At 43.2% G+C, this 72,089-nt stretch overlaps 1 long non-coding RNA gene across 1 annotated transcript; it reads right to left on the reverse strand.

Annotated features, from left to right (window-relative positions):
- Window positions 1-7,246: 7,246 nt before the first annotated feature.
- On the reverse strand, window positions 7,247-39,791 carry LOC132406680 (uncharacterized). Its single transcript, XR_009516221.1, has 3 exons — window positions 39,471-39,791; window positions 14,587-14,786; window positions 7,247-7,598 (listed from the first exon to the last, which is right to left on the reverse strand). It is a non-coding gene; the product is annotated as an uncharacterized LOC132406680 (long non-coding RNA).
- Between the last annotated feature and the right edge of the window lie 32,298 nt (window positions 39,792-72,089).

The raw sequence follows: 72,089 nt of genomic DNA on the forward strand, positions 1-72,089 counted from the left end.
TGTCTGTGTGTGAATGGGTGGGAGGGTGGGAGGGAGGGAGGCTTGTCTGTGTGTGAATGGGTGGGAGAGAGGGATGTTTGTCTTTGTGTGAATGGGTGGGAGGGAGGGAGGCTTGTCTGTGTGTCAATGGGTGAGAGGGAGTGAGGGAGGTTTGTCTGTGTGAATGGGTGTGAGGGAGGGAGGCTTCTCTGTGTGTAAATGGGAGGGAGGGAGGGAGACTTGTGTGTGTGTGAATGGGTGGGTGGGTGGGTGGGAGGGAGGCTTGTCTGTGTGTGAATGGGTGGGTGGGAGGGAGGCTTGTCTATGTGTGAATGGGTAGGAGGGAGGGAGGCTTGTCTGTATGTGAATGGGTGGGAGGATGGGAGGGAGGCTTGTCTGTGTGTGAATGGGTGGGTGAGTGGGAGGGAGGCTTGTCTGTGTGTGGATGGTTGGGAGGGAGGGAGGCTTGTCTGTGTGTCAATGGGTGAGAGGGAGGGAGGCTTGTCTGTGTGTGAATGGGTGGGAGGATTGTCCGTGTGTGAATGGGTGGGTGGGAGGGAGGGAGGCTTGTCTGTGTGTGAATGGGTGGGAGAGAGGGAGGTTTGTCTGTGTGAATGGGTGGGAGGGAGGGAGGCTTGTCTGTGTGTCAATGGGTGAGAGGGAGGGAGGCATGTCTGTGTGTGAATGGGTGGGAGGGTGGGAGGGAGTGAGGTTTGTCTGTGTGTGAATGGGTGGGAGGGAGGGGGGCTTGTCTGTGTGTCAATGGGTGGGAGGGAGGGAGGCTTGTCTGTATGTGTATCGGTGAGAGGGAGGGAGGCTTGTCTGTGTGTGAATGGGTGGTGTTGAGGGAGGCTTGTGTGTGTGTGGATGGGTGGGAGGGAGGGAGGCTTGTCTGTGTGTAAATGGAAGGGAGGGAGACTTGTGTGTGTGTGAATGGGTGGGTGGGTGGGAGGGAGGGAGGCTTGTCTGTGTGTGAATGAGTGGGTGGGAGGGAAGCATGTCTGTGAATGAGTGGGAGGGAGGGAGGCTTGTCTGTGTGTCAATGGGTGAGAGGGAGGGAGGCTTGTCTGTGTGTGAATGGGTGGGTGGGAGGGAGGGAGGCTTGTCTGTGTGTGAATGGGAGGGAGGGAGGGAAGCTTGTCTGTGCGAATGAGTGGGAGGGAGGGAGGCTTGTCTGTGTGTCAATGGGTGAGAGGGAGGGAGGCTTGTCTATGTGTGAATGGGTGGGAGGGTGGGAGGGAGGGAGGCTTGTCTGTGTGTGAATGGGTGGGAGGTTTGTCTGTGTGAATGGGTGGGAGGGAGGGAGGCTTGTCTGTGTGACAATGGGTGAGAGGGAGGGAGGCTTGTCTGTGTGTGGATGGGTGGGAGGGAGGGAGGTTTGTCAGTGTGTGAATGGGTGGGTGGGAGGGAGGCTTGTCTATGTGTGAATGGGTAGGAGGGAGGGAGGCTTGTCTGTGTGTGAATGCGTAGAAGGGAGGGAGGCTTGTCTGTGTGTGAATGGGAGGGAGGGAGGCTTGTCTGTGTGTCAATGGGTGAGAGGGAGGGAGGCTTGTCTGTGTGTGAATGGGTGGGTGGGAGGGAGGCTTGTCTGTGTGTGGATGGTTGGGAGGGAGTGAGGCTTGTCTGTGTGTGAATGGGTGGGTGTGAGGGAGGCTTGTCTGTGTGAATGGGTGGGTGTGAGGGAGGGAGGCTTCTCTGTGTGTGCATGGGTGGGTAGGAGGCAGGCTTGTCTGTGTGTGAATGGGTGGGTGTGAGGGAGGCTTGTCTGTGTGAATGGGTGGGTGTGAGGGAGGGAGGCTTCTCTGTGTGTGCATGGGTGGGTAGGAGGGAGGCTTGTCTGTGTGTGAATGGGTGCGTGAGAGGGAGGCTTGTCTGTGTGTGAATGGGTGGGTGGGAGGGAGGGAGGCTTGTCTGTGTGTGAATGGGTGTGTGGGAGGGAGGGAGTCTTGTCTGTGTTTGAATGGGTGGGAGGGAGGGTGGCTTTGTGTGTGAATGGGTGGGTGGGAGGGAGGCTTGTCTGTGTGTGAATGGGTAGGAGGGAGGGAGGCTTGTCTGTGTGTGAATGGGTGGGTGGGTGGGAGGGAGTGAGGCTTGTCTGTGTGTGAATGGGTGGGTGTGAGGGAGGGAGGCTTCTCTGTGTGTGCATGGGTGGGTAGGAGGGAGGCTTGTCTGTGTGTGAATGGGTGCGTGTGAGGGAGGCTTGTCTGTGTGTGAATGGGTGGGTGGGAGGGAGGGAGGCTTGTCTGTGTGTGAATGGGTGGGAGGGAGGGAGGCTTGTCTGTGTGTGAATGGGTGTGTGGGAGTGAGGGAGGCTTGTCTGTGTTTGAATGGGTGGGAGGGAGGGAGGCTTGTCTGTGTGTGAATGGGTAGGAGGGAGGGAGGCTTGTCTGTGTGTGAATGGGTGGGAGGGTGGGAGGGAGGCTTGTCTGTGTGTGAATGGGTAGGAGGGAGGGAGGCTTGTCTGTGTGTGAATGGGTGTGTGGGAGGGTGGCTTGTCTGTGTGTGAATGGGTGGGAGGGAGGGAGACTTGTCTGTGTGTGAATGAGTGGGAGGGAGGGAGGCTTGTCTGTGTGTGAATGGGTGGGAGGGAGGGAGAGTTGTCTGTGTGTGAATGAGTGGGAGGGAGGGAGGCTTGTCTGTGTGTGAATGGGTGGGAGGGAGGGAGGGAGGCTTGTCTGTGTGTGTATGGGTGGGAGGGGGGGAGGCTTGTCTGTGTGTGAATGGGAGGGAGGGAGGGAGGCTTGTTTGTGTGTGAATGGGTGGGAGGGAGGGAGGGAGGCTTTTCTGTGTGTGAACGGTGGGAGGGAGGGAGGGAGACTTGTCTGTGTGTGAATGAGTGGGAGGGAGGGAGGCTTGTCTGTGTGTGAATGGGTGGGAGGGAGGGAGAGTTGTCTGTGTGTGAATGAGTGGGAGGGAGGGAGGCTTGTCTGTGTGTGAATGGGTGGGAGGGAGGGAGGGAGGCTTGTCTGTGTGTGTATGGGTGGGAGGGGGGGAGGCTTGTCTGTGTGTGAATGGGAGGGAGGGAGGGAGGCTTGTTTGTGTGTGAATGGGTGGGAGGGAGGGAGGGAGGCTTTTCTGTGTGTGAACGGTGGGAGGGAGGGAGGGAGGCTTGTCTGTGTTTTAATGGGTGGGAGGGAGGGTGGCTTGTCAGTGTGTGAATGGGTGGGAGGGAGGGAGGTTTGTCTGTGTGTTAATGGGTGGGTGGGAGGGAGGGAGGCTTGTCTGTGAATGGGTGGGAGGGAGGGAGGGAGGCTTGTCTGTGTGTGAATGGGTGGGAGGGAGAGAGGGAGGGAGGCTTGACAGTGTGTGAATGGGTGGGAGGGAGGGAGGGAGGCTTGTCAGTGTGTGAATGGGTGGGAGGGAGGGAGGGAGGGAGGCTTGTCAGTGTGTGAATGGGTGTGTGGGAGGGAGGCTTGTCTGTGTGTTAATGGGTGGGTGGGAGGGAGGCTTGTCTGTGTGTTAATGGGTGAGAGGGATGGAGGCTTGTCTGTATGTGAATAGGTGGGTGGGGGGGAGGTTCTTCTCTGTGTGAATGGGTGGGAAGGAAGTGATTTGTTTTGCTATTGTTTATGTTGTGGTTGTTATTTTGTTGTTGTTGTTGTTTGTGTTGTTTGAAAACATTGTCGGCCTGCTATCTTGGAACTGGAATGGTTGGTGACACTTTCACAACCTATCCTTAAGTCCGCCGTGAACACAAACTATGCATTTCACTATGTGTTTTGATGAACACATGATAAATAAACCTCTAAATCTGTGCCAGCATATCTTTTGGGATGTGGGCAGTAGCTGGAGGACCTGGGGCATCAACCGTCTCAACTTCACCACACCCTGTTCCAATTCCAACCTCACTCCTTCCGAACGCTCTGCGCTCCACTCCCCCTGCATCATCCTAACCTCACTATAAAACCCGCTGATATTGGGGCGCTGTTGCAGTCTGGCGTACTGACCTCTACCTTGCCGTGGCACAGCAACAACTCGCTGATACCTCCTCTTATTTACCCCTTGATTATGACCCCACTAAGGAGCACCAGGACACTGTCTCCCACACCCTCACCAACCTTATCAGCTCTGGTGATCTCCCAACGACTGCCACCAACCTCATAGTTCCCACATCCCGCACTTCCCGTTTCTACCTCCTACCCTTGTTCAATCGCTTCCCACCTATGTTCATGACACTTCTCACGCTTTGAATTTTTTCAATGATTTTAAGTTCCCTGGCCCCCACCGCCTTATTTTCACCATGGACGTTCAGTCCCCATATACCTCCATCCCCCACCAGGAAGGTCTCAAAGCTCTCCTCTTCTTTTTGGATTCCAGACCAAACCAGTTCCCCTCCACCACCACTCTCCTCCGTCTAGCGGAATTAGTCCTTATTCTTAATAATTTCTCCTTTGGCTCTTCCCACTTCCTCCAAACCAAAGGTGTAGCCATGGGCACCCATATGGGTCCCAGCTAAGCCTGCCTTTTTGTTGGCTTTGTGGAACAGTCCATGTTCCAAGTCTTTACGGGTATCCGTCCCCCTCTTTTCCTTCGCTACTTTGACGACTGCATTGGCGCTGCCTCCTGCACGCATGCTGAGCTCGTCGACTTCATTAACTTTGCCTCCAACTTTCACCCTGCCCTCAAATTTACTTGGTCCATTTCTGACACCTCCCTCCCCTTTCTTGATCTTTCTGTCTCCATCTCTGGAGACGACTTATCTACTGATATCTACTATAAGCCCACTGACTCTCACAGCTACCTGGACTATTCCTCTTCCCACCCTATCTCTTGCAAAAATGCCATCCCCTTCTCACAATTCCTCCGTCTCTGCCGCATCTGCTCTCAGGATGAGGCTTTTCATTCCAAGACAAAGGAGATGTCTTCTTTTTTTAAACAAAGTGGGTTCTCTTCTTCCATCATCAACTCTGCTCTCAAACGCATCTCTCCCATTTCACGCACATCTGCTCTCATCCCATCCTCCCCCCACCCCACTAGGGATAGGGTTCCCCTTGTCCTCACCTACCACCCCACCAGCCTCCAGGTCCAACGTATCATTCTCCGTAACTTCCGCCATCTCCAACGGGATCTCACTACCAAGCACATCTTTCCCTTCCCCCCCCCCTTCTGCTTTCCACAGGGATCGCTCCCTACATGACTCCCTTGTCCATTCGTCCCCCCCATCCCTTCCCACTGATCTCCCTCCTGGCACTTATCCTTGTAAACGGAACAAGTGCTACACCTGCCCTTACACTTCCTCCTTCACCACCATTCGGGGCCCCAGACAGTCCTTCCAGGTGAGGCGACACTTCACCTGTGAGTTGGCTGGTGTGGTATACTGTGTCCGGTGCTCCCGGTGTGGCCTTCTATATATTGGTGAGACCCGACGCAGACTGGGAGACCATTTCACTGAACACCTACGCTCGGTTCGCCAGAAAAAGCAGCATCTCCCAGTGGCCACACATTTTAATTCCACATCCCATTCCCATTCTGATATGTCTATCCATGGCCTCCTCTACTGTCAAGATGAAGCCACACTCAGGTTGGAGGAACAACACCTTATATACCGGCTGGGTAGCCTCCAACCTGATGGCATGAACATCCATTTCTCTAACTTCCATTAATGCCCCTCCTCCTCTTCTTACCCCATCCCTTATTTATTTATTATTTCCCCCCCCCCTTTTTCTCTTTTCTCTCTCTGCCCCTCTCACAATCACTCCTTGCCTGCTCTCCATCTCCCTCTGGTGCTCCCCTCCCCCTTTCTTTCTCCTGAAGCCTCCTGTCCCATGATCCTCTCCCTTCTCCAGCTCTGTATCCCTTTTGCCTATCACCTTTCCAGTTCTTAGCTTCATCCCTCCCCCTCCCACTCTCATATCTCTTACGATCTTTTCTTTCAGTTAGTCCTGACGAAGGGTCTCGGCCCGAAATGTCGACAGTGCTTCTCCCTATAGATGCTGCCTGGCCTGTTGTGTTCCACCAGCATTTTGCGTGTGTTGTTTGAATTTCCAGCATCTGCAGATTTCCTCGTGTTGGAGAGCAAGCCACATAGCCACAGGGACGACATTGAACCCGGCTTGGCGGGGCTGTGAGTCAGCATTAATAACTTGGCACCATTCTGCCATCCTGCAGTTACATGCAATTCAAAATACTCAGGAAAGGAAGAATGTGGGGGTGTAGAAGCTAAGAGCTCAAGTGGAAAGTGCCCCTCGTTCCTCTTGATCATTAGGCCCACCTGGCAGCGCAATAATATCAGCGCCGGACTCCGGAGTGAAGGTTCCCGAGTTCGAATCCGAGTCGGGTTGAGTGTCGAGCTAGCAACTCGGCCTGGTAAAAACAAGCATAGCTTGCTACAGAAACACCATCGTGACGGTGCCCCGATAATTCCACTGCCGAGTTAAGAGCTATTCTTCTTCTTGATCATTAAGCTTTGTCAAAGGACCCAAATTGGCAGCTTCAGTCTCTTATCAATCTGTCTTTTCGTACTCCCCTGCATTAACTGAGCCAATAGTGTAACACATCTTTACCAATGACAGGTTGTCAGATGCTGATGAAAAGTGCTTTTAGTGCCTATTTTATTCCCTTTCATTTTATGGATAAGTTTAAGCGCAGCCAGAAGTTCAGGCTCAGTAATGTGGTTGTTCCAATCTTTGCTTGTAAAACATTACTTATGGAAATTATACATGCTTTGTTCATTTTGTAATGGGCCGTTTAAAAGACGAGCATCTGACTCTCTGTCAAATTTAACAGCCTCCTAAGAGCATTTTAGTGAAGTATTGCATTCTTCCCTTCAAACTTAGTAACCAGCCGTACTTTTGATTCCACAATAAAGATCTTTGAAACTCTCCTGACACTGCAAGACTCTTAGGATGTGCCTGTTAAATGCTTCAGCATATTTTTCTCCTGCTTCACATTTGTTTTTCTCATTTAAATCTGTGGGGGATTGTCCGCAGTGAAATCCTTTAGGACACTCTGAGAGAGTTTATCAGAAACAGTGCAAACACATATTCATTTCATCTTACTACTAATTGCTTGCCTTTTTGAAAATGTTCTGCCCGTTGGGATGAAATATACTTTTGCTGAAATGCTGTCGGCATTGAACTACCCCGGGGTCCAGTTGAAAGACAAAGGCTCCCTCTCTCCCCCATTAATCTGCTGAATAATCAGTTGGAGCGGCATGTACTGACAGAATGTTTCTGACTCTCAAAAGTGGAGCTCTTTTGATAATTTGGTCAGGACAACAGCACATTAAGAATGAGCAATCTGCCCAGATGGAAACCTTCATCACGCTTCAGAATCGGAATCAAGTTTATTATCGTTGACAAATGCTGTGAAATTTCTTGTTTTGTGTCAGCAGCAAAGTGCAATGCTTACAGATTACAATCAGAAAAGTATATTCAGTGGCCACTTTATCAGGTACTTCCTGTACATGTACAGTAGTCACTGAGTCTGGTGTTGCTGTAGCCCATACACTTCAAAGCTTGATGTGTTGTACACTCAGAGATGTTCTTCTGCACACCAATGTTTTAATGTGTGGTTATTTGAGTTATTGTCGCCTTTCTGTCAGCTTGAACCAGTCTGGCCATTCTCCTCATTAACAACACACACAAAATGTTGGAGGAGCTCAGCAGACTAGGCAGCATCTATGGAAAAGAGTAAACAGTTTATGTTTTGGGCTGAGACCCTTCACTTGATGAGTTCCTGCAGCATTTTCTGTGCATTACTTGGATTTCCAGCATCTGTAGATTTTCTCTCGTCTCTCATTAACAAGCCGTTTTTGCCTACAAAGTGTCACTCACTTGGTCTTTTTTTATTTTCGCACCATTTTCTGTAAACTCTAGATAACGTTGTGCATGAAAATCCCAGAAGATCAGCTGTTTCTGTGATACACAAACTACCCTGTTGAGCACCAACAATCATTTCATGGTCAAAATCACTTAGATCACATTTCTTCCCCATTCTGATGCTCGGTCTGAACAACAATTGGACCTCTTGACCATGTCTGTATGCTTTTAAGCATTGAGTTGCTGACACATGATTGGCTGAATAAATATTTGCATTAATAAGGCGTACAGCTATACCTAATTAAGTAGTTACTGAGCATGATTAAATTGAATAAGTGGTGCAAAAGAAGAGCAAAAATAATGAGTTCATTCTCCATTCAGGAATTTGATGTGGAGGGGAAGAAGTTCCTAAAATATTGAACATGCACCTTCAGGCTTCTGTACCTCCTCTGTAATGGTAGCAATGAAGAAGGCATGTCCTGGGTGGTGAGGGTCCTTAAGGATGGATGAAGCATTTTTTTGATGCACTGCCTTTTGAAGATGCCCCCGATGGAGGGGAGGATAGTGCCCATGAAAGAACTGGCTGGCTTTGCAAGCCTCTGCAACTTTTCCCAATCCTGTGCAGTAATAGATGGTGATGCAACCAGTTAAAATGGTCTCCCTGGTACATCCAGCTGCACTGAACCAGATCACTAAATCCATCCCTTCCTCGTCTAATGTCCAGGCAGAAACCTTCTACACACATACTCACATTCCTTTATTCCTCCAGATGTGATGCATCAACAGGAGAGAGAAGTACAGAGTGAAATGGGTGAGTTGTGTTGCAACAAGAACCTTCCCCATTAGTAAGACCAAGGGCCTGATCGTGGACTTCAGGAAGGGAAAGTCAAGGGAACGCACACAAGTCCATCGAGGGGTCAGCTGTTTCAAGTTTTTGGATGTCAACATCTCTGAAGATTTATCCTGGGCCCAACAATTTGGTGTAATTAGGATGAAGGTGAATCTGGCAGGAAATAATAAAGTAGTGGTGATGGGGGTGTGGGGGGATGGGTTAGTGGGTGGAGGTGTTGATCAGTCCTACTTCTTGGGAAAAGTAACGGTTTTTGAGTGTGGAGGTCCTGGCATGGATGCTATGTAGTTTCTGATGGGAGTAGGACAGACAATGAGCAGGGTGGGAGGGACCCTTCATGATGTTAATGGCATTTCTGTGTATATGTGCTTGCTAGCTGTAGGCTGAGGCCGGTGATGCATTGGGCAGTCTTGTCTACCCACTGTAGAACCTTCCTGTCTGCTGCAGTGCAGTTTTGTACCCAGCGGTGATGCAGTGTGTTAGGACACTGTACATTCGTAGAATGGCATGAGTATAGATGTGTATAAAAACACACAGTGCTGGCAGAACTCAGCAGGCCAGACAGCATCTGTGGGAGGAGGTAATGACGACATTTCGGGCCGAAACCCTTCATCAGGAGTGAAGTAACATGGGATGGTCGAGGGGGGATAAGAAGTGGGGGGGAGGGATAAAGTAGAGAGCTAGGAAGTGATAGGCTGAAGGGAAATGGGCTAGGGGGAAGGTGGAGAATTATGGGAAATAAAAGTGAAATAAAGGTAGGGCTGGGGGGAGACTATAGTGAGGGGGGATAAAGAGAAAGCGAACCAGACTAAAATAATAGATAGGGATGGGGTTAAGTGGGGGGCAGGGGTATCAATGGAGGTCTGTGAGTTGAATGTTCATGCCGGCAGGTAGGAGGCTATCTAGGCGGGAGATAAGGTATTGCTCCATCGACCTGCGTGTGGTCTCATCTTGACGGGAGAGGAGGCCATGGACAGACATGTTGGAGTGGGAGTGGTCTGTGGAATTGAAGTGTGTGGCCACAGGGAGATCCCGCCACTGCTGGAGGACTGAGTGCCGGTGTTCCACACTCAAAACTGAGTCGCCCTTGTCCTCACTTATAACCCTACCAGCCCACAGATCCAACGTATAATCCTCCGTAACTTCCGCCACCTCCTACGTGATCCCACCACCAGCCACATCTTCCCCTCCCCCCACTCTCGGCTTACTGTAGGGATCGCTCCCTACACGACTCCCTTGTCCATTCATCCCCTCCATCCCTCCCCACCGACCTCCCTGCTAACAGAAGAAGTGCTACACCTGCCCCCACACTTCTTCCCTCACCACTATCCCAGGCCCCAGACAGTCCTTTTAGGTGAGGCACCACTTCACCTGCGAGTCAACTGGGGTAATATACTGTATCCGGTGCTCCCGATGTGGCCATTTATACATTGGGGACACCCGCCGCAGATTGGGAAACATTTTGCCGAACACCGGCGCTCAGTCCTCCAGCAGTGGCGGGATCTCCCTGTGGCCACACACTTCAATTCCACAGACCACTCCCACTCCAACATGTCTGACCATGGCCTCCTCTACCGTTGAGATGAGGCCACATGCAGGTCGATGGAGCAACACCTTATCTCCCACCTAGGTATCCTCCTACCTGCTGACATGAACATTCAACTCACAGACCTCCGTTGATACCCCTGCCCCCCCTTATCCCTATCCCTATCTATAATTTTAGTCTGGTTCTCTTTCTCTTTTTCCCCCCTCACTATAATCTCCCCCCAGCTCTACCTTTCTTTCTTTTATTTCCCATAATTCTCTACCTTCCCCCTAGTCCATTTCCCTCCAGCCTATCACTTCTCAGCTCTCTACTTCATCCCTCCCCCCCACTTCTTAAATACCCTCGACCATCCCATGTTATTTCACTCCTGATGAAGGGTTTTGGCCCGAAACGTCGTCACTACCTCCTCCCATAGATGCTGTCTGACCTGCTGAGTTCTGCCAGCATTGTGTGTTTTTATTTATTTCCAGCATCTGCAGATTCACTCGTGTTGCCATAGATGTGAATAGTCCAGTTTCCAGAAAGCAAAGGTGTTGGGGAGCTTTCCTGATGATGTAGAATGTGTCTGGGTATGAGGGGTTGTGCAAGATGTACATTCCCAGGAGTCTGAAACTACTCACGGTTTCCACTACCAAGCCACTGACGTAAAGAGGCATGTGAGCAGTGAAAATTCTTCTGAAGTGAATAACCATCTCATTTGCCTTGTTGACATTGAGGAAGAGGATTTTTGCCTGTCACCGTGTTTCAAGCTCTCTGCGGGTCATCTCTTCATTGCTGCTGATGAGCCCCATGACCGTCATACATGTAATGTAGTAATGCAAATTTCATGAGCAGTTTGAGGAGATTCCATAAGTAAACAAAGACTCTAGCACGTTTCTGCAGATGTACCGTGGAGAACATCACCATCCAGTATGGAGGGGCCGCGGCACAGGATTGTTAATTGTTTCAGTGGGTTGTAATCTTAGCCAGCACCATCATGGACAAAAGCCTCTCCACTATTAACAACATCTTTGAAAGGCAATGCCTCAAAAGGTGGCATCCATCATGAAGCACCTCCACCACCCAGGACTCTCTCTTCTCATGACTACCATCAGGGAGGAGGTACAGGAAACTGAAGTCACAGTCCATGTTTTGGGATGAGCTTCTTCAGCACCATCAGATGGAGAATGGACAATGAACTCCTGATCACTCCCTCACTATGTTTTCTCTCTTTTTGCATTACTTATTGATTTGAAATATAATTAAACATATATATATATATATATGTATACACATTTCTTATTGTAATATGCAATATATTTTATCTATTGCATTGTACAGAGCTTTGTACAAAACAACAAATTTCACAACCTATGTCAGTGATAATAAACCTGATTCTGATTTTTCCAGAATGACATTGGTTCATTGCTTCACTGATTTCCAAACCCTGCACTAGCTTGTCCTTCCATCACAACTACCTTACATTTGGGCACACCACCATGAGTGTGTCACCTTGGACTCAACACCACCATGACTGTGTCACCATCCCCATCGGGTACACTTGTAAATTTTCTCTGTGATCATGTGGGTTCCTCCGGGTGATCTAATTTGCAGGAAACGAAGAAGTACCAGTTGGTAGGTTAATTGGTCGTTGGTCATTGTAACTTGCCCAGTGACTAAATTAAGATTATTGGGGGATTGCTGGGCAGCACAGCTTGAAAGGGTCCTGGTTCAGGACATTGACTCTTTATTCCTTTTCATAGATGCCACTTGACCTGCAGAGTTCCTCCTCCATCTTGCGTGCATTACTCTGGCTTTCCAGCATCTGCAGAATCTCTGGTGTTTATGATTCCACTTATCTTTACTAATCAGTCATACTCGTAGTTGAACATTCTCCTGGCAGGTTTTCTTGGGGATTTAATTCTTATCCTTTCAAAGTTAATAGAAATTAAAGTTATTATTGTACCTGTAAACCATATTACAGATCTGGTGAAAACCCCGTCATATCCACTACTTCCCTGGAAATGCAACCGCGTGAAGACAAAGTCTTTTAGAGGGGTAACTCCATAATTTATATAGTTATAAAGTTATATAACTTGTATAAAAAGCTTCTGAAATCAATGTCCTCTCTGCTGTCAATCATAACTGACATGATTTTCACAACTGATTTATCATAACAGAGGATCACTTAAGGGAATCTGAAGGGGAAATGCCACTCAGATGCACAAGCATGGAACGAGCTGCAAGTAGAAATGGTTTAACTGCAACATTTAAGAAAAATTTGGATAAGCACATAGATGGGAGGGGTATTAAGGACTAGTTCTGCATGGACTGGATGGGCTGAAGGGCCTGTTTCTGTGCTGTGCTACTCTATGATGCATAACACATTTTAACGAACGGTCTTTTCTCCTCTACAACCCCTTCCTGACCTGATAGCGTGCAATGGTTTAGTTACAACAATGTCACTCAGTAGATTAATTTGATCCTTTCCCTCTATTTAAATGAGTCCTGAAAGAAAGACCACATGGTCTCTAGCAAGCATGTCATCCTCACTACTATCTCTGCTGTCAAGCTCCACATTTCAGGAACCTTAATACCCACAGTGTAGATTCCATCAGGTCAGAGTCTAATAGATGGTCCTGAACCTACAGGTTAAGTGTTTCTCTCCCCACAGATGCTGTCTGGCCTGCTGAGTGTTTCTAACATTTTCTGGTTTTATTTCAGATTTCCAGCATCTGCAATTTTTGTGGTTTTTTAAAAATGTCAAATACTAAAATATATATATTTAGAGGACATACATGGTGGGGAGGATAGTTTAAAGATTTGTGGGGAACTTTTTTCTTTAACACAGAATGGTAGGTGCTAGGAATGGGCTGCCAGGGGTAGTGATACGATAATGGTGTTTAAGAGGGTTTTAAATAGACACATAAATATGTAGGGAATGCAGGAATAAAGACCATATGTGAGTGAAGAGATTTAGTTTAACAAACAATTTTCTGAAGGAACTCAGACAGTAAAGAGGCAAAAAAAAGGTCTGATGTTATTGCCAGACTGAGGGGAGATGCAAGATGGCAGGTTACATCCCTCCTCAGTCCACCGATCCCTGGACTCATTATTCACCACTCCTTCTTTCTGACAGCTTACCGCTTCGCTCCCAGTGCCAATGCAGGATATCCACCTAAACAAGGACAATTCCCTCAGATACCGCCTGATCCATGGGGTTCTCCCAGCAAATTATTTCTGCTCGTGATTCCACCTACTTGTGCTTCCAGAGAGGTAGTTTAATTGGGCATTGTGTTGAACAACCTTTTTTTTGTGCAGTACTATTCAATGTTCTATAGTCTATGCTGTCAAAATTTAAATGTGTCCAAGGGCTGGAAGGACAAGGTTACGATAGAATGAGTGGAAAGCCAGAGAATTTTTCCCAGGCAGAAATGGCTGATACCAAGGGCATAATTTTAAGGTGATTGGAGGAGAGTATATGAGGGATGTCAGGGGTAAGTGATTTTACACAGAGAGTGGTGAGCTTGTGGACTGCCCTGCCAAGTGTGGTGGTAGAGTTAGAAACATAAGAGACATTTAAGAACCTTTTAGATAGGTACGTGGATGATAGAAAAATGGAGGGCTATGTAAAGGTGAAAAGTTCGATAAGTCTAGAATGTCAGCACAGCATTGTGGGCTGAAGGACCTGTAGTGTGCTCTATGTTCTAATGTTCTTGTACTCCTAGAAACTATAGACAAAAATGATTTGGGGGAACAACTTCACATCACAAGTTTACCACTAAATTGCAATCTCTCATCAATTTGACCCAACCAATTATCTTATACCTTCTCAGGTTCATCACAACCTCAAGATCCACTGATAGATGCACCTTCTATCCACTGTTAAGGCATCCAGATGTCCTCCTCCTAATTAAAACATGTCATTTTAGTGACAGCGCAGAACAGACCCTTCCAGCCCTTGGACCTGTGCTGCCCAGTAAACCCTGATTTAACACTCGCCTAATCAATTTACAATCACCAATTACCCAATCAACCCATAAGTCTTTGGACTGTGGGAGCAAACCTGAGCACACAGAAGAAATCCACACAGTAACAGAACAAACATACTCTTTACAGACAGTGGCAGGAATGGAACCCGGGTCGTCGGTACTGTAAACTACTGTGCTAACCACTACCCTACTGTGCCACCTCATCCTATATCACTTCTATATTCTCCTGAACATACAGTATATTAAACACCTTCAGCATTCTGCAGAGGAAGAAGGGCATACTGTACGCAAAATGACTGTTTGCAGGAGCAAACCCACAAGGAGATCTGCAGACACTGGAAATCTTGAGCAACATACACCAGATCCTGCAGGAACACCGCAGGTCAGGCAGCATGTATGAAGGAAAAGGAACAGTCTACGTTTCGGGCCAAGACCATTCATTGGGGCTGGAAAGGAAGCCAGAATAAAACTGCAAAATACCTTCATCACTTTGATTGAATACTCTTAGTAACTCTCTGATTCTTCTTTCAGGTTCCACATCTTTCTGCACTTTGAGCCTTGTGAACTTTGCCATCGCTCTTTTCATAGCTCTAATAATTCCCTTTTTGGGTTGATGCAACATTTGATTGCAGTGCAGATAGACAGTCTGAATGTGAGCAGGTCTGGTCATCCCATGCTAACTGCAACATGGAGTAAACAGGATGCAGCTTACATCAGGAAACTTTGAAACAAATGACAAGATATTTGCATGTCACAAGAATCATGAAGTATAGCTGATAAGGGAGAAGGTCATTTCTGATTTAGTGTTGGGCATGAACCTCTCCCCCACCAAGGACATCTTCAAAAGGCGATGCCTCAAAAAGGCAGCATCTGATACTATGGACCCTCTCCATCTAGGATATGCCCTCTTCGGAGAGGTGGTACAGGAGCCTAAGGCACACACTGAACACTTTAGCAACAGCTTCCCCCCCCCACCCGCCATCAGGTTTCTGAATGTACCATGAACCCATGAGTACTACCTCATTATTTTTGCTCTTTTTCACACAACTTAATTATTTAAAAATTTTTTGCATATTTCTTATTATATTTTATGGCATATTTTATGTATTGCACTGAACTACTGCAAAACAACAAATTTCACACTATGTGCTGGTGATAATAATTCTGATTCTGTTTCTGGAACACTGGGTGCCCATTATTGCTGGAAGAATAGGTCAGGAAATGTGGGCTGAAAGAGAATTGCTATTTTCTCGGTTTCTCAAACTGTGAGGCAAAAAAAAAGTTTCAATCTGTAAGATAGATTTTCCCCAGTCTGCAGAGGTTGGAAGGAAAAAGGAAGTGGATATTTGAGAAGGTGCAGAGGAATGATTAAACCCTGAATGGTGAATCCTGGAGAAATAAGAATGAGGCCCTGAGGAAGAAATGTGCAAATACCTCAGCAGTCGAGTGGCTTTGCCCTTCACAATGAAGGGTGGTGAAGTCAGCCGGAGACGGTCGAGGCCTTAAAACAAGTCAAAGAAGTAGTTTGGGATTGATGGGACAGTAAATACAGTGCAGTACATATCTATTCCTGTCATTCTTTTCAAATTACCATGTACTTGCCTGCCTTCAAAACTAATGGACACAACAATTCTTCCTGTAAAAATACACTGCACGTCAAGAACCCAGTGGGAATTCATTCACAATTCTGACTAGATTTTGTAATGCAGATGTTGAGAGAAGGAGTGATGGATTTTATTTCAAAACTGTTAGGGAGAGAGAGTTTATGCATTAATATCCATTAGGGCCACTTTTCAGGGAAACAAGAAAAAATATCAAACTGGAAGTTAGCTTGCATTATATTGACTGAACTTACAAGATGTTTTGTTGTATTGAAGTGATGAGGGATCGAGAAGTAAAGTAGTAAAGGTACTTGACTGCTACTCAGAGATCTGGATCAGAGGCAGGATATCAAAATTAATCAGATGGGGAATTAAATTTCACATAACCAAATCCAGAAAAAAAATTTTCTAATGATATCTTGAATCTATTTGATTGGGTAGCACAGTAGTGCAGTAGTTAATGTTACAGCTCCAGCTGTAAGATCAGGGTCCAATTCCCACCTCTACCTGGAAGGAATTCCTACATTCTCCCTGTGATCTTGCAGGTTTCTTCTGTGTCCTCCAGAATTCCAAAGATGACCAGATTAGGTTAGGTTCTGTGTGTTACGGGCACGTTACACTGGCACCAGAAGTGTGGTGACACTTGCTCAGCACAATGAATTGAATGTGCAGATAGTAATTAATGAATATGATATAGTTGGGATCACAGAGACATGGCTCCAGGGTGACCAAGGATGGGAGCTCAACATCCAGGGATATTCAATATTCAGGAGGGATAGACAGGAAAGAAAAGGAGGTGGGGTAGCATTGCTGGTTAGAGAGGAGGTTAACGCAATAGAAAGGAAGGACATTAGCCTGGAGGATGTGGAATCGATATGGGTAGAGCTGCATAACACTAAGGGGCAGAAAACACTGGTGGGAGTAGTGTACAGTAGTAATGAGGTTAGGGATGGCATTAAACAGGAAATTAGAAATGCGTGCAATAAAGGAACAGTAGTTATAACGGGTGACTTCAATCTACATATAGATTGGGTGAAACAAATTGATAAGGGTGCTGAGCAAGAGGATTTCTTGGAATGTATGCGGGATGGTTTTCTGAACCAACATGTCGAGGAACCAAATAGAGAGCAGGCCATTCTAGATTGGGTGTTGAGCAATGAGGAAGGGTTAGTTAGCAATCTTGTCGTGCGAGGCCCCTTGGGTAAGAGTGACCATAATATGGTGAAATTCTTCATTAAGATGGAGAGTGACATAGTTAATTCAGAAACAAAGGTTCTGAACTTAAAGAAGGATAACTTTGAAGGTACGAGACATGAATTAGCTAAGATAGACTGGCAAATGAAAGGGTTGACGGTGGGTATGCAATGGCAAGCATTTAAAGATCACATGGGTGAACTACAACAATTGTTCATCCCAGTTTGGCAAAAGAATAAACCAGGGAAGGTAGTGCACCCGTGGCTGACAACGGAACTTAGGGATAGTATCAAGTCCAAAGAAGAAACATATAAATTAGCAAAAAAAAGCAGCACACCTGAGGACTGGGAGAAATTCAGAGACCAGCAGAGGAGGACAAAGGGCTTAATTAGGAAAGGGAAAAAAGATTATGAGAGAAGGCTGGCAGGGAACATAAAAACTGACTGTAAAAGCTTTTATAGGTACGTGAAAAGAAAAAGATTGGTCAAGACAAAGGTAGATCCTTTACAGTTAGAAACAGGTGAATTGATCATAGGGAACAAAGACGTGGCAGACCAATTGAATAACTACTTTGGTTCTGTCTTCACTAAGGAGGACATAAATAATCTTCCGGAAAAAGTAATGGACCGAGGGTCTAGTGAAATGGAGGAACTGAGGGAAATACAAGTTAGTAGGGAAGTGGTGTTAGGTAAATGGAAGGGATTAAAGGCAGATAAATCCCCAGGGCCAGATGGTCTGCATCCCAGAGTGCTTAAGGAAGTAGCCCAAGAAATAGTGGATGCATTAGTGATAATTTTTCAAAACTCTTTAGATTCTGGATTAGTTCCTGAGGATTGGAGGGTGGCTAATGTAACCCCACTTTTTAAAAAAGGAGAGAGAGAGAAACCAGGGAATTATAGACTGGTTAGTCTGACATCGGTGGTGGGGAAAATGCTAGAGTTGGTTATCAAAATGTGATAACAGCACATTTGGAAAGAGGTGAAATCATCGGACAAAGTCAGCATGGATTTGTGAAAGGAAAATCATGTCTGACGAATCTTATAGAATTTTTTGAAGATGTAACTCGTAGAGTGGATAGGGGAGAGCCAGTGGATGTGGTATATTTAAATTTTCAAAAGGCTTTTGACAAGGTCCCACACAGGAGATTAGTGTGCAAACTTAAAGCACACGGTATTGGGGGTATGGTATTAATGTGGATAGAGAATTGGTTGGCAGACAGGAAGCAAAGAGTGGGAGAAAACGGGACCTTTTCAGAATGGCAGGCAATGACTAGTGGGGTACCCCATGGCCCAGTGCTGGGACCCCAGTTGTTTACAATATATATTAATGATTTAGACGAGGGAATTAAATGCAGCATCTCCAAGTTTGCAGATGACACGAAGCTGGGCGGCGGTGTTAGCTGTGAGGAGGATGCTAAGAGGATGCAGGGTGACTTGGATAGGTTAGGTGAGTTGTACTGCAGTTGTTCAAGGCCTTGGTGAGACCGCACCTAGAATATTGTGTGCAGTTTTGGTCCCCTAATCTGAGGAAAGACATTCTTGCCATAGAAGGAGTACAAAGAAGGTTCACCATATTGTTTCCTGGGATGGCAGGACTTTCATATGAAGGAAGACTGGATCGACTAGGCTTATACTCACTGGAATTTAGAAGATTGAGGGGGGATCTTATTGAAACGTATAAAATTCTAAAGGGATTGGACAGGCTAGATGCAGGAAGATTGTTTCCGAGGTTGGGGAAGTCCAGAACGAGAGGTCACAATTTAAGGATAAAGGGGAAGCCTTTTAGGACCGAGATGAGGAAAAATTTCTTCACACAGAGAGTGGTGAATCTGTGGAATTCTCTGCCACAGGAAACAGTTGAGGCCGGTTCATTGGCTATATTTAAGAGGAAGTTAGATATGGCCCTTGTGGCTAAAGGGATCAGGGGGTATGGAGAGAAAGCAGGTACAGGGTTCTGAGTTGGATGATCAACCGTGATCATACTGAATGGCGGTGCAGGCTCTAAGGGCCGAATGGCCTACTCCTGCACCTATTTTCTATGTTTCTATGTTAATCTTCACTGACTTGATATGATGTAAGTAACTCTATATTTCAATGTAAATGTTACAAATAAAATATTACACAATCTTAACATCCTTCAGGAAAGGATATTTATTGTCCCTACTTGGTATAGTCTGTATGTGACTCCAGCCCCACTAATGTCCTATTTCTGGTTCTTAGAAGTAGAAAATAGGCTGTGGATGCTGGAATCTGCTGGAAGAACTCAGTGGTGGGTTAAGTCTTGTTGCCCATTTGGGTCAAAGTACTGCAACAGCACAGGAAATGCTGGCATCTCCCATGTAATCCTACGTCACTGGACACTGGAGAACAAATGCTCTTGTCACTTTCTCTTCTAGAACTACAGACCTCTGATCATCTAATACCTAATACTGCTTCATGGTTGGTAAATCACATTAATCCAGTTTCTACCCATCACCAGGAGTTCCCAGCAAAAGAACATTTCTCGAGGTGGCCATAGCAAGATGGGATAATGACCAAAACTGCTTAATCTGAACTCAGCTGATAACTGTATTGGAATTGTCCGTATCTACTATGCGGTAACACAGCAAATCCTCATCCACTAAGGTAGTGGTTGCCAACCCGTCAATCGCGATCGACTGGTGGATCTTTGGGACTTTCCCAGTAGATCCCGAAATAAAAAGAAAAATAAATACACAAATACTGTTGAGAGATTGTTTCCGGGTTGCGGGGTTTTAGTTCCGTTCTTTCTGCCCAGTGCGCATGCGTATAGCTCCCCCGCCACACACTACACAGTGTACTTCAGTGGTCCCCGACCACCGGGCCGCGAGGAAACAATATGATTTGTTGAGCTTGAATGCATGCAAGGTCATCAGTCGCCTAGCCGCAGTGAAATGCTCGTGCCAGGGAACACTGGTTGGCCTCGGGTAACCGGCCGGTGAGAAGTGCTGTTGCTGCTGGCCTGGAGCGCAGACAGATGAGCTGAACCTGTTTAGCACACCGAATGTTCTTGGGGAACCTGGTGCTGAAATATTCGCAGATGACCTAATTCAGACTCAGGGTTCCGTAAATAGCAGAGCCGCTACCTCGCTGCGATCTACTGAAACAAACTTCTGTCGGCCGATGGATACTACAATGGGGGCAGGCGGGCGTCCTGTCACACTCCTCGCTCGGTCGGTCGGTCTCTCCGGACTGCAACCACCGCGGCCCCGGTACGGGGTCCTCCAGCCCTTATCTTGTCCTCTCACCCCACCCATGACCAGCCGCACCTGGCCATGGTGGCGGGTGGGTGGGAGGCTGGAGTTTGGGCCCAGAGGCTGCCTAACGAGGCAATGAAAACTGCTTCGGTACCTTGAGTCCAAGCACCCTGCACTTAAAGACGAACCCACCGAGTTTTTTCAATGGAAAAAACATGAGCAAGCGGGACAGAAGCTAAGTGCTGAGAGCCACGAAAACTAAATTGCAGACCAGACTGGACCGAAGGAACCTGCTTCCAGTATTGCTGTATTCCGGTCGTGATTAACAAACCCCCCCCAGTTGGCCAGTCCACAAGAATATTGTCAATATTAAACCGGTCTGTGGTGCAAAACAGGGTGGTGACCCCTGGTGGAGATATATTATTTCTATTTCCGGGTTGCAGGGTTTTACTTCTGGTCTTTTCTGCCCAGTGCACATGCGTGCGACTAAATGATTTAGTAGGTCGATCTTGCCTTTCAGTAAGGCTGAGGTAGGGGATCTTGGGCTTAAAACGGATGGTGACCACTACACTAAGGCAAGGGTGGTGAAACTCTTTGAAAATGTATGCCTAAATTGGCGATAATCTTAAAAAAAAGTTCTCTTGCTTGCCATGCTAACTTTGAGCAGAGATTATCATTGATTAATGAATTAGTGACAATAAATATGGACTTTTTAAGGAAAAAAGAATGAATGCTGTTGCTTATTTATGTGCATTCATTGTTAAAATATTAATAAAACCCTGTTCAGAAGTATTAATATTTTAAATCAATTGAAAAATAACACATTTTTAAATAGCATTGTTATTGGACCTCATAATAAATATGAACTTGAAATTATTTTGTACAACAAAGATCTTCCTTCCTGAATATTTTTGGGTGTACCTTATGGATTTTGGGCTGCTAATCATGAAAATCACCATGAAAATTCCCTGTCATGCACCATTATTTTTGGAAATTGCCTATATTTGTCATTTCAATTGATTATTCAAGTCAATTAAAATGTTGCCCACAATGTAAGCTGAAAAGTTTTCTATCTTGACCAGGCAGTCTGGATGGTGCCTAGCAGGACAGGTTTTAGAAAGGCTATGGATTTCCATGAAATATTTGAGACAGATGTTTCCCAGAATAACTGATGCCAAGATTAAGAAAGGCATTTTTGTTGGTCCACAAATCAAACAGGTCATCAATGACAGGTAATTTGAAGAAATTCTAGTGGGACTGGAGAAAATTGCATGGAAAGCATTCAAAGATGTTGTTGAAAATTTCCTTAGCAACTACAGAGCACTCAACTACATGCAGCTGGTTGATGACATGCTTCAAGCATTCAAAACCATGACGTACAACATGTCACTAAAGATTCATTTTCTGCATTCCCATTTATACTTCTTCCCTGCAAATCCTGGCACTGTCAGTGACAAGCATGATGAAAGGTTTCACCAGGACATAGTGGTCATGGTAAACGGTAAACAGTACCAAGGCAACTGGAATCCATCAATGCTGGCTGATTATGGTTAGCAAGAAGCCTCAGACATTGAGTACAAATGAAAATCATCAACAAGACATGTTTAACTTAATTGAACTATTGCAAAACATCAGCACCGTTATGCAATTATACACATTAGATTCAAAAGAAGTTAATCTTTTGTTCCTCCAAATTCCTATGTGATACAAGTAGTCTGAAATTATATTTGTGTTCAGCTTCAAGCAGCCTATTAAAAACAAAAGAAAAACTGGGGAAACAACACTTTTAAAAAAGTTTGTTGTACAGTGTTATAGGCTTTGGTTCAAATTCATAAAAGATCAAGAAAAGGGAAGGAAAATATACATACACACTTTACTCCAGTGGGAGTTTTGTCACTGCACTAACGATGGCAAATCAAATCATATCAAGCTTAATTATCATACATGGATGTAGCCAAATTAACTAATGTTCCTCTGGGGCCAAGATACAAAACATAAACAGCATATTCAAAATAGCAAGCAAAAAAACACGTTGTGGAGGCGGAGTGGAGTAATGATGGTGCTAAACAGCGACTCCTTTGCTTGCATCTTTGGAAGCAGCTCTATTTCCATCTTCACTACTTTTCCCTTTCAGGGTTCTTTTGAAGACCCTGACCTGGAGTTCAACACTGACGATGGTTCTTTGCGTGAATGAGACCCACCCTTGGGGTTTTATAACCGACCATTGTTGTTCAGCAAGCCAAGGGGTCGGCCTAAGAGTGTGGCTCGGATTTGGAAGCCTAGGATGTCAGGGCTCTGGAAATGGGTGCATCAAGGGCCGGTGTCATGGCAGGAGACCTATGTATCATCAGAGGAGTCCAAATATCTACAGCTGTGTGCCGGGAGACCCGAGATCTTTGGATACAGAGCTTGAGAAAAGCAATGTAACAGACTTTTAATATCGTAAACCATCGAGTTGTTTGTTATGTCTCCCCACTCACTGGGAAAATAGAGACACCTCCTTCTCCCTTATTAGTGAGAGAGGGAGCATGTGGTATGTCGTATACTGTGTGAAACGTGAAGTCTTTGGGGTAACTACAAGTCTGTGTCTTTGCAATTGCTTTTCTCATGCTTGGTGATGGGTGCCGATGCTTTTTCTTTGCTGGAGGGGGGATTGTTGCGCACTGCCGCTTATGCGCAGGAGAGAAGGGAGCTTTGGGGTTCTAACACTTAATTGCCATTCATTCTTTGGGGCACTCTGTTTTTGTGGCTGGTTGTGAAGAAAAAGCATATCAGGATGTATATTGAATACATCTCTCTGACGTTAAATTAGACCTTTGAACCTTTGATATAGCCCAAGACCCCAAGTGAAATATCCCACAAAGTAATGGTATAGTTCCGAGCACTGCAATCCAGCCTGTCATTCTACTGATTAAACACTGGAGGGCAGCACCAATGGGAGAGGCCAGGCCCAAACCAAGCATGGACACCATGCTGCACCACCTCCAGCGTCTCCTCTCCCAGACTGCAGCAGCAGGCAAGTCTGTGACTTCAGGCCTAATCCTCATTACAACCAAGGTTATGCAGCTTCCCCTCCACTTGTCATTTCACCAAACAAGGGAAACAACCCTGTGGAATCTTACATTATCAATGTCTAACAGGGTCTTGTGATCACAAGAGAAATGTCCAAGACAATCACCCACAGTTACACTGCATGCCTCTTCTGCGCATCGACTCAGATGCATTCAAGTAGTAGGCATCTCCTCCGAACCCAATCTGGCTCCTCCGCCATGCTGGCTGGTCAATATTTCATATTGGGCTTCTATTTAGTTGTTTTGAGAGCTATATACATAGCACTAGTTTCATCAATAAGCCTATCATTAGACTTGACTAAGTTTTACACTGAAACAATGCCACGCATAACAATTCATAGAGCTGCTAAACTATATTCAGTATTTACTGCAATTATCATTGAATAACCAGCATTCACTCACAAATGACAGAAGAAAAAATATAAGCAGAGTGAAGCCATTGCCAACTAGATCAACTCTTTATTATCCAAATACTGATGTGTGTACCAGATCTCAGAACTTCAAGACATATTATTGTTTATTATGAGTGGAGTTTAAAGAGTTTAGGGGTGTGCTAACAAAACTTCTGCTCCTGCCATCTGGGCAGCTGTGTGATAGATTTGCCACTCCTACAAGATGGAATTAGCCACTGGAGTGTTTTGAACTTCATACAAGGAAGATCCTTCGTGAAGGAGATTTGCAAAGAAAGGCTTCTGGAAATGGAACCATAAATGAAGTTCATATCTGCCCTGATTCACAGAGGATAAAATTAGCATGAATTCCCACAGGACTAGTTTTCACAACTCATTGGTGCATGACTCACAGGTCACGGAATCTATGAAGTTCTTCAACTGAATCTTCACCCATCCTGGAAATGAGATGAACTGAGAAATTGTAGTTTGAGGCTAAATTCAAGAGCAAGGGTATAACTCTTCCAAGTTCAGAGTGACAATAAGAGATATGTTTTCCTTTGTAAGTTACTTGGGAATTAAATACAAGCCAGCACATCATTAGGTCTCGAATCACAGTCAGAGTCATTTGATTTGAGAACCAAGTTGATGAAGAATTCACGTTTATAATGGCAACATGGTTAGCATCAATGTGGGCTCATTAACTAGCTTGTAGGTAAGGAGAAAATGTAAAACTAATTCAGGCCATGATGGCAATTTTCTCCAAAGAAGTGACTTTATATCATCATGACATCTACACCTGACAGAAGTATGTAAGATTATTAGAGGCATAGATAATTTTTTAAAGTCAAAATCCTTTTTATTCCCGTATCAGAAACAAAAGTGAAGAGGAGCTGCCCAAAGTTGATTGGAAGGTGACATTATCAAGGATGATGGCAGAACAGCAATGGCTGGAGTTTCTGGGGGCAATTCAGAAGACACAGTGTAGCTACATCACGAAGATGAAGAAGTATTCTGTTGGGAGGATGAGGCAACCATGGCTGACAAGGGAAGCCAAAAACAGCATAAAAGCAAAACAGAGGAGATATAATACAGGAAAAATAGTGGGAATGTAGAGGAATAGGAAGCTTTTTAAAAACCATAAGGAGAGAAAAGATGAAAAATGGTAAGCTAGCCAAAAATATCAAAGATGATGCCAAAAGTAGAAGAGAAGTGAGAGTGTATATTGGACTGTTGGACAGGTAGTAACAAGAGAGAAAGAAATGAGGGATGAACTGAATAAATATTTTGCATCAGTCTTCACTGTGGAAGATCCAAATAGCATGTTGGAAGTTTAAGAGTGTTGGGGGAAGAAGTGAGTGTTGTTGCTGTTACTAAAGAGAAGTCCAAAGGGAAATTAGTCACCTGGACCAGATGCACTACACCTCAGGGTTCTGAAGGTGGTACCTGAAGAGACTATGGCGGCATTAGTAATGATCTTTCAAGAATCACTAGATTCTGGAATGGTTCCAAAGGACTGGAAAATTGCAAACGTCAGTCCACTCTTTAAGAAGGGAGGGAGGCTTAAGACCCCAATGATATACCTGGGTTTCTGCAGGTGTATCCCATTTCCTCATTGAAGCAAGGTGTCCATTTACCCTCCCATATGAAAAGATCGATGTACAATAGTGCTCCCATCTTTAATTAATACCTTTCTACTTCTGACCCATAAAAAGCAAGATGAGAATTGTTACAACTCTGTAACAAACACAAAACTGATACATTTTCCTTAAAGTATCTCAGTTATTGCAATACAAACCCTATTTCTACCTGAGAACTTCTTTGTAGTATAATTATATAGTAGATACTTGTGTGACAGTGCAGGAAGCTCCAGTTCAATGGAATTTAATGAACACCAGTGGGAATAAAGCTCAACATATTTCAAGCCCTCAATCTACCAATGGATTTTAAACACAATCAAACATCACTGTGAAGAAAACCTGGCCAGTTTTCAAAGACGATTTATCATTCTTTCAATTCCACTATCCCTCTTCCCTTCCTCAATAAACTTCAATGTACACCAATCAAAACTGCAGCGAGCTATCTTTAGCTTTGTCACCTCCACCTCTGACTTCCCAGCTTCTCACATCATTCCCCTCACCCACTCCCACAGAGACCTATCATCCCTCTCTCCTGGATCAACCTATTAACTACCAACTCTTGTTCAACCCCTTCCCCTCCAACTATTTATACTGGCTCTCTCCCGTCATTCATCCCAGATGAAGGGCTTTGACCCAAAATATTGGAACATAGAACATGGCCCACCATGTTGTGCTAACCTTATAACCTTCTGTAAGATCAATCTAATCATTCCCTCCTATATAGCCCTCCCTTTTTCTGATAATCATGCATCTACCTAAAAGTTTCCTATAAATCCTTAATGTATCTGCCAGCACATTCCATGCACCCACCACTCTCTTTGCAGAAAACATACCTCTGGCTTCCCTCTCTACTTTCCTCCAATCACCATAGAATTATGCTCCTTTGTATTAACCATTTCTGCCCTGGGAAAAAGTCTCTGGCTGCTCATTCAATCTATGCTTCTTATTCAAAGATTCAAGATTCAAAAAGTACAAACACTGAAATTTGTTTTCCCCACAGATAGTCATGAAACCAGGAAGAACCATGGACCCAAACTGCTCAAAGAAAAGTATCAAACATCAAACCCCTCTACCCAACCCATGTACAAAATCAAGCAAAAATACAGAAGATAAGACAAGAATCAAAAGGCATGTTTCAATTCAGTCCATCCATCTATCATTCTCCTTTGCTCCAATGAGAAAAGCCCAAAAGGAAATGGATATTGAATGTCCATTTCCCTCCACAGATACTGCCTAACCTGTTAAGATCCTCCAGCACTTGGTGCATTGCTCCAGATTTCAGCATCTGCAGTTCCTTGTTCCTCTGGAATTATTAAAGATTGCAGCTAATTGTTTGGTAAATCAACATATGGGTGATGGTGCTTCAATTATTATATATAAAAAAATTCCCAAGCAAGAGTGGCAGAACTATAGATTGAGCATTCTAAGGAACCTACCAATTAGAGGGGAAGGATTGAGGAAGGTCAGCAGTTTAAAAAGAGCAATCATGTTTCTCAATTTCTCAAGTGAACCTGTTGTTAACCCTCTCTTGCTTGTGCATTGCAAAGAACCATTTGCCAAATCCACTGTTGGATTGGGTGTAGAATTGATTCCATTGTTCGACTGGGATGAAGAATTGAATCCATTGTTGAATTGGGGTGTAGAATTTAATCCATTTTTGAATTGGGGTGTAGAATTGAATCAATCGTTGGATCAGGGTGTAGAATTGAATCAATCGTTGGATCAGGGTGTAGAATTGAATCCATTGTTGGATCAGGGTGTAGAATTGAATCCATTTTTGAATTGGGGTGTAGAATTGAATCCATTGTTGGATCAGGGTGTAGAATTGAATCCATTTTTTGAATTGGGGTGTAGAATTGAATCCATTTTTTGAATTGGGGTGTAGAATTGAATCCATTTTTGAATTGGGGTGTAGAATTGAATCCACTGTTGGATCAGGGTGTAGAATTGTTTTCACTGTTGGATCAGGGTGTAGAATTGAATCAATTTTTGAATCGGGGTGCAGAATTGAATCCATTGTTGGATCGGGGTGTAGAATTGAACCCATTGTTGAATTGGGGTGTAGAATTGAACCCATTGTTGGATCAGGGTGTAGAATTGAATCCATTTTTGAATTGGGGTGTAGAATTGAACCCATTGTTGGATTGGGGTGTAGAATTGAACCCATTGTTGGATCAGGGTGTCGAATTGAATCCATTGTTGGATTGGGATGTAGAATTGAATCCATTTTTGGATCAGGGTGTAGAATTGAATCCATTTTTGGATCAGGGTGTAGAATTGAATCAATCGTTGGATCAGGGTGTAGAATTGAACCCATTGTTGAGTTGGGGTGTAGAATTGAATCAATCGTTGGATCAGGGTGTAGAATTGAATCCATTGTTGAGTTGGGGTGTAGAATTGAACCCATTGTTGGATCAGGGTGTAGAATTGAATCCATTTTTGGATCAGGGTGTAGAATTGAATCAATCGTTGGATCAGGGTGTAGAATTGAATCCATTTTTGGATCAGGGTGTAGAATTGAATCAATCGTTGGATCAGGGTGTAGAATTGAATCCATTGTTGAATTGGGGTGTAGAATTGCATCAATTGTTGGATCAGGGTGTAGAATTGAATCCATTTTTGGATCAGGGTGTAGAATTGAATCAATCGTTGGATCAGGGTGTAGAATTGAACCCATTGTTGAATTGGGGTGTAGAATTGAATCCATTGTTGGATCAGGGTGTAGAATTCAATCAATCGTTGGATCAGGGTGTAGAATTGAATCCATTGTTGAGTTGGGGTGTAGAATTGAATCCACTGTTGGATTAGGGTGTAGAATTGAATCCAGTGTAGAATTGAACCCATTGTTGGATTGGGTGTAGGATTGAATGCACTGTTGGATCAGGGTGTAGAATTGAATCCACTGTTGGATTAGGGTGTAGAATTGTTTCCACTGTTCGATCGGGGTGCAGAATTGAATCCACTGTTGGATTAGGGTGTAGAATTGAATCCACTGTTGGATCAGGGTGTAGAATTGAATCCACTGTTGGATCAGGGTGTAGAATTGAATCCACTGTTGGATCAGGGTGTAGAATTGTTTCCACTGTTCGATCGGGGTGTAGAATTGAATCCACTGTTGGATCAGGGTGTAGAATTGTTTCCACTATTCGATCGGGGTGTAGAATTGAATCCACTGTTAGATTAGGGTGTAGAATTGAATCCAGTGTAGAATTGAACCCATTGTTGGATTGGGTGTAGAATTGAATCCACTGTTGGATCAGGGTGTAGAATTGAATCCACTGTTGGATCAGGGTGTAGAATTGAATCCACTGTTGGATCAGGGTGTAGAATTGAATCCACTGTTCGATCGGGGTGTAGAATTGAATCCACTGTTGGATTGGGTGTAGAATTGAATCCACTGTTGGATCGGGGTGTAGAATTGAATCCACTGTTGGATCGGGGTGTAGAATTGAATCCACTGTTGGATCAGGGTGTAGAATTGAATCCACTGTTGGATTAGGGTGTAGAATTGTTTCCACTGTTCGATCGGGGTGCAGAATTGAATCCACTGTTGGATTAGGGTGTAGAATTGAATCCACTGTTCGATCGGGGTGCAGAATTGAATCCACTGTTGGATTAGGGTGTAGAATTGAATCCAGTGTAGAATTGAACCCATTGTTGGATTGGGTGTAGAATTGAATCCACTGTTCGATCGGGGTGTAGAATTGAATCCACTGTTGGATCAGGGTGTAGAATTGAATCCACTGTTGGATCAGGGTGTAGAATTGAATCCACTGTTCGATCGGGGTGTAGAATTGAATCCACTGTTGGATCAGGGTGTAGAATTGAATCCACTGTTGGATCAGGGTGTAGAATTGAATCCACTGTTGGATTAGGGTGTAGAATTGAATCCAGTGTAGAATTGAACCCATTGTTGGATTGGGTGTAGAATTGAATCCACTGTTGGATCGGGGTGTAGAATTGAACCCATTGTTGGATCAGGGTGTAGAATTGAATCCACTGTTGGATCAGGGTGTAGAATTGAATCCACTGTTCGATCGGGGTGTAGAATTGAATCCACTGTTCGATCAGGGTGTAGAATTGAATCCACTGTTGGATCAGGGTGTAGAATTGTTTTCACTGTTGGTTCAGGGTGTAGGATTGTTTCCACTGTTCGATCGGGGTGTAGAATTGAATCCACTGTTGGATTAGGGTGTAGAATTGAATCCAGTGTAGAATTGAATCCACTGTTGGATTGGGTGTAAAATTGAATTCACTATTGTACTGAGGTGTAGAATGCTAATGTTCCTTGTTGTTTAACTTTTCTATGCTTACTTGTATTCTTTATTTAACCCCCTACATACATGTATTTGTTCAGTGAATTTTCTGGTAATTACAGTCTAGTTGTTTCTATATTTTCCTAAAACTCCTTAATGTTTAGAAGCATGTGTTATGCTCTTAAATTGAACCATTTCATTGGTTAATTGTTATCACTGGACTTTTTGTGCTATCTATAGTTTTAGTATGAGACAACTACAACTCACTTTTCCATTGAATTTTCTTTGTTCTCCCTGTTCCTCTTCCTTTATTCATACTTTGTTTTTGTAATAATAAAATTGTTAGCAATAATTTTTTTTGCCTAAAAATACTTAATACATAAGAACCCCTAGATCACAGAAACATCAGGATCTAGTACCATCAGGAAAGAACGCAAGGTATAATAAAGTGATGGTGATAATGCCAGGCAGTGTATGTGCTCAGAACAAATAAACCTTACACATGGACAATGTCACTGCTTAGATCCATAGTCTATCTGCAGACTGATAAGTATTTGAATACCAGTTTGATTTGGAATCAGGATCCAGAATAGAATCAATGGCAGGCCCTGATCTTTGACAAATGGCCCAGACAATCCTCTGTCCCCTTGACCATCAGGTTGACTATGTGCTGTGGATCTGCTTCTCAAAGACCGAGACCAGTAATAGGAAAATGGTTGTAGGTTAAACAAGGTGACAAATTGCTACAGGAACTCTCAGTGGTTATATATAGGAAGGGGAAAGGAACCATCAATTGATAATACCAATACCCTGTATCAGGACTGAGTGGGGAGAGTGGGGATGGCTAGTATAAAGAGGAAAGGACTGGTGAGACACGAGTCCATGATGATTGGTGTACTGAGAATGGGTGTAAAATGACAGGCAGATTGTGCCAGGTAGAGGAAGTGAGAAGGGCTGGAGATGGGAGACAGTGGCAGGCAGATAGAGAGAAAGAGAGACAGAGAGATAGAGATAGAGCAGTAGGGAGAGAGAGGGAGAGGGAGAGGGAGAGGGAGAGGGAGAGGGAGAGGGAGAGGGAGAGGGAGAGGGAGAGGGAGAGGGAGAGGGAGAGGGAGAGGGAGAGGGAGAGGGAGAGGGAGAGGGAGAGGGAGAGGGAGAGGGAGAGAGAGAGAGAGAGAGAGAGAGAGAGAGAGAGAGAGAGAGAGAGAGAGAGAGAGAGAGAGAGAGGCAAGTGGAAGAAGTTGGAAGAGCGAATGAAGATTGGAGACACTGCTAGAGGAGACAAGAAGGAACACAAAACTCAAGGGACTACCAGTGCTGGATTCCGATATAAATCAGATTCGAATTGGATCCATTAAGAAGGTGGTGACTATTTATACCCCAGGCTCTCAAATATGGCTACATTGATACAAGATCCTAGTCTATTGAATGAGCTAATCGACCTAATCTAGAAGATCTAAATGTGTTGTGGAGGCAGGCAGTCTGCAGAAGGACTTCGACAGATTAGGAGAATTGGCAAAGTGGCAGATGGAATAAATGTAAGAATGCGTATTGTCTTTGTAGAAGGAAGAAAGGCATAGGCTATTTTCTAAACAAGGAGCAGATTGAGAAATCAGAGTTGCGAAGGAACTTGGGACTCCTAGTGCAGGAGTCCCTAAAGGTTAACTTGCAGGTTGAGTCAGTGATAAGAAAACCAAATGCAATGCTAGCATTCATTTTGAGAGGACTAGAATATAATGACAAGGCTTTAAAAAGAGACTGGAAACACACACGGAGTATTGTGAGCAGTTTTGGACCCCTTATCTAAGCAAGAATGTGTTGCCATTGGAGAGGGTGCAGAGGTGGATCATGAGATTGATCACAGGAATGAAAAAATTATGAGGAGTTTTGCTGGCTTTGGGTCTGCATTCACTACAATTTAAAAGAGGGGGAATCACATTGAAATCTATCAAATATTAAAAGGCTTAGATGGATTGGATGTGGAAAGGATGTTTCCGAAAGTGGGTAAGTCTAGGACCAAGGGCACAACCTAAGAATACAAGGAAATCCCTTTAGAACTGAGATGAGGAGGAATTTCTTTAGCCAGAGGGTGTTGCATCTGTGGAATTCGCTGCCAAGACATTGGATGTATTTAAAGGGCAGGTTGATGAGATCCTGATTATTCAGGGCATCAAAGGTTACAGGGGAAGGCAGGAAAATGGGGTTCAGAAGGATAGGAAATCAGCCATGATAGAATGACAGAGCAGACTCGATGGGATGAATGGCCTAATTCTGTTCTTATGTCTTACGGTTTTATGGCAAGGCCTTGCTTAACATTTAAAAAAATACATTTCCAAAGGCCAAAGGGAGGGGAGACCTCACAGATTAAAATAAATAACATTATCTAAATTCAGCCACTGGAAATGCTTCCTTGGTGTAAAGCTGGATCTGCAGATGGAGAAATGGTGAATTATGTTCACACGAATCAGGAGTCTCCTGACATTCCTTTTGGAGAATTCAAGTAACTCAAGTGGGGTTGTCTACCCCTGGGCCTCATCTCCATAACAACTGCTGATGAACCACTCATATTGATCCTGCATTAGGCTTGAACTATCCAGTGCAATTACCTGGTACCCAACATGACCCTGAGTACAGAGATCATGATTACCTCAGTTTCTTTGCATCAAGGTGGAACCATGAGTAGCAAACACCCTCAGATGGTGACTACCTGTTGGGGAGCATAACCCAACGTTCATTGCATTCTCACCAACAATGAAGTTAATTCTTTCTGAAACACAAGTCCCTATCATACAAGATGTCCATTCAACAGAGGGAATGAAGCTGTTCTAGAGCTGGTGATACATATTTACAGGCTTTTCTACCTTTTGCATGATGGAAAGGGGAGAGAGAGATAGTCAAAATAGCGCTGGTGCATCATGGAGACATTCTGCAGGCTATGTATAATACATCTAAATATATCTCTTTTGAATTACTCTTACTGCAATCTGCAGCAAGTAATTTCTTTTTAAGCGACACACTTTTAAATCAACTTAATGAACTACAGATTTCACGACATTCTGAAGGACTCAGCAGACATAACTCTCGAGCAAGCAAGTATGGCACCTTTAAATGAATGAAGGCACATCGTCATGGCTAGAAGGAAGGCAGGAGGGGCAAAACCAAGCCAGGCTGAAATGCAGATGAATGATGCCCTCAACGCAGCATCTTGCTAGCAAATGTGCTGCCACTGGAGACCAAATCTGAGGGCAAGATCACTGTATCAATGGGAAGTGAGGAATTGTTGTGTTCTCTGTTTTACTGAGATGTGGCTTACTCAGTATGCTAGATACAGCAAGCAGGTTGAACGTCTTCTCGATACACAGGATGGACCTAACTGCTGATTTGGAAAAGGCAAAGGGAGGAGGTGTGTGCTTCATGATAAATTCTCTGTGGTGCTCCAATGTGGCGGTTTTGTTGTACTCTCGATTCCCCCAGCCTTGAATACCTAACGATCAAATGCTGACCATTCTATTTACTAAGAGAGTTCTCCTCCATGATGCTGACTTCAGTTTACATATCAACATCAGCCGACTATACTGGAGGTAATGCATAATGCCATCACCAAACAAGGATCAGTTCATCCTGAAGCATTTCAAATCATAATCGGGGATTTTAATCAACTTTGCTTGTAGAAGTCACTGGCCAATTACCATCAGCATATAGCCTGTAGCACTGGAGTTCCCAGCACAGTATATCACTGATAAACTAAGTTAAAGAATGCCAACTGGTTACTGCTCATACTGCTCTTGGGAAATCTGAACACGTGGCTGTCCTTCTCCTACCTGTATACAGTCTGAGGCTAAGGAGAACAACATGGAGGTGTTTGTGGAAAATTGAGGAACGACTCTGGGATTGGTTCAAGTTGCTGCACTTGGCTGTGTTCAAGGAGTCATCTGTGGATCTGAATGATGGTTGTTACAGACTTTATAAAAAGTCATAGACAAGTGTGTCCCTGCTCATTCATTAAGAGTCTTCCCCTACCAGAATCCCTGGAGGAACAACGGGATCCACAGTCTGCTGAGGGCCAGATCAGAGGCATTCAAGTCTGGCAACCAAGAAAGTTACAAGAGATCCAGGTATGGTCTCTGGAAAGTCATCTCACGGGCAAAGTAGCAATTCCAGACTAAACTTGAATCAATGAAAGTTGCTCAACAGATGCGACCTCATAAAAGTAAAATTAAGCCACATAGATGACAACAGAAATTTGATTCCAGATGAGCTCAATGTGTTTGATGTTGGCTTCAACCATCAAAACATGGAGGAACCACCACAAGCTCAGACAGCCCTTGATGATCCCGTGATTTCAGTTGCTGAAGCTGAGATGTGAGCAGCATTCAGGAAGGTGAACCCATGGAAAACATCTGGCCATGATGTGATACCTGGCTGAGTACTAATAATCTGTACTGGAGTGTTCACTGAGATCTTTAGCCTCTTGCTTTAGCAGTCTCCAAGCAGGCTTCAATTATACTGCTACCTAAGAAGAAGCAATGATTATCAATGACTATCATCCAGTATCACTTACATTGACAGTGTTGAAGTATTTTGAGAGGTTGGTAATGAAATGTATCAACTCCTGCCTGAGAAGCAACTTGGATCTGTTCCAAATTGTCTACTGGAGGAACAGGTCTGCAGCAGATGCCATCTCATTGGCTCTTCATTCAAACCTAGAACATCTAGACAGTGAAGGTGCATACCTCAAGATGCTCTTTATCAACTACAGCTCTGTATTCAACATCATTAACCCCTCAAAACTAATCAATAAGGTCCAAGACCTTGGCCTCAATACCTCCTTGTGCAATTGGATCATTGATTTTCTCACTTACATATCACAGTCAGTTCAGATTGGCAACAAACATGGGTGTGTGCTTAGCCCTCTACTCTACTCACTGATCACTGTGTGGCTCAAATACCATATCCAAATTTGCTGATGACACCACTATCATAGGCCAAATCAAAGGTGGTGATGAATCAGCATATAGAAGGGAGATTGAAAATCTGGCTGAGTGGTGCCAAAACAAAAACCTCTTACTCAATATCAGCAACATCGATTATTGACTTCAGGAGGAGGAAACTAGCAGTCCTGATTGGGGGAATCTGAGACAGAGTGGGTCAGCAACTTTAAATTCCTCAAGGTTATCATTTCAGAGATACAGCACAGAGTAGGCCCAGCACGAAAGTGCAATTACGAAGAAAGTACAGCAGCACCTCTCCTTCCTTACGAGTTTGTGAAGATTTAGCATGGCATCTAAAACTCTGAAAAACATCTATAGATATGTAGTGGAGCATATTTTGACTAGCTTTAGCACAGCCTAGTGTGGAAACATCAATGCCCTTGAATGGAAAAACCTGCAAAATGTAGTGGAGAACGCCCAGTCCATCACGGGTAAAGCCCTCCTCAGTGCTGAGCACATCCACATGGAGTGTTATTGCAGGAAAGCAGGGATCCCCACCTCACAGGCCATGCTTTTTTCTCACTGCTGCCATCAGGAAGAGAATACATGAGCCTCAGGGCTAACTCCACCAGGTTCTTGCCCCTCAACAGGCTGCAGTTGCTGGTAGTCTCAGGCAGAACAGTTTCCACAACAAACCATGTAGCATCTGGATAGGATGCTTTCTGTGGTGCAACACTATAAGTTAGTGAAGCTCGTTAAATTTTCTTAGGCTTCTCAGGAAGTCAAGGTGTTAGTGCATTTCTTTGGCTGTGGCATGTACATGGATGGACCGGCAGAGGTCATTGGTGACATTCACTGCGAGGATTTAAAACTGTCACCCATCTCAGCCTATCACTTACCAAAATACCATCAAGAATGAGCTTTTATAACCAAGAACTCACTGAAAAATCTTTTAGGTTTTGCAGTGGATAAAAATGCAGAATGTTCAACTAATACTTCTTGGGGACCTAGTCATCAAAAACAATATTTAGTTTTTATTTTATTTAGCAATACAACACAGAGTCGGCCCAGCAATTCCACAACCTCATTAACCCTAACCTTAATCATGGTGTAATTTACAATGACTAATTAACCATCCCGGTCACCCGGAGAAAACCCATGCATTCCATAGGGAGAATACATAGAGACTCCTTACAGAACAGTGCTGGTGCTGAGCCCTGCAAACTGGAATAGCCTTCTGCCAACCAGCATGCTACATACTTAGTGCCGTTATACTGCCTCCTTCACCACTTGAAATAAAGCAAAACCATAAACATTCCTCCAGAGACCAATCAGCAGAGTGCAGTCATTCATAAATCCACCAAAATAAGCTTTACCACGTCCTTGATATGGAAGTACATGGGGATAAGACAGCACAGTGTCAAGTTGTTCTATAAACACACTTAAGATGTCTCTCACTCTTCTCTACTTAATTAACTGGCTGTTAATGAGTATTTGTTCAATGCAGACACATTCGCCTGCTGTCTGACAGTATTTAATATTTAGTTAGGGAAATCAAGACTTTCTGCATGCAAACCTGCTCACAATGTTCTTTACTTGTCACTGGAATGGGATTCCCAGCAGTGACACTACATTATCATCAGACATCCACACCTGCCATTTTGAGTCACACATTTCCATCCTCTGCAGCTTCCTCCAGCTTCATTTCCACTTTCATCTGATATGATGCTCTACACTTGCACATTGATGCTCAGTCCCTGCCTCTCCCCTTGACCTTCACCACTGCATTATGGTGACCCCAGTCCAGGGATGGAGCTCTCATACTTCCAAGGTTTCAATGATCTTCCGTGAGTTTGAGCTGGCAAACTTTATCACACTGAATCTTGGAATAGAGTCATAGACTGCCACAGTGCAGAGAAAGGCCCTTCAGCCCTTCTAGTGTATACTAAACTGGTCCCATCTACCTGCACACAGACCATGGCCCTCCATACCTCTCTCATCCCCGTACCTATCCAAACCCACATCCTTCACTTCTGCAGGCAGCTTGTTCCACACTCACACCGCTCTCTGAGTTCTGAAACTTCCCCTCAGATTCCCTTTAAATATTTCACCCTGCACGTTAATCACCTCTAATTCTAGACTCATGCTATCTGAAAGGAAATAGCATTTGGCTTATCTATACCCATCATAATTCTGTAAACAGCGACGTGATCTCCCTTCAATGAGCATGTGAAACATCGATTTGGCAGAGCAGGCTGAGGAGATATGTAAGTGTGGAAATGGGAAGGAGAATTGAAATGGCTGTGCACTGGCAGGACGGTGTGAAGAGGCCCCAGGGCCTCATTACCCATTATCTACTGTCTGTGGTGGTGATTTAGGATCAGTTGCTTTATGCACTCCTGGGTCACTTCTGTAATGGAAATGATGTGATACTGAACTCTGGGACCTCCCGGAAGCTTCAGTGCAGTGAATGAGGAAATCAGTCAGGCTTTGAGGGCCAGACCAGAACAAAGATACATCAGCACAAGGCCCACCCTGCAGGAACCTGCTGTGTGTGGACAACGCTGGTGAGCAGTTATAGTGTTTGTCTTCTGGGCTGAATGCAACAAGCTAAGTATTTAGGCCTGAGGATTTGAAAGAGTACTGTCCGGGTATAGACAGAATGGGAGCCAGGGGTGTGGTGATGTCTCAGAACGTGATTGGACCATGAGGTGAGCATGCACAGAACTGACAGAATGATTGAGAAGCTCGTGTGTTAAAAGAGGTTGCTGTTTGCTGTTAAATAAAAGTTCTAGTTTTAATTCTTCCAGAATATGGTTTGCTCTTAGTAACCCATGGTAAGTACAAAGAACACAAGGGGAAGGTTGCTCCAAGGGTGGCACGCAAGAGGAGAAGCAATGTGGAACTGGCAGAGGGATTGAAATGAGCCACAGTGGACATCGAGACAACCATTGCTCTTTTTCTAAATTACTAACTGCCACCAAACATCAGTTGCTGAGTGACTGCCTGCCAAAAGTAAAGACACGAAGGAAACTGCAGACGCTGGTATCCGAGGCAACATACAAAGCACTGGGGGAACTCAGCAGACCAGACAGCATCTATGGAGGGAAATAGTTGATATTTAGGGTCGAGACCCTTCATATAGACTGAAAGATGAGAGGGAGGGTGACAGTACAAAAAGGGAGGGGGAAACGCATGGAGCAAGAGCTAGCAAATGATCAATGGATCCAGGTGAGTGGGAGGGCAGGTAAAGTGGAAGTGATGTCAGAAGCTGGGAGGTCATAGGCAAAGGTGATAAAGGGCTGAAGACAAAAGAAGCTGATGGGAGAGGAAGGTGGAGCATGAGCATGTGAAACATCGATTTGGCAGAGCAGGCTGAGGAGATATGTAAGTGTGGAAATGGGAAGGAGAATTGAAATGGCTGTGCACTGGCAGGACGGTGTGAAGAGGAAAACCCCCAGGGCCTCATTACCCATTATCTACTGTCTGTGGTGGTGATTTAGGATCAGTTGCTTTATGGTTTGAACAGACCCTTCAGCCCTCGATGTTCATGCTAACCACAATGCCAAATTAAACAAATCCCTTCTGCCTACAATTGATCCCTATCTCTCCATTCTCTGCATATACATGTACCGATCTAAACACTTCCTCAACGTGACAGTCATGTCACCAACTGGGAACCCTTCCAGGTACCCACCACTCCCTGTGTCAGAAAAACTTCCACCCTTTCACCATACAGATACTGACTGTCTCTGCTCCCTGTGCATCTCACACTCTGCAGACTCATTAACCCCACCCATTTTGTCAGTCAGGAAAAGAACAAAGACAAAGTGGGACAAAAAGCAGCGCATGTATTTCTTCCACCATCCCCATCCCTGTTTCTCCTGGAATTATTAGCATGACTTACCTGTTAAGACTTAAAGGTCAGCTTGAATCTATTCAGTACTGTAACAGTGAAGCACTATTTCAATTAGTAAATACTATTGCAAATAATGGGAAATAAATTCTCCTTCTGATTTTAATCTCACTTGCTTAATTTTTGGGGACACTGATGCATTGGTTTTGCAAGCTGACTTCACTGAATGCATCTCCTTTGTATAATGCAATTTATACATTCTGGATACTGCAGGAGTAACTGACCTTGAAAAAGAGAACTAAGAGCTCTGAATTTTCTTAAATAATGTTTAATGATTAACTTTGTTATATGTAGAACAAAATGTGGAATGTACTGTTTGCATCAAATTAAGTCACAGAGGATGGTGCTGGGGCAGTCTGCAAGTGTCACCACACTTCTGGCACCAACAGTGCATGGCCACCCTAACCCACACGCCACTGGAATGTGGGAGAAAACCAGAGTTTGGAGTTGTGGAGAAAATATAGGAACTCCTGACAGGCAGCGGCAGGAATTGAAACCTGACCAGTCATCACTGTCACTGTAAAGCAATTGTGCTAACTGCTAGGGTTCTTTGCTATCCTAACATTCCCTCTTAAGTCCTCTTGTGCCTTACTCAAAGGCAGAGTGAAAGTCCCAAAGAGACTGGGAGGTCTGAAGACGATCCCCTGTTTGACTTGTGCATCCCAAGCAGTGAACATTGAACGAATAATATGAACATAAGTTGACAGAGAATGGTGGGTTATAGGGCATGTGCAGGCAGTGGGGATTCATTTGGGTTAGCATCATGGTCCAGCACAGACATCATGGGCCAAAAGGCCTGTTCCTGTGCTGTACCGTTTATGAGCAATACTGATGCATGATCTTTGATTGTTAGATGCCAATTCCTTTCCTCCCACAGTCTCTGTTTGCCCTTTAAGATCTTCCAGCAGTCTGTGAGTTGCTTCAGATTCCATTTCTGCAGCCTCTTCTTTATCCTGCTCTGTTTTGTGTTTGATTAAGCACATAAGCACCATAGCCAAATGGCCACATTTGCGCATACAAACACATGCACACAACCCACATGGGAGAGCAAGGAAAAGGACTCTGCACAATTTGCTCCTTCCTAATTAAGTAACCAGTCGTTCCCTCTCAAAGTCCTTGAACAAGTCATTGGCATTCAAAATACATACTCACCTCTCCTGTTCTGGTGCCTTCGGTCTGGATGGTGAATTGTTCGCACTGTGTCAGTATCACTGCTACACTCTGCTTCACCCTTCCCCTCTGCCTGACTCGACTACTTTTTTAAACAACTTCTACTATTGGTTCTGAGCACTGGACAGCAAAACCCTGCAATTTCAAGTCAGAGAAACCACAAATACTCTATGATTCTCATCAACACCACTTTTTGTTTTTATCTTGCAACCTCCCTGAATCACTCAAGCGTCACTTTCTGATCTTTAAACTCCAATAGAAGTTATTATTGAAAAAAGGTACATTCACCAGCAGCCAGCTGTATTCCCAAGAAAAGAGAGCGAGAGCGAGAGAGAGAGAGAGAGAGAGAGAGAGAGAGCGAGACAGAGAGCAAGAGAGAGAGAGAGAGAGAGAGAGAGAGAGACAGAGAGCGAGAGAGAGAGAGAGAGAGAGACAGAGAGCAAGAGAGAGAGAGACAGAGACAGAGAGCAAGAGAGAGAGAGAGACAGAGAGCGAGAGAGAGAGAGAGAGAGACAGAGAGCAAGAGAGAGAGAGAGAGAGCGAGAGCGAGAGCGAGAGAGAGAGAGAGAGAGAGAGAGAGAGAGAGAGAGAATGGTAAATTAAGAGACAGGGAGAAACACACATGCACAGGGGAGTGACAGGGACACAGGGGGCAATAGGCAGAGGCATGGAATCGGAAGAAAAAATGAAATGTGGATATCATACTGCCAGCAAGGTAGTAAGGACAGAAGTAATCATTTGCAAAGGATATAGAGATTTATCGGGTGTTCCTAACTGCAGCAGATTAAACATGTGGGCATCGTGGAATGCTGGATCTGGGAACTGTTTTGAAGCAAAGATATTTAGATGTCCACTTCCACAAATGACTGAAACTTTGTGTTCAAGTGGGAAAAAATAATCAACAAAAGGACTAATGGGCATACATGCAGGAGAATAGGGAAGATAACCAAGAGATCCATCCTATAGAGACTGCAAGATTGGCTAAAATTTAGAGTTGATCTTTTAATAAAGCTATTGCTGATGCTTGAGCAGTTTTATTACTGTAATCACAATTTTAGTTTCAGCTTACAATAGTGGAGCAGAAATTAATCAGCCCAGGGAGACAATTTCCTTGAATTTGTGCATGGTAAGGCTCCTAGATATTGATTATGATTAATTTTCTTGCACTATAATAACACAATGAGCATCCATACCTGTTCTATCTTCCTACCCCATGTGACAGCTAAAACAATTTCAATTTCATTCCACTTAGGAAAGCAGGCAGAAGTTAGAAGGGGATGTAATTAAATATATTCACATGGAACTGCTCATTACTTCACACCAATTGAGCAATTGAAAGACAATTATGTAAAAACTATGAGTGATTTAGAAGTTGCAGACAGGCTAAAATGTATTTATAATGTTCAGATATAAAGTACATCATCTTCAATATCATTTTGTGCTTGCTCAATCCTGTTGGGCTAATGGCTTTGCCATGAGGTGCACAATCACAATCTCTAACTCATCCGCTTTACAGCACTGTACCCATGTAGGGATCCTTTGATTTAATGCCATAACTTTGGGTGCAGTGAAAAAGGAAGGGAAGATTACAAGTATAGTTTCTGTCCTTTTTCCAAAACTGAATTCTTCTGCATGTGTGATGGGACAACAGTTAATTATGAATTAATTAGAGACACAGCATGGTAACAGACTCTTCTGGCCCAGTGAGCATGTGCTGCCCAATTACATCCATGTTACCTATTAACCTACTAGCTTGTAAGTGTCTGGAATGTGGGAGATATCCACCCGGTTACACGGAGAACTTTCAAGCTTCTTACAGACATAGGTGGAATTTGATACCAGGTCTCAGGTACAGTTAAACCATTATGCTAACCAGTTAATGAAACAGCACAAAGCCATTGTTGAATTCTTGCAGCATCCAGACTAAACCCAGGTCAAATAAGGGTTACTTTCCTGCGAACTGTTCTTAAGCTGATTTCTCTGTAAGACCAACACATTCATTTTCTGACACATTCACTCTACTCACACCACCAATGCTTCGATTCTTTCATTAAATGGAGGGGGGAGTGCAGATTTGGGAGGCTAACATTTCTTACTCCTCCACCACCTGCCAAAATATCCTAACTCATGCACTCCCTCCCCTGTACCCCCTTACATTAGGAGATCAACACAAACGACAGTTCCCCACACTCATATATAATCATTATTAACTACCCATAATGAAATTAATATATTCTACATCCAGATGTTAAAACCATCAAATATTTACTATAATCTTGAAAAATTATTTAAAATGTATGAGAGATTTTGCAAAAAGTTAGATTTCCTTTCATCAGGTGATCCATAAGCCAGAAAGCCCCTGTACAGACTGACTTGGGAAGCCAGGCCAGCTCCAGGATGGAGAAAGACCAAACACGAGGAAATCTGCAGATGCTGGAAATTCAAACAACAACACACTCAAAATGCTGGTAAAACACAGCAGACCAGGCAGCGTCTATAGGAGAAGCGCTGTTGACGTTTTGGGCCGAGACCCTTCATCAGGACTGAAAGAAAAGATAGTAAGAGATAGTAAGGGGAGAGGGAAATGCAAAATGATAGGAGAAGACCGGAGGGGGTGGGATGAAGCTAAGAGCTGGAAAGGTGATTGGCGAAAGTGATACAGAGCTGGAGAAGGGAAAGGATCATGGGACGGGAGGCCTCGGGAGAAAGAAAGGTGGGGGGGCACACCAGAGAGAGATGGAGAACAGACAGACAACTAAATGTGTCAGGGATGGGGTAAGAAGGGGAGGAGGGGCATTAACGGATGTTAGAGAAGTCAATGTTCATGCCATCAGGTTGGAGGCTGCCCAGCCGGTATATAAGGTGTTGTTCCTCCAACCTGAGTTTGGATTCATTTTGACAGTAGTGGAGGCCATGGATAGACATATCAGAATGGGAATGGGATGTGGAATTAAAATGTGTGGCTACTGCGAGATCCTGCTTTCTCTGGCGGACCGAGCTTAGGTGTTCAGCGAAACGGTCTCCCAGTCTGCATCAGGACTCGCCAATATATAAAAGGCCACACCGGGAGCACGGGACGCAGTATACCACACCAGCTGACTCACAGGTGAAGTGTCGCCTCACCTGGAAGGACTGTCTGGGGCCTGAATGGTGGTGAGGGAGGAGGTGTAAGGGCAGATGTTGCACTTGTTCCATTTACAAGGATAAGTGCCAGGAGGGAGATCGGTGGGAAGGGATGGGGGGGACGAGTGGACAAGGGAGTGTCAGCATCATGAGGAAGATGATGAGTTCAGCATCATGGCATACGCGGAACTCGCTGAGGTGTGGGCAAAGGGGGACAAAGGTGAGGCCCTTACTGAGGACAGAGCGCTCTGCCTCAGAAAGTTGAAGGTCATGGGAATGGTAAAGACCCAGCACGGATGAGAGATGGGATCAGAGGGGGAGGGAGACTGGTAGTGTCGGTGGAGAGGAAAGGGTCAGGGTGAGAGGAAGATGGAGCCTCTGAGGCCCAGGAGCTGACGATGGGATCTGAGGGAGAGGGGATTGCAGAGTGGTAGTGGGGGAAGGTGAGACGGGAGTCACAATCGCAGCATGTGAAGACCCGGCCTGGAGTTCAAGGCTGGAGTTGCAGTTGGTGGTTGCGCAATAGCTTTGAAGTTGGCCATGGTCATGGGAACCCACGTTGATGGTGCTGGAGTCCGGATTTTCAATATGCCCTGGGGATATATCTCTGGAGACGGCCTATCTACTATAAGCCTACAAACTCTCACAGCTACCTGGACTATTCCTCTTCCCACTCTGTCTCTAGCAAAAATGCTATCCCCTTCTCACAATTCCTCCGTCTCCGCCGCATCTGCTCTCAGGATAAGGCTTTTCATTCCAGGACGAAGGAGATGTCTTCCTTTTTTAAACAAAGGGGCTTCCCTTCGTCCACCATCAACTCTGCTCTCAAACGCATCTCTCCCATTTCCCGCACATCTGCCCTCACCCCATCCGCCCGCCACCCCACTAGGGATAGGGTTCCCCTTGTCCTTACCTACCACCCCACCAGCCTCCAGGTCCAACGTATAATTCTCCGTAACTTCCGCCACCTCCAATGGGATCCCACTACCATCCCTCCCCCCCTTTCTGCTTTTCGCAGGGATCGCTCCCTACGCGACTCCCTTGTCCACTCGTCCCCCCCATCCCTTCCCACTGATCTCCCTCCTGACTCTTATCCTTGTAAGCGGAACAAATGCTACACCTGCCCTTACACTTCCTCCCTCACCACCATTCAGGGCCCCAGACAGTCCTTCTAGATGAGGCGACACTTCACCTGTGAGTCGGCTGGTGCGGTATACTGTGTCCGGTGCTCCCGGTGTGGCCTTTTATATATCGGTGAGACCCAACGCAGACTGGGAGACTGTTTCGCCGAACACCTACGCTCAGTCTGTCAGAAAAAGCAGCATCTCCCAGTGGCCACACATTTTAATTCCACGTCCCATTCCCATTCTGATATGTCTATCCATGGCCTCCTCTACTGTCAAGATGAAGGCACACTCAGGTTGGAGGAACAACATCTTATATACCGGCTGGGTAGCCTCCAACCTGATGGCATGAACATTGACTTCTCTAACATCCGTTAATGCTCCTCTTCCCCTTCTTACCCCATCCCTGACATATTTAGTTGTTTGCCTGTACTCCATCTTCCTCTGGGGTTCCCCCCCACCCTTTCTTTCTCCCTTGGCCTCCCGTCCCATGATCCTTTCCCTTCTCCAGCTCTGTATCACTTTCGCCAATCACCTTTCCAGCTCTTAGCTTCATCCCCCCCCTTCCGGTCTTCTCCTATCATTTCACATTTCCCCTCCCCCCACTACTTTCAAATCTCTTACTATCTTTCCTATCAGTTAGTCCTGATGAAGGGTCTTGGTCCGAACCGTCGACAGTGCTTCTCCTATAGATGCTGCCTGGCCTGCTGTGTTCCACCAGCATTTTGTGTGTGTTGTTGGAGATAGACCAGCTGATTTTAATGACCACTCAGTGGTCTGAAAGCAATGTCTTGTCCATTCACTTCGTCACTTTAGTTTGGGCCTCTAGCAACTAACTCTCTGTGTGGAGCTTGCAGACCTATCTGCTACAGAGAGCATCCATTTCAATATTGCACCTCTGGACATGTTAACTAACATTCGATTTCAACTGTGAACCAAAGATAACAAAGCTTGCTAGAATAGGCTGCTCTGACTGCACTAGCCTGGAAGGGGCCACCCAAACAACACAAGCCTTTATCAAGTGAAACCAAATTAATTCTGTGTTGCCAGAGCATGAATTACAAAAGGTTAGCAGGCAGGTGCAACAAGTAGCTTTAAAGGCAAATGGTATATGCGTCTTTATTGCAAAGGGGTTGGAGTTTAAGAATAGGGAGGTTTTACTTAAATTATAGAGAGTGTTGGTGAAGTCATACCTGGAATACCATGCAGGGATTATGTCCTAGAAGAAAGGATATAGTCACATTAGAGAGAGTGCAAAGGAGATCACTAGACTAATTCCTTGAATGAGAGCAGAAGCTGGACAGATTGGGTCTGCATTCCTCAGATATTAGAAGAATCAGGTGAACATAGGACCAGAATAACACCATAATACAGGCCCTTTGGCCCATGACGATATAACCTACTCCAAGGTCAGTCTAATCCTACACACAGTAGCTCTGATTTTTTCTATATCCATGCGCCTATCTAAGTTTCTTTAATGCACCCCAATGTATCTGCTTCCACCACCATCCCTGGCAGCCACTCCTCTCTGTGGAAGAACCTTACTTCTACCATCCTCCCCTAATCTATCCTGCAATCGCCTCAAGCACGTTAGACCTTTGGTCACCATTGATTTCATCAGTTGTTTTATGACACTTTTCTGCCTGGATTCCTTCTTGTATTTATGACAATATTTTGACAGCCCATGTTTCAAGCTTGTTTCAAACTGCTGTCATCCAGAACAACACACAAAATGCTGGAGGAACTCAGCAGGTCAGGCAGCATCGATGGAGAGGAATAAACAATCAGCCTGTTGAAATCCATGGCCTGAAATATCGACTGCTTATTCCCCTCTACTGCTTCTGACCTGTTGAGTTTCTCCAGCATTTTGTGTGTTGCTCCAGATTTCCAGCAGCTGCAAAACCTCAAACAGTATTTCTGATGTCATAGACGGAGTCCACTTCAAAAAATTCTTGCTTACCCTTGAACCTCAGCAGTACTAATTCCTATACAGTACTTCCTTTAAACTTACTGAAAGTTTATTATTCTATTGTGTAATATTTAAAATAAATGAATTGGAAGTCCATCAAAATATTAATAAAATAACATCTTAAGGTCTGAAAAAGCTGCTGGTCCTGCACCATCAGAGAAGTCTTGGAAAATGCCAGAATAATGGGGTTTTATTCTACATAATGACCTGCAGGTACTAGAAAACTTGGAAATCTCACTAAAAATAAGTGGGAATCTGTGAGGAGGACAAAACTGGTTAATGGAGAAAAATTGATCTGTTAAATAAATGCAGAGAGAAGTTGAAAAATAGAGTATCATGTGTGAAAATATGATGTTTGTTCATTTGAATTGAATTGAATTGAATTGACTTTATTCCTTGGATCCTTCACATATATGAGGAGTAAAAATCTTTAAGTTACATTCCGTCTGAAGATGCAAATTATAGTAATTAATAATAAATAGTATGTACAGTAAGATATACATCAGAATGGTCAATATAGCTTAGAAATATCATTGTGTCAGTGTGAATTAATCAGTCTGATAGCCTTGGCAGCAGTTCAGAGAAGGACCAGCAGGAGGGTTGAAAGTTTGTATGAGTATCCCTGGTACCAATGGTCAAAGGGGTCGTAACTCTAATCACTGGTGTTTAGAGTACTGAAGAGATAGTAGTAGAGGCCAGTCTGGTAGCCACATATTCGGATGCAGTGTGGGCACGAGTAAGTAGTGACTGTGGTTAGTGGTTGGCTCATTTGGTTGTTCAGATTCTCCTTCTGAAGCTGCCGTTTGTTCTTGATGGCACAGCAGAGGCCACTCTCATGTAGTGCAGCTCCCTCTTGAACGTATTTCCTCCAGGTGTATCTACTGACTTCCCAGTTTTTAGATGTAATGTTGAATTTCTTCAGCCTGATTTTGACGTTATCTGTGAAGTGTTTCCTTTGCTACCAGGGGCTCGCTGACTGGGAGTAAAGGGTCTGTTTGGGGAGATGTGTGTTCAGTATCTGAATGACATTACCTATCTATTGGGGTTGGTGTTGCTTTATCATGGTGAAGACACTGTTCATGTTGGCATCATCCAGTATGCTGGTGTTAGTGTGTCCATCCTTCCAGCTGATCCTCAAAACCTTTTGTAAGGCTCTTTGGTAGTATGTCCCAGAGCTTTCAGGTGTCTACTGATCCATGATTCAGCTCATGGACAACTGCTCTAGACCAAAGGTTTTATTTGGACTGCTTTCCTTAATTTGCATTGGTTCCACTAAAACTACTCAGGCAGTGGTTAGTTTCCAAGTTGATGTCTACATTTGAGGAGAAAATGCTACCAAGGTAGAGAAAGTGGTCTATATATTCAAGATGCTATCATCAATTTTTATGGAGAACTGGTTAGGCAGTGGCTGATACAGGACCTGTGTCTTTTTAAAATTCAAGAGAAGGTTCAAAGCTCTATATGCCTTGGCACATGCATTCAGGATATGTTGGAGGTCTTCCTCAGAACGTGCTGCTAAAGCATTGTAATCCACTCCATGATAGTAGTGGCAGTGACCTTATTCTTGGCTTTGAGGTTGAAGAGCCTGCTGTCCATTCTATACATGATTAATTCCTTGTGGCAGGTCTTGGTCAATGAGTTGAAGGATGGCAGTAATGAAGATAGCATATAAGGTGGACATAATGATACAGCCTTTTTGACTCCGGTCTTGACAGAGAAGGGTTCAGTGGTACTGTTGCTGACATGCCATCATGCAGTATCCTTGGCATTCATAAATAATTGTCAGGACAGCCATGCCTTGGTAGTCTGCACCAAAGAGATTGGCAATCTACTGTATCAAATGACTTCGTCAAATCTATGAAAGTCAAGTACAAGGGTTGACTTTGTTTACAGCATTTTTCCTGTAATTGGTGCAATTTGAAAATCATGTCTGTGATACCTCTAGATGGGTGGAAAGAAGAATGTGATTCAGGGACTGTTACTTCAGATGGTGAAAGGCGTCGGTTGACAAGGATATGTGCAAGCACTTTGCCTGTTGATGTCCCTGTTAACGCGCAATCAGCCTTGTCTCCCTTTTTGAATATGGTCACTATTTGAGCATCCCTGAACTCAGTTGTTCCTTTTCCTAGACCTTCAGGAGCAGGGCGTGTACATGGTGCAGGAATGCGGGTCTACCTTCCTTGAGGATCTGTGCTGGGATCCTGTCAGGACAAGTGGCTTTGTTGTTCCTGATGGCATCATGAACCTCTTTCATACTGGGAGGTTCCACTATGTCTTCACTTACAGGTCTCAGCAGAATTTGGTTAGTAACCCCTATTTCAGCAGCATTATCATAGTTAAGAAATTCTTGAAAGTATTCTTTCAAGATTGTTGATATATTTCTGATTCTTTCTCAAGTTCTACCCATCCTTTGAGGAGTGGGGTTTTAATCCACAGTTACCTGGACTTTGGTGCCACTGAAGAAGCCTCTCATGTCACCAGAATCTGCTGCTCTATGGATTTCCAGCTTTCTCAGCCTCTTCCTGCACTGGGCTCTGGAGTAAGTTTCTCTTTTGGCTTTGCTGCTGGTGCCATTCTGCCAGGCACAAAACCTGTTCCTCTTCTTGCAGATAAATTGTTCTATCTCCATGTTGTTATCATCAAACCAACCCTGATGCTTTCTGGACTTGTACCCAAAGATGTCTTCATAGGTATTGAAGATAGTGGATTCAAGTAGACCCCAGTGTTCACAGTATTCTTTGATATCATGTAGGGAAGAGGCAAAGAGCAGGTATAAAGGGAACCTTTTCCGGTTGGTTGCCGGTGACTGGCGGTGTTCCACAGGGGTTTGTGTTGGGACCAATTCTTTTTATGTTATATGTCGATGATTTAGATGATGGAATTGATGGCTTTATTGCAACATTTGCAGACAATATGAAGATAGGTGGAGGGGCAGGTAGTAGGCAGATTAGGAGAATGTGCAAAGAAATCGCAATTGGAATACAGTGTTGGGAAGAGTATGGTCATGCACTTTGGTAGAAGAAATGGAAGGAGAGAAAATACACAAAGCTGAGGCATGTAGGGCTTGGGAGTCCTTGTCTAAAGGTTACTTTGCAGGTTGAGTCTGTGGTGAGGAAGACAAATGCAAAGTTGGCATTCAGTTCAAGAGGACTAGGAGATAAATGCAAGGAGGTAATGTGAGACTTTATAAAACACTGGTGTAGAATCACTTGGAATATTGTGAGCAGTTTTGAGCCCCTTATTTTAGAAAGGATGTGCTTAAACTGAAGAGGGTTCACAGAGGTTCACAAAAATGATTCCAAGATTGACAGGGTTGTCATATGAAGAGTGTTTGATGGCTCTGGGCCTGTATTCACTAGAATTCAGAAGAATGACGGATGACTTCATTGAAATCTATCGAATAGTGAAATGTTTATGGTGTTATGGGGGGGGGGGGTTATATGGGAGGCAGGGTTTGAGGGTCGGCACAACATTGTGGACCGAAGGACCTGTAATGTGCTGTACTATTCCATGTTCTCTGTTTCCTATGGTGGGAGAGTCCAAGACGAGAGGACACTGCCTCAGAATAGAAGGGTGTCCTTTTAGAATGGAGATGAGGAAGAAGCTCTTTAGTCAAAGAGTGGTGAATCTATGGAAATGTTTGTAACTGGCAGCCGCGAAGGCCAAGTCACATATTTAAGGCAGACATCAATAGATTCTTGATTGGTCAGGGCATGGAAGGATACAGGGAGAAGGCAAGAGATTGGGGCTGAGAGAAAAATTGGATCAACCATGATGAAATGGCAGAGCAGAATCGATGGGCTGAATGGCCTAAATCTGTTCTTGTATCTAATGGTCTTAGTTTTCTGCAAACAGGCCTCAAGTTTGGGTGACAGTGTCAAGTAGACTCTAATGTTTGGTCTTCACCTGGTCTGCTCCTTATAAACCCTCCTCTTTTTCATGAGTCTGTTGGACACAATGTCATCCAGTATTCATCTGTGCCAATCGTGGTCCTTGTGATAATTAAAGTCCCAAGCTTAGATAATGACATAGAAAAATAAGATGCCACTGTTTTGATCAGGAGGTGCTGCCAAGATGCCTTGCACGTTTTTTTTTCTGATGGAAGAGAGTGTTATGATGATGAGATTGCTTCTCCAAGGATCATTACCTTATTGTGGTGGAGAGTTCCTGAGACCCTGAGAGCGATGCTGTCTGTGTCTGGGGTTTATCTCCTGGTGAGGTCAAGAGGGATATTCCAAGCAAAGAGCAATTCAACCAAGACTCAGTGGTGGAACTGGTGGAAAGTGATACACATCACAATGTCAGTGAAGGTGGAGTAAGGCTGCAACAATGAAGGTTCCCCAGTCATCTTGCATTCCAAGCCACTGGACCCTCACCCCAATCCATCAAGGATTGAAATTTCTGGAAGCCCCCGTTCATAAGCTGGCATACTGGGTAGTGGGTGTTTGATTCAGTCACAGGGCTCTTAGACTGAGGCAGAGAGAGCCCTTTGGCAGTTGCACCTCGGCTGAGCAGCCCTATTTAAGATCCACGAGGGTTCACGATATACAGTCAGAAACAAAAAAAACATGAGATTGGAAGGTGTGCACTTTGACGTATAGTGCAAGCAGTGGATGCTCCAGAGACTGACTATTTAAGACTAAGATCCACGAGGGAGAATTTCTTCTCTCAGAGGACTATGAGCTCGTGAAACTCCTTGGCACAAGGAACTGAGAGAAAGTCCTTGAGTGTATTCAAAGCCAGGATGGATGTCTAACCAGTGAAGGAATTAAGGGCAGTTAAGTAGACCAGAGGAATATTTATATCGAAAGGGTGAAGATGGGCTGAATGGCCTGCTTCTGCTCCTGGTTGACGTGGTCAAACTCCATTTTCATTCTTTTGCCATTAAACAGCCCTGCAACTGAACAGCACAGAGTTGGGCCCTTTCATGCTGAACACGATGCCTACCAACACTGATCTCGATTGCCTGCATGAGGCCCAGATCACTGACAGCTTTCCTACCAGAGAACCTGCCCAAATGCCTTTTAAATGTTGCAATTTGTACCCACCTTAACTACCTCCTGTGGTAGATCATTCCAAATACCCGCCACCTTCTGTGTCAAGATTCAAGTTTATTTATCATGTGTACATGGAAACATACAGTGAAATGTGTTGCTTGTGTTCACAACCGACCCAGCCCAGGGTGTGTCAGGGCAGTCTGCAAGTGTTGCCACACATTTCAGTGCCAACACAGCATGCCCATAATATTTGGCAGAACAAAACAGAGCACAACAGCAACAGCAAAACAAATCCCGTTCCTACTTCCCATTGACACATAAACACAGGACAGGCCTTCTTCAGCCTCCGGCCTTTAGCAAACTTGGGCTCACAGACATTAGGCCTCTAACTACCCCACCTCCAACCCTGTTTACAAGTTTGCTGACGACACCACAGTTGTGGGCCGTATCAAAGGTGGTGATGAACAGGAGGGAGATTGAAAATTTTGCTGAGTGGTGTAATAACAATCTCTCACTCAAAGTCAATAAGACCAAGGAACTGATTATAGACTTCAGGAGAGGGAAACCAGAGGCCCATGAGCCAGCATATAAATATAATTGTGAAGAAAGCACAGCAGTACTGCTACTTGCTCAGGAGCCTGTGGCGATTCAGCATGGCATCAAAAACCTTGGCATACTTATATAGATGTGTGCCAGTTGGCCACATTACTGCCCAGTATGGGAACACTAATGCCTTTTGAGTAGAAAATCCTATAAAATGTAGTGGATTCAGCCCAGTACATCACGGGGAAAACCCTTCATCTACACGAAATATTACCGTAGGAAAGCAGCATCCATTACTGAAGATCCTCACCACCCAGGCAATGCTGTTTCCTTGCTGCTGTCATCTGATAGAAGGTACAGGTGTCTCGGGACAGGTTCAAGAACAGTTACGACCGCTTGATCATCGGGCTCTTGAACTAAAGGGAATAACTACACTCTACTTTGGGTATTTCCACAACCAATGGTCTCACGTTAAGGACTCTTTATCTTGTTACTCTATGCTTGTATTTTTTATTGCTATTTATTTATGTTTGCAATTGCACAGTTTGTTGTCCATTGATCCTGTTTACAGTTACTGTTCTATAGATTTGCAAAGTATGCCTGCAGGGAAAAGAATCTCAGGGTTGTATGTGGTACCGTGAATGGACTCTGATAATAAATTTTACTTTGAACTTAGTTGCCTTTTGCACATTAGTAGTTTGTCTTGTTATTTTGTGTTTTTTTATTAATTATATTGTGTTCCTTTGTATTTACTGTGAATGCCTGCAAGAAAATGAGTCTCAGGGTAATATGTGATATACATATTTTGATAATAACTTGACTTTGAACTTTGAAATAACAGTGAGCTAACACTTGATTCAGAACAGATCAAAAGGTTATACCATTTGAAAGGACAATTTTGTTGTAATTTGTACCTAATGCAAAAATATCAGTATATGCTAACATTTTGAGTTCATCACTGTTTACAAAGGTACCATGTAGCAAGAGAAAATGTCTGCTACAAGCCTATGTCAACTGGGTTAGGAGCCCTTACCGACAGAGAAAGCTTGTCCAGGGAGCAAAAACGAGAATTAGACTGCAGACAACAGATGATGAATAAGACAGGGCAGAAACAAAATTGACACGACTCAGTTAACAGACTGCAGATTAAAGTAATTAGTCAGGAAGAGGAGAATCTAACTCAGTATGAACGAGAAAACAAAAAACACAACCAATAATGAGGAAGAAAGATCTTACACTTTGAAAGCATTATTCAACACCTCGGAATATCACATGCACTCAGTGGTCACTTTATTAGGTACACCTGTACAACTGCTCATTAATGCAAATATCTAATCAATGTGGCAGCAACTCAATGCATAATTGTTGTACATCAGAATGGGGAAGAAGTGCCTTTGACTGTGGAATGATTATTGGTACAAGACAGGATAGTTTGAGTCTCTCAGAAATTGCTGATCTCCTGGGAGTTTCACACAAAACAGTCTGTAAAGTTTACAAGAATGGTGCAAAAAACAATAAAAATGTCCTGTGAGTGGCAGTTCTGTGGAGAAAAACTAGTTCAAGCTGACAAGAAGGTGACAGTAACTCACGTAACCAACAGTGTAGAATTCCCGAATGCACAACACAACCTTGAATTAGGCAGACTCCAAAGGTAGAAGACCACAAATGTACTCTCAATGATCATTTCATTAAGTGGAAATATCTAATAAAGTGGCCACTGAGTATATTTTATAGTCATTAAAGCACTCACTGAAGAGTGGTTACTGTTGAGAAGCAAATCAGGGAATTAACCACACGTTCCTCCCACTGGTTCCCCTCCACACACATTTCCCTTTATTTTATGGTCCACTGTACTCACCTATTAGATTCCACCTTCTTCAGTTGACTGTCCCTTCCACTCATCAGCTCCCAATGTTTTATATCGTTCCCACACTCCCCCCTCCCTCACCCTCACCTGCTAGCACAAGTTCCATCGCTTCCCGCCACCTGTTCATGCTAGCCATCTTCTCTCCTTTCCAGTACACGTGAAGGGTTTTGACCTGAGACATTGACTGTCCATTTCCCTCCATGAATGCTACCTGACCTGCAGAGTTACTTAAGTTTTTGTGCAGATTTCCAGCATCTGCAGTCACTTCTGCCTCCTTCAGGAAATTTGTGTGCAAGATCTCAAATGGCCAAATGTTCAAATGGCCAAGTGTTCAAATGGCCCAGTGAGCAAGTTCAGTAGTTATCCCACCCCATGTAACTTACCCCACTGCATCTAAATGATTCTAAAGCTTTTGGTTTTCTTTCTTCCCCAGAATTCCCATTTCAGGTTCTGAAAAACTTATTGGAAAATCCCTCTACAATTCTGTGCTTTAAAATGCATTGTCCTTCTAATTTCAAGTTTGGAAATAACTTTTTCAATCGTCAGGAAGTGGTTAGTTCCCATTTTCCCCAAAATGGTCTGCATAAGTTATTTGACGTTAAAGATTAGCTACTGTTATTCCGTTTGATGTGCTTGCTGTCTCAAGTCTCTGAACCCTGTTCTGTTAGAATGCTTCCTGTAATTAAATGCTTCTCTCTAAAACACCTCAGTTCTGCCAGACTGTCACTCATTTTCAAAAAGCTCTTGGCTCACCATTAAATTTACTCCTACTTCCAATGCAATATAAAATTTGACCATAAGACCTAAGAGAAGAATTCTATCATGGCTGATTTATTATCCCTCTCAAACTCATCTCTTGCCTTTTCCCCCATACCCTTTAACACCCTGTCTAATTACAAACAAATCAACCTCTGCTTTAAATACACTCAATAACCTAGCCTTTACAACTCTCCGTGGCAATGAGTTCCACAGATTCAGCACCCTTTGGCTAAAGAAATTCCTCTTCATCTCTGTTCTAAAGCAACATCTTGTATTCTGAGGCTGTGCCCTCTGGTCCTAGACTTCCCCTCATGTGTAACATCTTCTCCACGTCCACTCAATAGGCCAATATTCAACTGTTTTCAATGAGATCCCCCCTCATTCATCTTTTCTTTGTGTTACGTACCCGTGACACGTGACAGCGGTACCCTTGTCACGTGACAGGTGTTGAAGTTATCCTGGACTTGAGGTTATGGTCTTGTGATGGTGGAGTGACATCATTTTCCCACCAGTAGAGGTCATGTGACAGGTTTGTTTTTACAGGGTATAAAAGGAGGACCCCTCCCTGTGAGGAGGGGCAGTTCGTGGGTGGATTTGCCATGTTGACTTCATTCCACTGCGTGATTTAATGTTACAACACAGTTTAGTTGAAGGATGAAGTTTTATCTAATGCCTAAAGTTTAAAAGGTCATTGCCAGCAGTTTCTTTATAATACTGCTAGTTGAGAATCAGTGGAGACTGAAGATCAGAGTTCGGGAGTTAAAAGATCAAGGAGAATCGATTTCAACGGTGAAACAGATTCGACCTTGTTTGATCCTCATTCAGAAGGAATTCGTTGACTGTGCTTGTGTTAATCCCTGTGAAATAGCACAGTTATTGGGAACAGTTCTGTAAAGGAAAGGTCAGTGCCTTTAAGCCATTTCATTTGTCCATCCCTGTAAAATTCTTCGTGGGAGAAGTTCGATTTGGAATCGCAATAACACAACATGAAAGAGAATTTAAATCGTCTGAAAAAGTTTCTCCCTTAAATGGACTGTGAGCATTTTGAACTTTTGCAACATCGCTTTAAGAACTGTTTAAGCTGCCGCACCACAGCTGATTTCCAGTTACGTTAGTGATTTGTTTACTTTTGGGGGGTTTGTTTTCAGTGTTTAATAAACATGTTGTTTGTTATAAAAACCCCTGCCTAACTCATATATTTATTGTTGCTTGAATCTGTAACATAAAAATGGGGGCTGCGTCCGGATTGGATCATTTGAGTTTAAATGCTTGTTAAATTTTGAATCAGTGTTTTGGAAAAGGGGAATATTTGATTCTTTTGTTTGATTGGCTTGTGAGTGTTATTCGGCAACAATGAATATTGATGAGTTTCTGGCTTCGCCAGACGCGGAGTTGTTAGCGAAGGCGAAAAAAACTGAGGTGTCTGGGATAGCTAGTAGATTGCAACTTAAAGGTAATTTGAAGACTACATCAAAGGCTGTAATATAGAGAAAAATCGCGTCACACTATGTGGATTTGGGTGATTTTGATGAATCAATTTTAGAGTCGTTTCCAATAAGTAATCTGGAGGTGCAGTTGCAAATTGAACAAATGAAGTTGGAGCGTTGTAGGTTAGAAGCTGATCAGAAACGAAGGGAACTTGAATATGCAATAACGGAATTAAGGTCTGGGAATCAGTCTTCTGGTTCTAGAAAACCTTTTGTTGCTAGTCATGAAATTAAATTGGTCCCACCATTTAGTGAAACAGAAGTGGGAAGATATTTCCAACATTTTGAGACGATTGTTCAGATTTCAGAGTGGCCGAAAGATAAATGGTCAGTGTTGTTACAGAGTGTAATTAAAGGCAAAGCACAACAAGTTTATACAGCTTTAACTGCTGCGCAAGCACTTGATTATGATATTGTGAAAAAGCATATTTTAAAATCATATGAATTGGTCCCAGAAGCATATAGAGAAAAATTCAGAAGTTTGAAGAAGTCTATGGAAAAGACTTATGTGGAATTTGCCTATGATAAAACTGTGTGTTTTGAGAGATGGGTTTCTTCTAAAAATGTAAATGAGGACTATGATACATTGAAAGAGCTGATTTTAATGGAGAAATTTAAAAGAAGCATCCTTGTTGAAGTAAGGACCTACTTAAATGAGAAGGATACTGATACATTGCAGGACTGTGCTAGATTAGCTGATGAGTATGTTTTAATCCATAAGAATAAATCTCCTCAGGGCAGAATTTTTAAGAGGAAAAATAACACGGAGACTCAAGGTAAATCAGAAAATAAATCAGAAGTTAATGAGAAAGGTAAGGAGGAAGGAAAACCTGTGAAGGAAAGACAGTTTGGTCTTATTTGTAACTATTGTAACCTGGCCATGTAATAGCTAACAGTTTCAGATTGAAAAAGAAAGAGAAGGAAGCAGTTCCAGATGCTTGTGTGCAACACACTGAAGCACCTGTAAAATTACAGGGTTTGATAAACACAAATGAGGTTTTGTTAGAGTCTGACCAAGTTAGAAAGGGATATGATCATTTTATAACTGTATTGAAGTTTAATGAAGAGTCTGATTCTGGTGAGCTAAATTACATAAGATGTGTTGGGAGTGATTTTATGCCTGTACATTTGCATAAAGTAAATTTAAAGTCAGGGTTAGTTACAGGATTTGTTAAAGTACGATTACAGCATAGCTTACCTGTGAAGGGTATTTCTTTATTGTTAGGTAATGACTTGGCAGGTGGACAAGTTTTTCCTGAAGTGCATTTGACAATGGAGTCAGAGGAACCAGAGATGAATTCTAACACAGATTCTTCCTGTGTTGTGACTAGAGCTATGGCTAAAAAGATTGATGTGCAGAATGAGGTTGTTAATCATGACTGTTCAACTCAGGATTCGAGTTTTGAGGATGTGTCAGAGACTTTCTTACCTTCGTTGTTTGAACAAGATTCTTGGAGTAAGTCTGACTATGAAGATTTATCTCTGTCTTGGAAGATGATAGCAGAGCAGAATAGAGACCCTGAGATTATAAAATTAAGAGAACAAGCTCTACTAGATAGTGAAATTGAGAAGGCGCCAGTAGGATATTATTTGGAAAAAGGAGTGTTGATGAGGAAGTGGAGATCACCTGTGATTCCTGCAAGTGAGGAATGGAATATTGTTTACCAGGTAGTTGTCCCTAAAGTTTATCGAAATGAGATTTTGACTTTAGCTCATAGTGTGCCTTTAGGTGGACATCAAGGGGTAAGGAAAACTGTGGACAAGATTTTAAAACATTTTTACTGGCCTGGTCTAAGAAAAGATGTGGCGATGTTTTGTAAAACGTGCCATACTTGTCAAATTGGGGGTAAACCAAATCAAGTTACACCAGTGGCTCCATTACAACCTATTCCAGCATTTGGTGAACCATTTTCTAAAGTTATTGTAGATTGTGTCGGTCCATTACCAAAGACAAAAACTGGTTATCAGTACTTGTTGACTATCATGTGTACTTCGTCTAAGTTTCCAGAGGCAGTACCACTTAGGAATATAACAGCTAAAACTGTGACAAAGACCCTTATAAAATTCTTTACTTATTTTGGATTACCTAGGGAAATACAAACTGATCAAGGCAGTAATTTTATGTCTGGATTGTTTCAACAGATAGTTTATAAATTGGGAGCTAAGCAAATCACTTCGTCTGCATACCATCCAGAGTCGCAAGGTGCCTTGGAGAGGTTTCATTCTACCCTCAAGAATATGATTAGGACATATTGTGTGGAAAATGAAAGTGATTGGGATGAGGGTATAACCTTACTTTTATTTGCAGTAAGGGAATCGGTACAAGAATCTTTCGGTTTTAGTCCATTTGAACTTGTATTTGGGCATAGAGTTAGAGGACCCTTAGCTTTATTAAAAGAACAGTGGATTAGTAAGGAAATACACACTAATTTGTTGGACTATGTTTTGAAATTTAAGGACAGGTTACATAAAGCTTGTAGCTTAGCCAAGGAAAATTTAAAATTGGCTCAGAAGAAAATGAAAACTTGGTATGATAAAGGATGAGGATGTTTAAGCCTGGAGATAAGGTGTTCTTTTCCCAGTGCAAACGAATCCTTCACAAGCTAGATTTCATGGTCCTTACGAAATTGTGTCTAAAATCAATGATGTAGATTACGTGATAAAAACTCTAGATCATAGAAGGTCAACACAACTTTGCCATATAAATATGATAAAACCATATTTTGAGAAACAATCTGATACTGTGACTGTTGTGGTTAGTGAGAATGAGTTTGGTTTAACTAGGAACATGATAGATGATTCATCTGAATTTCATTCTAAATCCAACATTGTTTCTATTAGGTTACCAAATGCAACCATTCTGGAAAATATTGATGAGAAACTAGCACATTTACAGCTAGAGCAGAAACAACAGATGAAGGAATTAATTTTTAAATATAAGGATTTGTTTCCAGATGTTCCAAGAAGGACTACTATAGCTTCACATGATGAAGATGTTGGAGATGCCAAACCTATTAAACAACACCCATATATGATGAACATAGAAAAATGTGAACTTGCTGAGAAAGAAATTAAATATATGTTAGAGAATAATATTATTAGACATTCTAACTCGAATTGGAGTTCACCAAGTGTTATGGTGCCAAAACCAGATGGTAGTATTAGGTTTTGTATGGACTATAGGAAGCTGAATGCTGTAATGAAAACAGATGCATATCCAATTCCTAGAGTACATGATTGTGTAGATAAAGTTGGAAAAGCAAAGTTAATTACAAAGATTGATTTATTGAAAGGGTAAGCCAGTAGATGTTGTATACCTAGATTTTCAGAAGGCATTCGATAAGGTGCCACATAGGAGATTGGTGAGTAAAATCAGAGCTCATGGCATTGGGGGCAGGGTTTCAACATGGATAGAAAACTGGTTGGCAGATAGAAAGCAAAGGGTAGCAGTGAATGGGTGTTTCTCAGACTGGCTGGAGGTGACTAGTGGGGTACCACAGGGCTCTGTATTGGGACCACAGCTCTTTACCATTTATGTCAATGATTTAGCTGAGGGCATTGAAAACTATACCAGCAAGTTTGCTGACGATACTAAACTGGGTGGCAGTGTGACATGCGAAGAGGATGTTAGGAGAATACAGGGAGACTTGGATAGGCTGAGTGAGTGGGCAGATACTTGGCAGATGTCATTCAATGTGAATAAATGTGAAGTTATCCACTTTGGAAGCAGGAACAAGAGGGCAGAGTATTGTCTGAACGGTGTCGAGTTAGGTAAGGGAGAAATGCAAAGAGACCTAGGAGTCCTAGTTCACCAGTCAATGAAGGTGAATGAGCAAGTGCAACAGGCAGTGAAGAGGGCAAATGGAATGTTGGCCTTTGTTACAAGGGGAATTGAATACAAGAGCAAGGATGTCCTTTTGCATTTGTACAGGGCCCTGGTGAGACCACACCTGGAATATTGTGTACAGTTTTGGTCTCCAGGTTTAAGGAAGGACATTCTGGCAAATGAGGAAGTGCAGCATAGATTCACTAGGTTGATTCCTGGGATGGCAGGGCTGTCTTATGCAGAGAGATTGGAGAGATTGGGCTTGTACACGCTGGAATTGAGGAGATTGAGAGGGGATCTGATTGAAACGTTTAAGATAATTAAAGGATTTGATAGGATTAAGGCAGGAAATATGTTCCAGATGTTGGGAGAGTCCAGTACCAGAGGGCATGGATTGAGAATAAGAGGTCAGTTATTTAAAACAGAGTTGAGGAAGAGCTTCTTCTCCCAGAGAGTTGTGGAGGTGTGGAATGCACTGCCTCGGAAGACAGTGGAGGCCAATTCTCTGGATGCTTTCAAGAAGGAGCTGGATAGATATCTGATGGATAGGGGAATCAAGGGATATGGGGACAAGGCAGGGACTGGGTATTGATAGTGAATGATCAGCCATGATCTCAGAATGGTGGTGCAGACTGGAGGGGCCGAATGGTCTACTTCTGCACCTATTGTCTATTGATATTGGTGTGTTCCATTAATGGACAGAGGTAGAGAGATTTCTGAATTTGTAACTCCATCTGAGCTATATGAATATAATGTTCTTCTATTTGGGATGAAGAATGCCCCAGGTACTTTCCAGAGGATGATTAACTCTGTGATTCAAGGATTGAAAGATACTGATGCTTATATTGATGATTTAGTGACAGGAAATGATACTTGGGAAGCACACATTATTGCGGTGGAGAAATTGTTTGAAAAGCTTTCAAAAGCTAACTTAACTATTAATTTAGCTAAGAGTGAATTTGGACATGCCACTGTGACTTACCTTGGTTATGTTGTGGGTCAAGGTAAGGTAGCTCCTGTTCAGGCAAAAGTTCGGGCAATTTTAGAGATTGCCAGTCCAACGGGGATAAAAACTCTCAGAAGATTCTTGGGAATGGTAGGATATTATCAAAAATTTTGTAAGAATTTTGCTAATGTTGCCCTTCCATTAACTAACCTTTTGCAGAAGAATGTGAAGTTTGTGTGGACAGTGCCTTGTCAAGAAGCATTTGAAAAATTGAAAACAATGATATGTCAACAACTTGTGCTTAAGGCACCTGACTTTGAAAAACCTTCTTCATTAGCTGTAGATGTTAGTGATGAGGCTGCAGGAGCAGTATTAATGCAAAGGAATGAGGGTGATGAGGTTGATCATCCAGTAGCTTAAGTTTCTAAGAAATTTAATAAGCATCAAAGAAACTATTCGACAATAGAGAAGGAATTGTTATCTCTTGTTTTAGCCTTAGGATATTTTGAGGTATATGTTGGTACAACTCAAAAACCACTTATTGTTTACACTGATCATAATGCGTTAGTATTTCTGAGTAAGATGAAAAACAAGAACAGAAGATTATTAATGTGGAGTTTGATGTTACAAGAGTACAATATTGTGATAACTCATATTAAAGGTAAGGATAATGTGGTTGTTGATAGTCTATCTCGATGTTGAATTTTTTTTATGGAGTGCTTTTTTTTACAATTGTAACACTCCTACTGTATTGTGAGTTGTAAGATGTTATATGATGGTATTGTATATTGTGTATGTTATAAAATTTATATATTTGTTTTTCTTGTAAATAACTGTTAAAATTTTTTGTTCTTGACAGACCAAAAATGTTTTTTTTGGAGGGAGGTGTTACGTACCCATGACACGTGACAGTGGTACCCTTGTCACATGACCGGTGTTGAAGTTATACTGGACTTGAGGTTATGGTCTTGTGATGGTGGAGTGACATCATTTTCCCGCCAGTAGAGGTCATGTGACAGGTTTTTTTTACAGGGTATAAAAGGAGGACCCCTCCCTGTGAGGAGGGGCAGTTCGTGGGTGGATTTGCCATGTTGACTTCATTCCACTGCGTGATTTAATGTTACAACACAGTTTAGTTGAAGGATGAAGTTTTATTTAATGCCTAAAGTTTAAAGGTCATTGCCAGCAGTTTCTTTATAATACTGCTAGTTGAGAATCAGTGAAGAGTGAGGATCGGAGTTCGGGAGTTAAAAGATTGAGGAGAATCGATTTTGATGGCGAAACAGGTTCGACCTTGCTTGATCCTCATTCGGAAGGAATTCGTTGATTGTGCTCATGTTAATCCCTGTGAAATAGCAGAAAGGATTGGGAACAGTTTTGTAAAGGAAAGGTCAGTGCCTTTAAGCCATTTCATTTGTCCATCCCTGTAAAATTCTTCGTGGGAGAAGTTCGATTTGGAATCGCAATAACATGACGTGAAAGAGAATTTAAATCGTCTTAAAAAGTCTCTCCCTTAAATGGACTGTGAGCATTTTGAACTTTTGCAACATCGCTTTAAGAACTGTTTAAGCTTCATTGCTTTAAGAACTGTTTAAGCTGCCGCACCGCAGCTGATTTCCGGTTACTTTAGTGATTTGTTTACTTTTGGGGGGTTTGTTTTCAGTTTTTTTTAAACGTGTTATTTGTTATAAATATATTTATTGTTGCTTGAATCTGTAACATTTGTAATTCATTTTTATTGAAGTTCATCATCAAACATTCCAATAAAATGTATTTCAGATATTGTACATATATATCATATAGCCATATCTCCACATAATTATTTATCTGAGGTATACACTTGTAGAAAAGAGAGGAAAGAAAGAACAAGCAAAAGGAGAAAACTATGTACAAGTAGGGAGTAATCTTTTTTTAACAACATATTCGTTGATTTGTGAGGATAAAATCAGGTCTATGAGGTGTTATGTAGTTAAACCAATTTTCCCAATATGAATCAAATTGTTCCAACTTATGATTAACAGATGCTGTTACCTTCTCCATTTTGTATGTCCATTGTAATTTCCATCCATGCATTTAAGGTTGGGCTCTCCTGTGATAACCATTTCCTGTCAAGAGTCTTTTTACCAGCCACCAGTAGTATATTCATTAAATATTTATCTCTTTTCAACCATTCTTGAGGTATATATCCAAAATATAAGGTCTTACTTTCTAAGGGTATTTCACATTTAAAGATGTCTTGTATAGGCATCCGTTAGTCTTGTGAGACCATGGATTTGCGCCTTGGAATGTTTCCAGGACGCAGGCCTGGGCAGGGTTGTATGGGAGACCGGCAGTTGCCCAAGCTGCAGGCCTTCCCCTCTCCACGCCACCGATGTTGTCCAAGGGAAGGGCACTAGGACTCAAGCAGCTTGGCACTGGTGTCATCACAGAGCAATGTGTTGTTAAGTGCCTTGCTCAAGGACACAAACACGCTGCCTTAGCTGAGGCTCAAACCAGTGACCTTCAGATTACTAGTCCAATGCCTTATCCACTAGGCCACGCGCCAACACAGATGTCTCGTAGGGCATTGTGTATCCCACTTCAATAGTCTTTGATAACGGGACATTCCCAGAAAATATGATAATGGTTTGCATTTTGATTTCCACAATTTCTCCAGCAAACAGGGAGGTTACTATCATAATGGGATTTCTGAGAGGGTGTAATAAAATATCTTATCAACTTTTTCCATCAGAACTCCCCCCATTTCTGTCAACTGGTACACTTCCATTGATACCTCCATTCTTCCTCAGATATAATTATCCCTCCTTCATTCTCCCATTTTGTTTTAATGTATGAAGCCGAACGTGTTTTAAGATTTGACAAACCCTTATACACGACTGAAATTATTCTACTACCGTTATCTGAATATATGCTTTTCTAAGTAGCTCTATCAAACATGTACTTGCCTTGGTTACATTTTTTTAAGCGTCTTATTAACATATTGTTGCATCTGTAAAGGCTGATAAAAGTCTTGTTTTTCTAATAAGTGTTTCTCTTCAAGCATTTCAAAACTGAACAGTGTTCGTTCTTTCATTATATTGCAAAGAACTGTTATTCCTTTACCTGCCCAGTCCTTAAATCTAGCATCAGTTTATTTGGCGTAAAATCCGAGTCATATGCACACCATTTAAGAATTGCAATATCTCCCTCTAGTTTATATTCTTTTATAATAGATTTCCATATTTTAAGAGTCCATTTCACCCATGGTTTATCAATAATATTTATGTACCTTTGCAGGTTGTTATCAGCCAAAATTACTTGTATGGGGATGGGAACTACCCGCTCCTCAATGTTTTTCCATCGAGCGTCATATGATGGGTTGCACCAACATATCACAGGTCTCAACTGTGCTGCAAAAATAATAATCTCTAAGAGAAGGTAGGCCCCATCCCCCCTTTTCCTTGGCTAATTGCGAAGTTTTAAGACAAACTATAGGCCTTTTGCCTTGCCATATATATCTTGATAACATTTTATTCCATTCATTGAATTGATTTTGATTAATCTCTATTGGCAGGGTCTGAAAGAGATATAACAGTCTGGGCAGTATATTCATTTTAATAGACTCAATCCTTGAACTGAGACTAAAAAAAGGAATCAGGCTCCATCTTGCCACATCTTCCTTATTTTTTTTATATAAAGGCTGATAATTACATTCTGATAATTTTGCCAAATCTTTTGGCATAATGATGCCCAAATATTTGAAAGACTCTGTGTGCTATGCCCAGGAATATCTACTTTCAATTTCTCTTGGTGGGCTATAGTTATATGAAAGTAATTGGGTTTTATCTATGTTGATCTTGTATTCTGATAATTGACCATATTGTTCAAAGGATTGCATCAATTTAGGTAAAGAGTATGTTGGTTGCCCTAGATAGATCAAAATGTCATCTGCATAACAGGCCAATTTATGTTCTGTCCCTTTAATAGTAATTCTCCTGATATCATTTTGTCTGATGTATTGAGCTAATGGTTCCAGATATAATGCAAAGAGTAGTGGTGACCATGCACAACCCTGTCTCGTGCCCCTCTCTAGGGTAAAACTATTTGATAAATCTCCATTGATTTTAATCCTAACAGTAGAGTTGTCATATAGTGCCTGTATAGTTTTATTAATTGTGTCATGGAAACAAAATCTGTGTAAAACTCTAAAGAAAATTCCAATTAACCAAATCAAATGCCTTTTCAGCGTCCACGCTTATCACTATTGCTTTGATTTTATTTTTTTGTCTATTATCCATAATGTGAAATGTCCTTCGTATATTGTCGAGTTTGGGGTTGTCGTATAAAACCTGTCTGATCATATGGGTAGAAACTCCTCTAATCGTTTGGCCATGATGGAGGTAAATAACCTATAATCTACATTAAGAACGGATATTGGTCTAAATGACCCACATTCCAATTTATCCTTGCCTTCTCTTGGTATAGCTGAGATTATCGCTTCCTTCCAACTGGGTGGCATTTGTGCCTTTTTTAGAGCCCAGTTCAGTGTGGGGAGTAAGACAGGAATTAACTTATTAATAAGTTCTTTGTCCCACTCTGCTGTATACCCATCTGATCCTGGTGACTTGCTTAATTTAAGCCTACTAATTGCAGTTTTTAGTACAGCTTCAGTTATATCAGCAGTCATCGTTCTATTTTGTTCTTCGCTTAAAGTGGGTAACTCTAGAGAATTCAGGAAGGTGTCAATTTGGGTTATGCATCCCTCTGGAACTTTGGAATATAGAGTTTTGTAAAACACTTCAAAAGCTTCTTGAATTTCACTTAGCTTATTTTTTTTTTATCATTTTTGTTCTTGGATCCCTAATTCTATGAATTGTATTTTCTGCTGTCTTTCTTTGTTTCCACGCCAGTATTTTCATAGACATAGATCCATTTTCATAATGTCTCTGTTTCAGAAACATTAATTTTTTCCTGATTTCTTGCATAGCCAAACTATTAATTTAATTCCTAATTTTTAAAATTTCCTCTAATATATCCTGTGCCAAATTCAATTTGTGTTTTTTTCTTCTAGTTCCTTCAGCCTATTTTGTAATTCCTCTAATGTTTTATTCCTTTTTTTTTCTTTTATGAAGATATCGCTCTAATTTTCCCTCTTAAGACAGCCTTCAAAGTATCCCATAGAATGGGAGGTGAAACCTTTGCGTTATCATTGAATTCTAAGTAAAGATCAATTTCTTTTTTAATTTGTTCCTTAAAGTAGGGATCATTGAGTAGACTTGAATTTAGTTTCCAAATAGTGTTCTTTGGTTGTAGGTCAAAATCAACAGATAAACATATAGGTGCATGGTCACTTACATCTATTGTCCCAATTCCACAGGTGTTTATTTTGTCTTTGTCTTTTCCAAATGTTGTGAAATAGTCTATTCTTGTATGTACAGAATGGGGGGGCAGAATAATGAGCGTAATCCCTTCTGTCAGTGAAAAGGTCCCTCCATGTATCAATTAGACCAACATTCTCAAAAAGTGCATTAACTTTCTTAGGTAAGGATTTTGTTTCATAGGTTTTTCTACTGGAAGAGTCTAACTTTGGTTGTAATTGTAAATTTAAGTCTTCCCCACAGATCAGGAGACCTTCTATTTCCGTTACCATAATATTAGTAATTACTACATGGGCTTGTTCTTTTCTCATTCTGGATAGAATTTTACTGCATTTGATTGGATTTAACAGCCCATTGACATAAAAAGAAATTAACTTTACTTTATCCTTAGCCATAGGTATTTATCTGTCAATATATCATTGAAATTAGCAGAATAAAACTTAGTCAATCTACTCCCTGAACAAATAAGAACCAAGAAATGCGAATAATAAAAAAAGGCATCAAAGGTGTGATTCCAAGGCTGAGGTTTCTAGTAGATGACCTTGGGTTGAGCTGGAGGAAATGTCTATCCACGGGGGATAGCCTCTCTTACCTGTGAGTTGAGGGCCCCCACTGGAGTACCCATAAAAGTAAGTGAACAAATCTATGTCCATTACACAGAAAAGATTTCCCTGTGTATTCCTCCCATATATATATATATATATATATATATATATATATATATATATATATATATATATATATATATTCTCATTTAGGTGGGGAAAATGGAGCGAATGAAAGAATAAAATAAATTGAGTATATAAAATCCACTTTACAATATGTATTTCTTGAGATAGGTAAATCACCATCTATTTTTGCTTCCATTTAGCTTATCAACACTTTTAAATTTAGCCAAACCTTATGGCTCTTCTGGAAGGGGTGAGGGCTGACTTTGGAAAACTCACAGTCTCCTCCTGATATATTTCTCTCGCCCTCCTCCCATCCCCTGCTTTCTCAATTCTCTCACTATTTCCCAAGCAGAGCGGGATAACTGCTCAGCCAGGTTTTCCCTCGGTTTGATCACGCTAATGGGCAACCCTCTGGCCTTCATGTCTGTAGTCGCCTCTTACACTGTCTGAGAAAAGTTATGCCCTATCTTCATAAAACACTCGCAGTTTAGCAGGGTACGGAGTCTGGAATCTAATCTTTCCCAGTTTTAATATTCGCTTTACTTCAGTGTATTCTTTACGTTTCTGCAGGACCGCCAGGGGGCAATCTTGATCGAAATATATTAGTTTCCCGTTCAAAAACACCCTCTTCTTTCCCCAGGCCTTTTGTAGAATCTCCACCTTGGTATTGTATCAAAGGAATCTAATTACTATTGAGCGTGGCTTATCTTCTCTGTCTCCAGTAGGCCTCAGGACGAGCGCACAAGGTGCCCTCTCAATTTCAAGCTCCATAGTCGAGGGAATCTCCAGCACGTCCCGCAGCAACTTTCCTACAAACTCCATCACAGACAAACCCTCTGCTCCTTTGGGAACATTGTATATCCTGATATTTTTCTGTCGTGATCTTCCCTCCTGGTCAAGCAGTTTACTTTCTTGTTGATTTAATACTTTTATCGTCCTACTTAGTATCCGTTCCATATTTTGAATGTGATCTTCCACCTTCTCAATTCGTGTCTCTGCCTCTGCTATTGTTTGATTGACATTGGTGAGCTCTGACATGATATCATTTAGTTGCTGTTTTATATCTTTTTGAAATCCCCGTATCTCTTCCAGATTTTTTATTATATTTGCCACTTTGCCTGAACGAGGCCCATCGTCAGCCTCGTTACCACGCATTCGGGTAGGAGAGCCGCTCATTGCACCCCTCTCGTCTACAGACTCCGCAGTGATACTTTTTTTATCTCCATTCTTTTTCCCCATTCTTTCCCCCTTATCAATTCAGATATTTTCTTATATTTGATGGATTAACGGGGTAAAAATGTATTTTTCTGGAGGAGCCATTGATTTAAGCTGCCATTCTGGATGATGACATCACTGGACCCCCTCCCCACCCCATTCATCTAAACTCTAGGGCCATCAAACCCTCCTCATTTGTTAACCTTTTCATTTCCGGGGACCATTCTGGTGAATCTCCTCTCCAATGCCAGCACATCCTTTCTTGGATAAGGCATCCAAAACTGCTCACAATACTCCAAATGTGACACTTCATGCATTAAGAGAGGACATGACGCACTCTTCAGACTTTGTGCCTCTGTTCGTCAGTCTCCCTGTGGAGCCTGGGATAAACTTGGTTTGCTTGGACCACTGTGCAATATCACAACACTGACCACTGATCTTGGAGCAAGATGATGGGTTGGGAGGCCAGAGTAGAGCTGAGAAGGAAGGATGTGTATGAGGTATAAAGAGATTCGGACAAAGCATGAGAAGTGGTGGGGATGCAGCATGAAGCAGAGCAAGGGGGCAAGGAGGGGTGGCATGACAATAGGCAGAGGAGGATGGGAGAGAAGTGGTGGGGAAAAGGTGAGAAGGGTAGGAGAGGGATGGGAGAGGAGGGGCAGGGAAGGAAAAAAAGGATAAAGAGTGGGAAAGGGGAAAGAAGGGTGGGGTTATGGGAGTAGAAGGATTGTGTGAGAGGCATTGGGTAAGAGACAAAAAGTGAATTAACAGGGCCAATGGGGCAAGAGGAGTGGGGAAGTATCAAGAATGGGTAGAGTAACAGAGACTGAAAAATGGGGTGAGAAGGGGTAGGATAATGGGGGAAGAATTGGGATACTGTATTCAGTTACATGTCCAATCAAAGTCTTTCACTGCTATTTCTGCAGTCTTCATATATCAGGATTTTCCTTTGTTAATAATATCTCACATTTTCTGTAGACAAAACGCAATTAAGATCCTGCAATCGACAGTATGCAGCTCCCTCCTGCTCCCATACACACTTTATCAAATGCCTATTGCAATAATTCCTCCTGACAATGCTCGTCCCTCATTTACAAATTTACTTTTAACAGACCTTGGTAACAGCTAACACCTTATCATACTATCGATCCTATTTCTGGACAAGTATTTGGACATGCTCCATCAGGGTGTGCTATGCATTTCAACAAGCTACTCGTTCGATAAGCTGCCACTCTGCACTGCTACCCTAGGCTGGATAATGAGAGCAGGGCCCTGGGTGACTGGAGTCGACATCGCAAATTACTCTATTGTTACAGCGCTGACACAGATAGAGTGGAGCATTTCATTAAATTGTCTCAGCCATATTGCACTCCTGCTCCAGGCACTGCAACTCACAGAAATCACTGGAGAGTTCTTGACTACACGTTGATGATGACAGCCTCAAGTGACCAGTGGATTCTCATGAACCCTCGCCCATACGGAAAGCCACCCCCACTTCCTTCCTTTAATAATCTCTTCTCTTCCTTTGCTTCAAGTGTGCTGTCATAGAGCGCAGAAACAGGCCTTTCGGCCCATTGATTCCAGACAGATTATCAAGCATGTATTTACACTCATCCCAGCTTCTACTCCACCATCAGTTTTCTGAACGGTCTCTGCATCCTTGAAAACTAACTCGCTATTTTGCTCCCTTTTTGACTATGTATTTATTTAATACAGTATATTTAATACTATTATTGAAACTTATATCATTATTTTATGTATTGCAATGTACTGCTGCTGCAAAACAACAAAACTTTACAATACATGTCAGTGATTCTCATTCTTTATTGATCTCATTTTGTTCTAGCCCTGTTCTCCCACATGCTAGGAACAACCTACAGTGACAAATTAACCTACCAGCCCTTAAGCATGTGAGAGGAGACCCACAGAGTCACAGGGAGAATGTGCGAACTCCACACAGACAGAGGATTGAACCCAGGTCACCCGTGGAGTGAGGCAGTCCCTCTGAGAGCTGCACCTCAGTGCAGCCCAGACATTCAATTCATCAGCATCAACTCAAAACGGGTAGAGCAGACTGAACAAGGGACTTGGCCTCTCTCAATGTTCAAACTAGGTGCCAACTTTTTAAGCATGTTGGATTAGGGTCTATACTGCATTGTGGTTTCCTTGTCTATAGGCCTGTGTCTTGCCCGCAAAGATAAATCATAGATTGTCCTATTGTCCCTGTTGTCTCGCAGGCTATTCTTATCGTGATAATCCCCTTACTTTTCCCCTTTGAGCTCCTTGTCACAAGATGGCGGCCTATCTGTCTCCAATCAAAGGTAAAATTTCTCATCCTGTTCATCTTTTCCATGAACAAAAAACACTGCGGAACGTAAAGCACATTAAAATCTGCAGGTTTATCTCCATAGTGAGCAGTCTAAGGAAGGTGCTGCACAGTTTCGACCTAATGTGTGGAGTGAGCCCTTGCACCTAGGCCAGGAGTTTGCCCATGCCTGACCTAGGCCCACGATAGCTACTCATGGAAGCGGACATCAGAAACAGTGAGTGAGAATGCAGAAGTGCAGTCAGCATGCCGGTATTGGGATGAGACATAAAGTGGATCCCTGCAGGCCCACACTCCCAGCAAATGTACTCACTGAAGTCCAGTCGCTAGAAAAAGGTAGATTACCTCCGTCTGCATTTGAACCAGTGGGGTATGAGGAATTGCTACAAAGGAAATTGGCTCCAGGACACCGCTCCAGACTCGGCCATCCATCTCAAAGGCCAAACCTCCCAGTGGGTGGACAGAAATGCTGTCACCTCCAACAGGATCCACGGAGGAGGTCTGTATGACTACGTCAATAAGAATCAACGTGTGAACGCCTCGGCAGGAATGGCCACTGCTCACCGCAGATTGTGTTTGAAATGGTAACGTGCAGACCCTTCAACTTACTGAGGGAGTTCACTGCCATTGTGATTGTTGCTGTTTAAATGCAACCCCATCCCGTACCGATGCTGGGGAAGCATTGCAGGAGCTATGTGATGTCATCTGTGACATCAGAGCCATCCGCACCAATGGTTCCTTTATTGTTGCTGGTGACTTCAATCACGCCAACTTAAAAACAATCCTGCCAAAGTTCTCTCAGCACATCTACCTCACAACCAGAGAAGAGAATATATTAGGCCTAGTCTATACCAAAACTCGTGGAGCCTACCAGGCTGTCCCCCACCCCCACCTCAGATACTCAGACCACATATCCACCTTGATAATCCCTACATACAGACCACTGGTTAAAGGAGTCAAACCACTTCACAGGGAGATCAGGACCTGGCCAGAAGGTGCCACCTCAGTGCTGCACGTGCTGGTCGTTTCAAAAGCATGGACTGGAGCATATTCAGGGAGGCAGCTACCTAGCATCATCGTGTCAACTATGATGAATGTGCAGGATCAGTGACTGGCTACGTAGGAACATGCACTGAGGACGTTATCGTGATTAAACAGTACACTGCCACAGCAAACAGAAAAGCTCCAGTCAGTCTGAGTTAGCAGCGACATCTCAGGTTCCATCACACTGAACACTGGTGCCCCAGGGCTGGTGTGCTCAGTCTCACTGCTGATTCATGACTGCACTGCCAGGTTCAGCTCAAACCACATCGTCAGTTTCACTGATGATACAACAGCAGCTGGCCTCATCGGCAAAAATGATGTGTCAGGATACAGAGAGACTTGTCAAGTGTGCCAACAACAAACTGAGTCTCAACGTGGACCAGACAAAAGAGATAATTTTAGACTTCAGGAAGGCACAATGCAATACTTTCCAGTCCACATCAATGGCTCTAACGTGGACAGAATGACGAGCACATAGTTACTTGGTGTTCACACACTGGACCCAGAACATCTCCTCATTCGTTAAGAAGACACAGCAGTGTCTACACTTTCTGAGGGAAGTGAAGGCTTCCCACACCCATTTTAACAACCTTCTGCAGGAGCACCATCAAGAGTGTCCTGTTTGCCTGTCTTATTGTGTGCTGTGGAAGCTGCAAAGCATCAGGTTGTAAGACCCTATGAGAGACAGGAGAAACTGCAGAGGATCAAAGGGGTCTCCCTCCTCCCTATTTGTGATCGTTACTAGCAGCGTTATACAATGGGCCCAAAGTATTGTTGAGGATCCTACCACCCATCATACAATCTTTTTGACCCACTAACATCAGGAAGGAGGTACAGGAGCATTGGGACTTGGACTGCCAGACTGGGTAACAGTTTCTTCCCTCAGACTGTGAGACTAATGAATACCCTGCCACCACTGAGGTCTCGTCATTGGGACAGCGAGCTGTTTACTATTTACCTGTGCTGTGCACTACATTATATTACATGTAACGCTCACGCTATCGGCTGATGTATGTCTAGTTGACAATCTGTTCACCCACCAAACCGTGTCTCCCGTATACGTGGATGCTGTGAAATGCACACTGGTACAAACTCGCACACACAATATCAAACTGCATACCAAGTACGTTTACAGAATACACTTTATAAATCTTACTAAACTAGGCAATTAATAACGATACCATATATATGAAAGAAAAGGCGCCAAAACTTATCAAGATTCAGTCAATTCGTGCACAACCGTTGGAGCTCAACTATCGAAGTCTTCGGTCCACTATTCGATCTTCTCCCACCTCCTCGACCCGCCGCCTGGGACCACCCTCGGTGGTCGACCAGAACACATCCAGC

This window comes from Hypanus sabinus, chromosome 17 (genome assembly GCF_030144855.1).
Source record: "Hypanus sabinus isolate sHypSab1 chromosome 17, sHypSab1.hap1, whole genome shotgun sequence".
Taxonomy (NCBI): domain Eukaryota; kingdom Metazoa; phylum Chordata; class Chondrichthyes; order Myliobatiformes; family Dasyatidae; genus Hypanus; species Hypanus sabinus.